Genomic DNA, 72,089 nt, shown 5'->3' with positions numbered 1-72,089 from the left:
GTTTTGACCTTTTTTTGTATAAGAGAGGCCCTATCAATGTGCAAAGCTGCTTGGATCTCAACATCAAGAGTATGTGGGTCATATCCTTTGTCCTGGAACCTCTTACGTATGGTGTAAGATTGAGAAATGTAGTCACTGACATTCGTGCAGTTGCGCCTGAGCCTGAGAAACTGACTGCGTGGGATGGAACTGAGCCATTGGCGATGATGGCAGCTATCAACGGGAATGTACCCATTCCGATCCGTTGGTTTAAAGAAAGTCTTCAGGACCAGGCGTTTCTGCACTATTGTAACCTCCAAATCAAGAAAATGAATGTTAGTTGCACTGGCCTCAAAAGTCAGCTGAATGCCACGGTCATTGGAATTAAGGGTTGCCATGAAGGAGTCAAGAGAGGGCCGACTGCCCCTCCATAGGAGGAGGATGTCGTCTATATACCTAGCCCACAGCACCAATTCTGGCCTGTTAAGGGCATAGACGACATCCTCCTCCCATTGGGCCATAAACAGATTGGCCAAGCTGGGTGCATATTTAGCCCCCATGGCAACCCCTCTATTCTGGGTGTAAAAAGTGCCCTGAAACCAGAAATAATTATGAGACATAGCGAACTCTAATAGCTGCATAAGAAAATTCCTGTGTATCACCGGAAGTGTAGAATCCCTAGAGAGAAATAGTTCAGCAGCTCTCAGGCCTAAATCCTGTGGGATACAAGTATATAGTGCAGAGACGTCTGCTGTAACAAGTATAAGATCATCATGGTACTCAATATTCTCAAGTAATCGAATTGTATCCCCTGTATCCTGTAAGTAGGAAGGTATATTCCTTACTAAGGGCTGTAAATAGGAATCTATATATTTCCCTATTCGGGAAGTGATAGAATTTATACCACTCACAATAGGGCGACCCGGTGGATTTACAGAATCCTTGTGTATCTTGGGAAGTTGGTATATTGTCGGAATGCGTGGAGCCAATGGGATCATGAATTCTCTTTCTTTCTTGTTTAGAATATTCAGAGAAAAACCTTCGTCTACGATCTGTATGAGGGTTTTTTTGTATTTGAGTGTAGGGTCACCTGGTAGGGGGCTATAAGTGGTAACATCACTCAATAATCTATTCATTTCCCCTATGTATTGGGATTTGTCTAGAACCACTATACCCCCCCCTTTGTCTGCAGGGCGAATGATGAGATTTTTCCTTTCACATAGAGATTTAAGACCCTGTGCTATAGATGGGTCTTGATGTGTCCTTTTTATGGGTAACTTATCTAAATCGTTTAAAACGAGATTTTTAAAAACATTAATAGATGGAGGTAAGATGCCTGGATTGAACAAAGATGGATTGCTCAAACCAGAATGTCTAACTGATGTAGAATGAGACACTGTATTAGTTACACTTGGAAGTGACAGAAAATGTCTCTGAATGTGTAACTTACGGATAAACTTATGCACATCAATGAATGTGCTAAATTTATTAAGTTTTCTAGGTGGGACAAATTTGAGACCCTTATCTAGAATAGATTTTTCACTTGCTGATAATGTTGCTGTGCTTAAATTAAAAATGCCCGCACCTACTGGGTCCTTTTTCTTTTTGTGCTGGATGCGCCTCCCCCCTCTGGTGCCTCGTTTGGTTTTTGGCTTCCTCCACGTATGGGGGTGTCCCTGTGAAAATCCTGATAATAAGGGGGCCCTGATGGATGATTGCGGTTATATGGGGGTCTAAACGGAGGTTCATCATTATAAGTCATATACGGGGGAGGGTCGCGTTGAGAAAAATGGTCATCATCCCTAAGGGGTAGATACCGATTGTAAGTACGAATTGGAGTACTGTGGGGATAGTCCTCCCTACTATGACTATAATTGTCGTCCCTCCGAGTTCTACTATGTTCACGGGGGGTATGTTGATAGCCACCATTGTTATTTCCATGGTGTCTATCTATACCATAACCCGGATTATTTCTCCCTTTGCCCTTATGCCGAGGTTTCGAGCCTTTCCCTTGGGGGTTGGGGTATTGGACTTGGGCAGGAGATCTGTATACATGGTTATTTGTTCTAGGCGGTCCATTAGGCCTAGACGGAGGTGGAAGAGGTTCATATATTAACCTTCTTTCCGTCTCCATGGCTTCAGATTGTATAATATCAGATGGTGGATCGTTGTCTGGTTCTGAGCCAATTTTTTTCTGCCAATTAAAGACAGCATTGGATTTATAATCATTAACATCACGATTATATTTTTTTTGTTTTTTAACACGTTGATCTTTTTCCTCTTTCTCCAGATGATTTCTTAGATTGGAGGATAACGTGTTATACTCTGGTGTACCCAATGCTGGTGTAAGTTTTTCTTTGATATCTTTAATTTCTTTGTCAATGAGAGGTAATCTGGCCTGCTTCTTGTCTATCAAGAAGTTTAATAGTTTAATACCCATCTCATTGAAAAAGATGAACCAGGCATCAAACTCTACTTCTCCTTGTTGGGGATGTATGTCCCAACGTAAGCCCCGAGGGACCATTTTCTCCTTAATATATTGTCTCAAGAAGGCAATGTCCCATTGAAGATGGACTTCAGAGACCATTACGTTCTTGAGTCTGATAAAGAGACCACTAACTTCAGTGTTAGTGGAATTAGGTGTAAACACACCATCGGTATTGAAGGATCTAGAGGTCCTATATTCAAAGATATCCATTTGTGAAAGAGAAACAATATAACTCAGAGCTTGTATAGAAAACAAAAAATGGATAAATCAAAAGAAAGCTGCAGTGGATAATGAGTCACAAAGAAAAATATAAAAAGGGAAAACACTGCGCTATAATTTATAAAAAATGGCCACAACGGCCACAACAGCAGCCAACACCAAAAACAAACAAAGTTCAGCAGATAGAATAAAAAAATAGTGTAGCGCTTCAATACTAAGTGTAATCAACACAAATTCTGTGAAGATAATAATAGCAAAACAGAGATCACACAGAACCAAATGCCTAGAAATCAAAGTCCAACATAAACCAATCATTCAGCTGTGTTGATGGCGTAGAAGTGACCAATCCGTCACCTGGAAGGACAATGATGTACTGGACGAATGAGTTCATGCGGGTAAACTTGATTGTAAGCATCAAAATGAAAAGTGAATAAATACTTCTTACCGGAACGGTTGGACTCACACAGTCATATGACGGTTGAGTCTAGAAGGCTTGGGGTCACACTCTGGGACCAAAGACTGTAAGGAGAGAGGTCAGTTGGGCTGGTGGAGAAACTCCTGACGGCTGTAGGCTCGAAGGTGGATCCTTTCAAATGAAAGCCTCAAGGTTCAGGTGGTCCGGCCCAGACGCAGCTCTTTGTACCAATACTCCTGCCTCCCCCGAATGGGGAGGGGGGTGTTTGTAAAATTTTACACCAAAGCAATAAAAAGGAGAAAAAAGAAAAAAAGGCTCCACATGGTGCGGGTCAAACAATATAAAAAGTTGATTTATTAAAGTCAAAAAGATAATAAATTGACTTGGTGATCACATAAAAAGCAAAATAAACTAAAAGCAATGTGGGGTGCCAACAGCTCGCCCGACGCGTTTCGACATATGTGTCTTCAACTGGGGCATGTTGGAACCCACCACATTGCTAACAAATATATAGAAAATGAGGAAGAGGTCACGCCTAACAGGAGGCGGGGCATCCAATCTCAAACAGTCTCTTAAAGCTACAGTGTACAGTTTGATCAAACCAAAGACTACCAATTCAGACACTATAAACAAATACAAATAACATCCAAAAATGTCATTCATACAGACTGTTAAATAAGTATTAATGGCAATAAAATTTAAAATTAAAATTACATAAAAAATAAGTCACCATACTCACTCAAGAGTGGCACTAAATAAACTGCATTGTTCACAGCCTAATCGGATGTATAGATACAGCATAATTCAATTCGATTGTGAAACATATGCAGAGAACACATCAAGTACTAATACATAAAAATCAGACCTGCGTTGTTAGTTATACATTAAATATATTAGACCTTTACCAAAAGCTACCAGTTTGCATTTAGATTATTCACAGCCTCATCGGACTTGTGAGTTGCAATCCCAATGTACACACAAAGCACATGTAGAAAAAACATCCAATTCTAACACATACTATCAGACCTGCATTATCAATTGTACAGCGACTACACTATACTGTCCCAAGGGCGGACTAGTTTGTCTGTATTATAACAAAAATAGAGCTGTAACATTCTCAATGATAGTGTTTAATAAAGATCTATCATAATGTGATTTGAATGTCTCTTACTTGTTGTGCCAGCAATCCATAACCTGGAAATGTGCATTCTTTAAACCAACGGATCGGAATGGGTACATTCCCGTTGATAGCTGCCATCATCGCCAATGGCTCAGTTCCATCCCACGCAGTCAGTTTCTCAGGCTCAGGCGCAACTGCACGAATGTCAGTGACTACATTTCTCAATCTTACACCATACGTAAGAGGTTCCAGGACAAAGGATATGACCCACATACTCTTGATGTTGAGATCCAAGCAGCTTTGCACATTGATAGGGCCTCTCTTATACAAAAAAAGGTCAAAACAGCAACCAGTGATAAATATAAATGGTCGTTCTTTACAACTTTTTCCACCCAACACAATGACATAAAGAGAATTATTAATAGGCATTGGAAGGTACTACAAAGTGACAAAGTTTTGGGCGGGACGATTCCAGATAAAGCTGGAACCATTTACAGAGGAGCTCGATCCATACAAAATGATATCGCTCCTAATGTAATAGACATCCCTAAATCGATACAATTCTTCCCCCAGAGTAAAGGCTATTTTCCCTGCAGAAAATGCAACGTTTGTTTACATAATAAGTTGGGTAGGGGGAAAAGTGACTCCTTTACTTCTTCATCTACTGCACGCAGATACCTCATGAAACACTTTACCACTTGTGTCACGAGGTACATTGTTTACTTGATTACCTGTCCTTGCAACCAACAATATGTTGGCCGTACTATTCGCAATTTCTCCATCCGAGTCAACGAACATCTTAGTAAAATCAAAAAAGGGTGTGATAAACACCCCGTTCCGAGACACTACCTTGAAAAACATAATAGAGACCCTACGGGCACTTGTTTTCAAATTATTGATAAATTTGTCCCAAACTGGAGAGGAGATTCATGCTTGAGGGGGGTCTCGCGCCTCGAGACTTTTTGGATTTATGAGTTGAGGTGCTACACCCCTTTCGGCATGAACACAGATTGGGACATCAATAGCTTTATTAATCAGGCCTAATTTATCTCATTACGGATCACTAGGATTCTACTTCTATCTATTTTTTCACTTTTCTTTCTTGGTTTTACACACCAACGCACCTACTGTCCATCTATTGGACACTTCACTTTTCACTTTTCATTTTATCACTTAATTTGTGCTCTTTGTGACACATCGCCCTATGCAATGCATGTATTATGCGTTCTCCTCATATATTTTTTCCTTCACATATTCCTCTCCCAGATTACTATTAGAATCTGGATATATGCATTTATTATGCATTTTTCCAGATCATGTGTAGTCTGGGACAGATTCCCTTTCACACTTTGGATATATACATTTATTATGTTTTTTCCAGATTAGGCGCGACGGGTTCCCTTCCACATCCCTCTCACATTCCGGATATGTGCATTGATTATGCACTTCTTTAGATCATGTGGAATCTGGGACGGATTGCCTCTTACATTCTTATTTTTAAGTTTAGCCTTACTTTGGGCATGAGTTGAAATTATGTCGTATCTACCATATCTCATTGCCCTTTTTTTGGTCTCAGATACCTCAAAATATATATATATTTTTCAGGTTAATATGTTTGCAATCTGCAAACATTATATCTGATCCATATGATTATTCCATATCTCTTTCATTTCACATAACCTTTGGCTATTTTTGGTAAAGATGCCCAGGGTAAGATGCACATTCAGATGATGTAGTGACATTCCGTTTTTTTCTTTCTGTTTCTTTACTTGCATTTTTGTACCTGCGGCATCCTCAGATGCGAAGACGCGTCTGTGGCTGCCATGGTTACGCCGGGCTCTATTATTGGACGTGACGTGACATTGACACGTCCTTTATATTCCCCGCAATTGCCTTGTGATATCCATCCTCGGTCCTTTACTGCGCATGACATGACGTAATTACGTCATTAGTCACTGCGCATGCGCAGAACGACAGACTTTCGGATTGGCCCTTTTGCTATCGTCCACGCCCATCGGCGTGTGACGTTTTCCATGTGCAAATTGGCGCCAGATCTAAATGCCTTCCCCTTTCCCACATTGCTGTGAACACATACACAGCGTGACGTTTACACGCCCTCTTCCTGTTTTTGTTTTTTTACATGAGCATCTAGTCGTTGACGCTTTTGTATGCACGCCCTGCCTCGTCTCTGTGTATCTATGAGCGCTCACGATGTTTGATGTGGCCCGCAGAGTGGAACGCATAATGATGAGTGGGCTGGTGCTATGCTTTGTAGGACACCTCCTCCTTATAGTTTTACCTGATGACATTTAGATATATACGGCTCTACTCTTAGACTTGAGTCTTTTCTAACCACTCCCACATTCAGTCACATGACACACACATTGAGGGATTGGTTTAGTCATTTCTGTGACACTTCAGTTCATTTGATCTGAACTGTATGAAACTGATCATTATGTATGCAGTAACATCATGAGCACTCATGCACATTTCCAGGTTATGGATTGCTGGCACAACAAGTAAGAGACATTCAAATCACATTATGATAGATCTTTATTAAACACTATCATTGAGAATGTTACAGCTCTATTTTTGTTATAATACAGACAAACTAGTCCGCCCTTGGGACAGTATAGTGTAGTCGCTGTACAATTGATAATGCAGGTCTGATAGTATGTGTTAGAATTGGATGTTTTTTCTACATGTGCTTTGTGTGTACATTGGGATTGCAACTCACAAGTCCGATGAGGCTGTGAATAATCTAAATGCAAACTGGTAGCTTTTGGTAAAGGTCTAATATATTTAATGTATAACTAACAACGCAGGTCTGATTTTTATGTATTAGTACTTGATGTGTTCTCTGCATATGTTTCACAATCGAATTGAATTATGCTGTATCTATACATCCGATTAGGCTGTGAACAATGCAGTTTATTTAGTGCCACTCTTGAGTGAGTATGGTGACTTATTTTTTATGTAATTTTAATTTTAAATTTTATTGCCATTAATACTTATTTAACAGTCTGTATGAATGACATTTTTGGATGTTATTTGTATTTGTTTATAGTGTCTGAATTGGTAGTCTTTGGTTTGATCAAACTGTACACTGTAGCTTTAAGAGACTGTTTGAGATTGGATGCCCCGCCTCCTGTTAGGCGTGACCTCTTCCTCATTTTCTATATATTTGTTAGCAATGTGGTGGGTTCCAACATGCCCCAGTTGAAGACACATATGTCGAAACGCGTCGGGCGAGCTGTTGGCACCCCACATTGCTTTTAGTTTATTTTGCTTTTTATGTGATCACCAAGTCAATTTATTATCTTTTTGACTTTAATAAATCAACTTTTTATATTGTTTGACCCGCACCATGTGGAGCCTTTTTTTCTTTTTTCTCCTTTTTATTGCTTTGGTGTAAAATTTTACAAACACCCCCCTCCCCATTCGGGGGAGGCAGGAGTATTGGTACAAAGAGCTGCGTCTGGGCCGGACCACCTGAACCTTGAGGCTTTCATTTGAAAGGATCCACCTTCGAGCCTACAGCCGTCAGGAGTTTCTCCACCAGCCCAACTGACCTCTCTCCTTACAGTCTTTGGTCCCAGAGTGTGACCCCAAGCCTTCTAGACTCAACCGTCATATGACTGTGTGAGTCCAACCGTTCCGGTAAGAAGTATTTATTCACTTTTCATTTTGATGCTTACAATCAAGTTTACCCGCATGAACTCATTCGTCCAGTACATCATTGTCCTTCCAGGTGACGGATTGGTCACTTCTACGCCATCAACACAGCTGAATGATTGGTTTATGTTGGACTTTGATTTCTAGGCATTTGGTTCTGTGTGATCTCTGTTTTGCTATTATTATCTTCACAGAATTTGTGTTGATTACACTTAGTATTGAAGCGCTACACTATTTTTTTATTCTATCTGCTGAACTTTGTTTGTTTTTGGTGTTGGCTGCTGTTGTGGCCGTTGTGGCCATTTTTTATAAATTATAGCGCAGTGTTTTCCCTTTTTATATTTTTCTTTGTGACTCATTATCCACTGCAGCTTTCTTTTGATTTATCCATTTTTTGTTTTCTATACAAGCTCTGAGTTATATTGTTTCTCTTTCACAAATGGATATCTTTGAATATAGGACCTCTAGATCCTTCAATACCGATGGTGTGTTTACACCTAATTCCACTAACACTGAAGTTAGTGGTCTCTTTATCAGACTCAAGAACGTAATGGTCTCTGAAGTCCATCTTCAATGGGACATTGCCTTCTTGAGACAATATATTAAGGAGAAAATGGTCCCTCGGGGCTTACGTTGGGACATACATCCCCAACAAGGAGAAGTAGAGTTTGATGCCTGGTTCATCTTTTTCAATGAGATGGGTATTAAACTATTAAACTTCTTGATAGACAAGAAGCAGGCCAGATTACCTCTCATTGACAAAGAAATTAAAGATATCAAAGAAAAACTTACACCAGCATTGGGTACACCAGAGTATAACACGTTATCCTCCAATCTAAGAAATCATCTGGAGAAAGAGGAAAAAGATCAACGTGTTAAAAAACAAAAAAAATATAATCGTGATGTTAATGATTATAAATCCAATGCTGTCTTTAATTGGCAGAAAAAAATTGGCTCAGAACCAGACAACGATCCACCATCTGATATTATACAATCTGAAGCCATGGAGACGGAAAGAAGGTTAATATATGAACCTCTTCCACCTCCGTCTAGGCCTAATGGACCGCCTAGAACAAATAACCATGTATACAGATCTCCTGCCCAAGTCCAATACCCCAACCCCCAAGGGAAAGGCTCGAAACCTCGGCATAAGGGCAAAGGGAGAAATAATCCGGGTTATGGTATAGATAGACACCATGGAAATAACAATGGTGGCTATCAACATACCCCCCGTGAACATAGTAGAACTCGGAGGGACGACAATTATAGTCATAGTAGGGAGGACTATCCCCACAGTACTCCAATTCGTACTTACAATCGGTATCTACCCCTTAGGGATGATGACCATTTTTCTCAACGCGACCCTCCCCCGTATATGACTTATAATGATGAACCTCCGTTTAGACCCCCATATAACCGCAATCATCCATCAGGGCCCCCTTATTATCAGGATTTTCACAGGGACACCCCCATACGTGGAGGAAGCCAAAAACCAAACGAGGCACCAGAGGGGGGAGGCGCATCCAGCACAAAAAGAAAAAGGACCCAGTAGGTGCGGGCATTTTTAATTTAAGCACAGCAACATTATCAGCAAGTGAAAAATCTATTCTAGATAAGGGTCTCAAATTTGTCCCACCTAGAAAACTTAATAAATTTAGCACATTCATTGATGTGCATAAGTTTATCCGTAAGTTACACATTCAGAGACATTTTCTGTCACTTCCAAGTGTAACTAATACAGTGTCTCATTCTACATCAGTTAGACATTCTGGTTTGAGCAATCCATCTTTGTTCAATCCAGGCATCTTACCTCCATCTATTAATGTTTTTAAAAATCTCGTTTTAAACGATTTAGATAAGTTACCCATAAAAAGGACACATCAAGACCCATCTATAGCACAGGGTCTTAAATCTCTATGTGAAAGGAAAAATCTCATCATTCGCCCTGCAGACAAAGGGGGGGGGTATAGTGGTTCTAGACAAATCCCAATACATAGGGGAAATGAATAGATTATTGAGTGATGTTACCACTTATAGCCCCCTACCAGGTGACCCTACACTCAAATACAAAAAAACCCTCATACAGATCGTAGACGAAGGTTTTTCTCTGAATATTCTAAACAAGAAAGAAAGAGAATTCATGATCCCATTGGCTCCACGCATTCCGACAATATACCAACTTCCCAAGATACACAAGGATTCTGTAAATCCACCGGGTCGCCCTATTGTGAGTGGTATAAATTCTATCACTTCCCGAATAGGGAAATATATAGATTCCTATTTACAGCCCTTAGTAAGGAATATACCTTCCTACTTACAGGATACAGGGGATACAATTCGATTACTTGAGAATAGTGATGGACGAACTTCCGACGGGACGTTTCGCGAACGCGAAACGCGAACGGACACAAACGTTCGCGAAAACGACCGTTCGCCGCGGGCTCCATTGACTTCAATGGGAGGCGAATTTCGCAAACCTTTAGGTCGAATTTGCGGCCACGGGGTAATTATTAGGGGGTAGCACGTAGTCCCACCACCTGGACAATAGCATAATACATGTATGAGGTGAATTTGGGATCGATAACTACAAGCATTTTTTTTTTATTTGGGAAATTGTTCTGACAATTCAGGACTATGGAGCTAATGAAGGCAATGGAGGAGAGGGAAGGTCAGGGACCAGGGTAGGCAAACAAGAGGGTGCAGGAGATACAGAGCACTGACAGCAGCACCGTAATACAGAGCACTGACATCAGCACCGTGACATACAGCGCTGACAGCAGCTCCGTGACATACAGCGCTGACAGCAGCTCCGTGACATACAGCGCTGACAGCAGCTCCGTGACATACAGCGCTGACAGCAGCTCCGTGACATACAGCGCTGACAGCAGCACCGTAAGCAGCCCCAGGAGGAAGTCAGCACAGCACAGGGATGGTGTGATCCCCTCATAATAAGAACCCCCAGGAGGAAGTCAGCACAGCACAGGGATGGTGGGAGCCCCTCATAATAAGAACACCCAGGAGGAAGTCAGCACAGCACAGGGATGGTGGGAACCCCTCATAATAAGCAGCCCCAGTAGAAATATGACACCGCTCAACCTCTTCAAAGAGGAGGGTAGGGGCATATAGTACGGTGTGCTTTTTTGGGTCAGGGAAGTGAGCCAAATGAATTAAGAAGGTCTGTGTGCTTGATTCCAAAAATTGTTTATAGACATATACATGGTCTACTGATCACATGTGTTGAATTCCTCCGAGATCCATGCCTCATTCATTTTTAGAAATGTGAGGTAGTTAACACTGTCGTGAGCTAGGCGAGTACGCTTATCGGTCACAATCCCCCCTGCTGCGCTGAACGTCCTTTCGGACAGGACACTGGATGAGGGGCAAGCCAACAGTTCGATTGCAAATTGGGCAAGCTCTGGCCAGAGGTCAAGCCTGCCCACCCAGTAGTCTAGGGGTTCATCACTCCTCAGAGCGTCCACATCGGCCGTTAACCCAATGTAGTCGGACACCTGACGGTCTAGGCGTTCCCTGATGCTGGATCCGGATGACACCTGTCGATGGGTCGGCTGAAAGAATGACCTCATATCCGAAGTCACCAACACATCTTCAAACCGGCCTCTTCTTGCAGGCGCTGTTGGATTGGTACCCGCAAATCCTTCTCTGGGAGTGGGAATTGCTCCTCTGCCAGCGCACGCAAAAGCAGAATGCAGCATTTCTCGAAGCAAGGCCTGGAAGTGCTGCATTCTGACAGCCCTCTGCGACGGCGGTAACATTTCCGCCATTTTGTGTTTGTACCGGGGATCTAAGTACGTTGCCACCCAGTACTGGTCCTTGACCCTCATGCTTTTTATACGGGGGTCCCTATTAAAACACTGGAGCATGAAGGCCCCCATTTGCACTCAAGCGGAAGGTATGTGGTGGTGGTGGTGTTGTTGGTGGTAGTGTCTTTGGGGGTGCACATAGCAGAGAGTGAAGAAGAGGGTGCAGATCGAGAGGATGAGGAGGGTGCAGAAGAATAAGGCTGAGTGAGCCACTCAACCAAGTCTGGTGCGTCCTTTAAAGTAATTGAACGCACCTTCTGCAACTTCCCACTTTGGCTCAAGGCTGTTGCTCCTGCCCTACCCCTACCACCCCTGCGGAAGGGCCTGCCTCTTCCTCTGCCTGTCATTTTTTAAATCACCCTGTGACAAAACTCTTAGTCCCTATACCGCTGAAGGACTGCTGCAGTATAGGGCAGCGGTCAGCAGTAGTGCACGTCAACCCTATGTATTGTGGACCGATAGCGGTCCTTACAGAACAGCAGACTGTACTGCACTCAGGCCTATGTACCGTAGCACCCTATACCAAGTTACCAGTCCTTATAAAAACTTTTGTGGACCAAGCAGGTTGTGTGTTAGTGTTTAGCAGACTGTGCGTCAGTCCCTATACCGCTGAAGGACTGCTGCAGTATAGGGCAGCGGTCAGCAGTAGTGCACGGCAACCCTATGTATTGTGGACCGATAGCGGTCCTTACAGAACAGCAGACTGTAACGCACTCAGGCCTATGTACCGTAGCACCCTATACCAAGTTACCAGTCCTTATAAGAACTTTTGTGGACCAAGCAGGTTGTGTGTTAGTGATTAGCAGACTGTACGTCAGTCCCTATACCAATGAAGGACTGCTGCAGTATAGGGCAGCGGTCAGCAGTAGTGCACGGCAACCCTATGTATTGTGGACCGATAGCGGTCCTTACAGAACAGCAGACTGTACTGCACTCAGGCCTATGTACCGTAGCACCCTATACCAAGTTACCAGTCCTTATAAAAACTTTTGTGGACCAAGCAGGTTGTGTGTTAGTGTTTAGCAGACTGTGCGTCAGTCCCTATACCGCTGAAGGACTGCTGCAGTATAGGGCAGCGGTCAGCAGTAGTGCACGGCAACCCTATGTATTGTGGACCGATAGCGGTCCTTACAGAACAGCAGACTGTAACGCACTCAGGCCTATGTACCGTAGCACCCTATACCAAGTTACCAGTCCTTATAAGAACTTTTGTGGACCAAGCAGGTTGTGTGTTAGTGATTAGCAGACTGTACGTCAGTCCCTATACCAATGAAGGACTGCTGCAGTATAGGGCAGCGGTCAGCAGTAGTGCACGGCAACCCTATGTATTGTGGACCGATAGCGGTCCTTACAGAACAGCAGACTGTACTGCACTCAGGCCTATGTACCGTAGCACCCTATACCAAGTTACCAGTCCTTATAAAAACTTTTGTGGACCAAGCAGGTTGTGTGTTAGTGTTTAGCAGACTGTGCGTCAGTCCCTATACCGCTGAAGGACTGCTGCAGTATAGGGCAGCGGTCAGCAGTAGTGCACGGCAACCCTATGTATTGTGGACCGATAGCGGTCCTTACAGAACAGCAGACTGTAACGCACTCAGGCCTATGTACCGTAGCACCCTATACCAAGTTACCAGTCCTTATAAGAACTTTTGTGGACCAAGCAGGTTGTGTGTTAGTGATTAGCAGACTGTACGTCAGTCCCTATACCAATGAAGGACTGCTGCAGTATAGGGCAGCGGTCAGCAGTAGTGCACGGCAACCCTATGTATTGTGGACCGATAGCGGTCCTTACAGAACAGCAGACTGTACTGCACTCAGGCCTATGTACCGTAGCACCCTATACCAAGTTACCAGTCCTTATAAGAACTTTTGTGGACCAAGCAGGTTGTGTATTAGTGTTTAGCAGACTGTGCGTCAGTCCCTATACCGCTGAAGGACTGCTGCAGTATAGGGCAGCGGTCAGCAGTAGTGCACGGCAACCCTATGTATTGTGGACCGATAGCAGTCCTTACAGAACAGCAGACTGTACTGCACTCAGGCCTATGTACCGTAGCACCCTATACCAAGTTACCAGTCCTTATAAGAACTTTTGTGGACCAAGCAGGTTGTGTGTTAGTGTTTAGCAGACTGTGCGTCAGTCCCTATACCGCTGAAGGACTGCTGCAGTATAGGGCAGCGGTCAGCAGTAGTGCACGGCAACCCTATGTATTGTGGACCGATAGCGGTCCTTACAGAACAGCAGACTGTAACGCACTCAGGCCTATGTACCGTAGCACCCTATACCAAGTTACCAGTCCTTATAAGAACTTTTGTGGACCAAGCAGGTTGTGTATTAGTGTTTAGCAGACTGTGCGTCAGTCCCTATACCGCTGAAGGACTGCTGCAGTATAGGGCAGCGGTCAGCAGTAGTGCACGGCAACCCTATGTATTGTGGACCGATAGCGGTCCTTACAGAACAGCAGACTGTACCGCACCCAAGCCTATGTACCGTAGCACCCTAGACAGACCAAGTTACCAGTCCTGATAAAGAGCTTTGTGGAACAAGTGAGTTGTGAATGATTAGCAGACTGCAGCAGAAGGGCAGCAGTCAAGTATAATATTCTTTCTATATTTGGAAGAAAGAATATTATACGTGTACAAGCCTATTACCGTACCACTGATACCAGTCCTGAAAAGAACCTTTGTGGAACTAATAGTAACAGCAAGTCTTTAAAATTATCCTCACTGCCTGACACACTGCTTCCTGCCTGTCCCTATACAAATTGGCAAAAAAGAGTAGGCTGGAACGATTAGCTGGAACAGCTCTTTTGTGGACCTGATAGTAACAGCTAATGATGATGATGATGATGATGATGAAGAAAGACTAATCTGGCTGAGCTGTCCCTAAAATAGCAGCATACAGCGCTCTGTCCCTTTATCTAAACTGACAAAAGAAACTCAGGCTGCTGACCTAACACCTATACCAGTCCTGAAAAGAACTTTTGTGTACCAAATAGCTAGCGTTTTCTCTGTCCCTACTCCACACAGGATCCTTTCCCTACAGTGACAGAAGAAAGAATGTAAAATGGCCACCGGATCGGGTGTATTTATAGGTTAGGGGGAATGTCCAAGTGTCCATGAGCTGTCATGTCTCAATTGGTTGTCCTGTAACACATGATAAACGTGTCACGAAAGGTTAAAGTTCTTGTATACATTAAACACGTAAGTCCGCCGGGGCGAACGACGGAAAAAGGCGTTCGAACCCGCGGACGGCGAAAGTCGGAAATTCGCCGCGAAACGACCGCCGGGCGAAACGTTCGTCCATCACTACTTGAGAATATTGAGTACCATGATGATCTTATACTTGTTACAGCAGACGTCTCTGCACTATATACTTGTATCCCACAGGATTTAGGCCTGAGAGCTGCTGAACTATTTCTCTCTAGGGATTCTACACTTCCGGTGATACACAGGAATTTTCTTATGCAGCTATTAGAGTTCGCTATGTCTCATAATTATTTCTGGTTTCAGGGCACTTTTTACACCCAGAATAGAGGGGTTGCCATGGGGGCTAAATATGCACCCAGCTTGGCCAATCCGTTTATGGCCCAATGGGAGGAGGATGTCGTCTATGCCCTTAACAGGCCAGAATTGGTGCTGTGGGCTAGGTATATAGACGACATCCTCCTCCTATGGAGGGGCAGTCGGCCCTCTCTTGACTCCTTCATGGCAACCCTTAATTCCAATGACCGTGGCATTCAGCTGACTTTTGAGGCCAGTGCAACTAACATTCATTTTCTTGATTTGGAGGTTACAATAGTGCAGAAACGCCTGGTCCTGAAGACTTTCTTTAAACCAACGGATCGGAATGGGTACATTCCCGTTGATAGCTGCCATCATCGCCAATGGCTCAGTTCCATCCCACGCAGTCAGTTTCTCAGGCTCAGGCGCAACTGCACGAATGTCAGTGACTACATTTCTCAATCTTACACCATACGTAAGAGGTTCCAGGACAAAGGATATGACCCACATACTCTTGATGTTGAGATCCAAGCAGCTTTGCACATTGATAGGGCCTCTCTTATACAAAAAAAGGTCAAAACAGCAACCAGTGATAAATATAAATGGTCGTTCTTTACAACTTTTTCCACCCAACACAATGACATAAAGAGAATTATTAATAGGCATTGGAAGGTACTACAAAGTGACAAAGTTTTGGGCGGGACGATTCCAGATAAAGCTGGAACCATTTACAGAGGAGCTCGATCCATACAAAATGATATCGCTCCTAATGTAATAGACATCCCTAAATCGATACAATTCTTCCCCCAGAGTAAAGGCTATTTTCCCTGCAGAAAATGCAACGTTTGTTTACATAATAAGTTGGGTAGGGGGAAAAGTGACTCCTTTACTTCTTCATCTACTGCACGCAGATACCTCATGAAACACTTTACCACTTGTGTCACGAGGTACATTGTTTACTTGATTACCTGTCCTTGCAACCAACAATATGTTGGCCGTACTATTCGCAATTTCTCCATCCGAGTCAACGAACATCTTAGTAAAATCAAAAAAGGGTGTGATAAACACCCCGTTCCGAGACACTACCTTGAAAAACATAATAGAGACCCTACGGGCACTTGTTTTCAAATTATTGATAAATTTGTCCCAAACTGGAGAGGAGATTCATGCTTGAGGGGGGTCTCGCGCCTCGAGACTTTTTGGATTTATGAGTTGAGGTGCTACACCCCTTTCGGCATGAACACAGATTGGGACATCAATAGCTTTATTAATCAGGCCTAATTTATCTCATTACGGATCACTAGGATTCTACTTCTATCTATTTTTTCACTTTTCTTTCTTGGTTTTACACACCAACGCACCTACTGTCCATCTATTGGACACTTCACTTTTCACTTTTCATTTTATCACTTAATTTGTGCTCTTTGTGACACATCGCCCTATGCAATGCATGTATTATGCGTTCTCCTCATATATTTTTTCCTTCACATATTCCTCTCCCAGATTACTATTAGAATCTGGATATATGCATTTATTATGCATTTTTCCAGATCATGTGTAGTCTGGGACAGATTCCCTTTCACACTTTGGATATATACATTTATTATGTTTTTTCCAGATTAGGCGCGACGGGTTCCCTTCCACATCCCTCTCACATTCCGGATATGTGCATTGATTATGCACTTCTTTAGATCATGTGGAATCTGGGACGGATTGCCTCTTACATTCTTATTTTTAAGTTTAGCCTTACTTTGGGCATGAGTTGAAATTATGTCGTATCTACCATATCTCATTGCCCTTTTTTTGGTCTCAGATACCTCAAAATATATATATATTTTTCAGGTTAATATGTTTGCAATCTGCAAACATTATATCTGATCCATATGATTATTCCATATCTCTTTCATTTCACATAACCTTTGGCTATTTTTGGTAAAGATGCCCAGGGTAAGATGCACATTCAGATGATGTAGTGACATTCCGTTTTTTTCTTTCTGTTTCTTTACTTGCATTTTTGTACCTGCGGCATCCTCAGATGCGAAGACGCGTCTGTGGCTGCCATGGTTACGCCGGGCTCTATTATTGGACGTGACGTGACATTGACACGTCCTTTATATTCCCCGCAATTGCCTTGTGATATCCATCCTCGGTCCTTTACTGCGCATGACATGACGTAATTACGTCATTAGTCACTGCGCATGCGCAGAACGACAGACTTTCGGATTGGCCCTTTTGCTATCGTCCACGCCCATCGGCGTGTGACGTTTTCCATGTGCAAATTGGCGCCAGATCTAAATGCCTTCCCCTTTCCCACATTGCTGTGAACACATACACAGCGTGACGTTTACACGCCCTCTTCCTGTTTTTGTTTTTTTACATGAGCATCTAGTCGTTGACGCTTTTGTATGCACGCCCTGCCTCGTCTCTGTGTATCTATGAGCGCTCACGATGTTTGATGTGGCCCGCAGAGTGGAACGCATAATGATGAGTGGGCTGGTGCTATGCTTTGTAGGACACCTCCTCCTTATAGTTTTACCTGATGACATTTAGATATATACGGCTCTACTCTTAGACTTGAGTCTTTTCTAACCACTCCCACATTCAGTCACATGACACACACATTGAGGGATTGGTTTAGTCATTTCTGTGACACTTCAGTTCATTTGATCTGAACTGTATGAAACTGATCATTATGTATGCAGTAACATCATGAGCACTCATGCACATTTCCAGGTTATGGATTGCTGGCACAACAAGTAAGAGACATTCAAATCACATTATGATAGATCTTTATTAAACACTATCATTGAGAATGTTACAGCTCTATTTTTGTTATAATACAGACAAACTAGTCCGCCCTTGGGACAGTATAGTGTAGTCGCTGTACAATTGATAATGCAGGTCTGATAGTATGTGTTAGAATTGGATGTTTTTTCTACATGTGCTTTGTGTGTACATTGGGATTGCAACTCACAAGTCCGATGAGGCTGTGAATAATCTAAATGCAAACTGGTAGCTTTTGGTAAAGGTCTAATATATTTAATGTATAACTAACAACGCAGGTCTGATTTTTATGTATTAGTACTTGATGTGTTCTCTGCATATGTTTCACAATCGAATTGAATTATGCTGTATCTATACATCCGATTAGGCTGTGAACAATGCAGTTTATTTAGTGCCACTCTTGAGTGAGTATGGTGACTTATTTTTTATGTAATTTTAATTTTAAATTTTATTGCCATTAATACTTATTTAACAGTCTGTATGAATGACATTTTTGGATGTTATTTGTATTTGTTTATAGTGTCTGAATTGGTAGTCTTTGGTTTGATCAAACTGTACACTGTAGCTTTAAGAGACTGTTTGAGATTGGATGCCCCGCCTCCTGTTAGGCGTGACCTCTTCCTCATTTTCTATATATTTGTTAGCAATGTGGTGGGTTCCAACATGCCCCAGTTGAAGACACATATGTCGAAACGCGTCGGGCGAGCTGTTGGCACCCCACATTGCTTTTAGTTTATTTTGCTTTTTATGTGATCACCAAGTCAATTTATTATCTTTTTGACTTTAATAAATCAACTTTTTATATTGTTTGACCCGCACCATGTGGAGCCTTTTTTTCTTTTTTCTCCTTTTTATTGCTTTGGTGTAAAATTTTACAAACACCCCCCTCCCCATTCGGGGGAGGCAGGAGTATTGGTACAAAGAGCTGCGTCTGGGCCGGACCACCTGAACCTTGAGGCTTTCATTTGAAAGGATCCACCTTCGAGCCTACAGCCGTCAGGAGTTTCTCCACCAGCCCAACTGACCTCTCTCCTTACAGTCTTTGGTCCCAGAGTGTGACCCCAAGCCTTCTAGACTCAACCGTCATATGACTGTAATTATTCAGCCTGTCTGCAGAGAAACATAAGCAGGAGGAGCTTCCAGTCGTCTGCTGTTGGTCAAATGTTAAAAAAAAAAAAAGCCTTTAAAATTCAGAGAAATAACAAATACCAATAAACAGATTTAAATAATCATACAAATATATATTTGAAATCAAATCTTTATATGTATTTTTTTGCATTAACATGGTATGGGTGGATTTCTGCCAGTCACAGGCTGTGTAACATCCTTCCACCCTGTGTCTTATGCCCCGTACAAAACGACCAGACTTTTCAACATCAAAAGTCTGACGGAATGATTCCGGCAGACTATTCGAACGTGTGTGGGCTGCAGCGGACTTTTGATTTGCAAAAGTCTGACAGACTTTATTAATGGAACATGTTTCAAATTTTTCCGACAGAACTCTGCCGGACCCAGAAATCCGCTCGTGTGTGTGCTAGTCTGACGGACTAAAACCGACGCTAGGGCAGCTATTGGCTACTGGCTATGAACTTCCTTATTCTAGTCCAGTCATACGTCATCACGTTCAAATCCGTCGGACTTTGGTGTGATTGTGTGTGGCCAAGTCCGTTCATTCGGAAAGTCCGTCAGAACTCTGTCAGAACTCCGTCAGAACTCCGTCGAAAGTCTGCCGGACTTAAGTCCTGTCGTGCGTACACGGCATTAGAATAACAGGGAGGTGAAGTCTCCATCAATCAAGATGTAATATCCCACCCCCATTGTGTTTAGCTGGTTAGTTGGCATGGAGGAGGAGGGAGGGAGGGAGTGGGTTGTCATTTACCACTGTGTATACATCCACATGTTTGACTCTATAGTCACATGGGCTGCTCAGATGTACTAGGGAAGAAATGCCTAGGTTAGAAATACACTGAAATCTAGGTATGTGCACCAGATGCCAACACTACTCTGCAAAATCTCCAACTGCAGTAGGGACATGGACCGGAGGGAGAGACAGAACAGCAGGATCAATCAGATTTTTTTTACAGAATACAGAAAACAAATCCTATAGTGACTGAGTATTTGAGCATTTGAGCATTTATATTTGTTTTTAACGGTGTGGGTTTATTGACACTATTGAAGAAAAAACAATGAAGTATATGAATTTATTTTACAGCGTATCCAATAATATGAGGACTGTTAAGTTTCATAGATGTAGGAGCATATATATGGCGCAGGTTGAGCTCTGAGAATTTGGCATCTTCCAGATCCTTCCATGTGGTCTTCCGCATGTTGCAGCCATCGAAAATCAGCTTCCAGGTTGGATTCAGGACCTTCTGGAAAAAACTTGTCCAGCTGGACTCGTCTGTGGAGGCCACATGTTCAATAAAGTAGAGAGCGCCACCCTTGAAAATAAGGGGAAAACTTAAATTTACATATGCAGAAGTTTCTTTGCCTATTGGAATCATACTTTATTACATTATTGACACTGATACACATTATATAGTAGTACATTTTGGATTAAAAAAGGGAAACAGAATCAATCTAAATATCAATGTATTTACATATTATTGCATAATGACAGTGCCTCATAAGGGCTGGTTCATACCTGGAATTGCACAGAGCACTTATTGGACTCAAATCACGCTGCACCGCATCAAAAGCAGTGCATGCAGTACTTTTGGAAACTTACTACAACTATCAGTCACGGAACTACCAGAGTCACAAAAGTCACACTTGAAACTAACCCTGGAGTTCCACTATTGAGGGGGACCCAGAGCCAGAGCCAGCATAGACATCTGTGTGGAATCCCGGGGGCCAGTGTTGAAACGAGTTCCGGCATTGAGCTCTGGTAACTAGCCCGGCAGGGGTGCACTAGCATGAGCACCTGCGACACCTGCCCTGCATCTCTTGCAGGGTGCCCAGGGTCCCACACATGGCGGTCCACCCTCTGTAGCAGCCAGCATCTCTCCCTGCCAACTGCCTGCACACAACAGTGGAGCTCACAGAAGCTGCCCCCTCCTCCTTTGCACCAATCTTATTGTGTACACAGTCAGAAGGAGTTGGTGGTTGGTGTGAAGGCACATTGCTCTGATAATCTGAGGTCTATAACCGGGGGGGGGGGGGGGGGGGAACTGCTTGCCTGTTTGCTGTTCCGACAGACCAAAAAGGACACATGCTCTGAAGCAAGAACGAGATGGCAGCTATTGGCTACTGGCTATTGAACTTCCTTTTTCTAGTGCCGTCATATGTGTTGTACGTCATTGCGTTCTAAACGGTCAGACTTTGGTGTGACCGTGTGTAGGCAAGACAGTTTCAGCGGAACTCCGACGGAAAAACTGGTTGTGTGTATGCGGCATTAGTTGTAATGGTATGTAAGAAGAATCAGGAGCTATCCATAGCATAATTCCATTTCATTTAAAATATTCTTTAACCACTTGAGATCCGCGCTATAGCCGAATGACGGCTACAGCGCGGACCTCCTTTGCCGGGACTATGTCTATTGACGTCATCCCGTGCACGAGCCGTCTATGAGACTCGCCTGATCACTGATCCTAGCAAGGGGTCGATCCCGACCCCTTATCACGTGATCAGCTGTCAGCCAATGACAGCTGATCATGTGATGCAACGGAGCCGGTAATCGGCTATTATTCCTCCTCGCGCTGTCAGCGCGAGGAGGAAAAAAAAAGAGCCGATCACCGGCGGCCGTGATCGGGACATCAGTCCCGATCACGGCCAGCCCTGCCAGTGCCCACCTGCCCCCTGCCAGTGCCACCTTAATAAAACATAAGTGCCCTCCGTCAGTGCCACCCAGCAGTGCCCACAGTGCCACCCACAGTGCCACCCACAGTGCCCACAATCTGCCTCAACAACGGTGCTGTACCCCAGTGCCACATATCCGTGCTCATCAGTGTCATCTACCAGTGCCCATCAGTGCCCAGCAGTGCCGCCCATCAGTGCCCAGCAGTGCCACCTATCAGAGCCACCTATCAGTGCCCATCAGTCCCATCTATCAGTGGTACCTATCAGTGCCCCTTAGTGCCACCCATCCGTGCCACCCATCCGTGCCACCCATCCGTGCCCATCTTTGCCCATCAGTGCCGCCTTATCTGTGCCCATCAGTACTGCCTTATCTGTGCCTATCGGTGCCACCTTATCTGTGCCTATTAGTGCTGCCTTAACTATGCCTATTAGTGCCCGCCAGTGCAGCCTATCAGTGCCCACCAATGCAGCCTATCAGTGCCCACCAGTGCAGCCTATCAGTGCCGCCTCATCAGCGCACTTCAATGAAGGAGAAAAATGACCTGTTTGCAAAATTTTATAACAAACTATTAAACATGATTTTTTTTTTTTTTTGCATCTTTTTTTGTTTGTTTAGCAAAAAATAAAACTCCGAGCTGTAATTAAATACCAACAAAAGAAAGCTCTATTTGTGGGAAAAAAATGATAAAAATTTCATTTGGGTACAGTGTTGTATGCCCGCGCAATTGTCATTCAAAGTGCATCAGCGCTGAAAGCTGAAAATTGGTCTGGGACTGAGGGGGGTTTAAGTGCCCAGTAAGCAAGTGGTTAAAATGCACAAATGAACTCTTGTTTAAAGCATATAATGCTGGCTTGGAACTCCGGGGAGTGCGCTCCGAGGACCGGACGTGGCATCACTGGAAGTTCCCACTTCAGCCCGTGTAGTTTGCGACTCTATGGTAAAGATTCAGGCATAGTTGCAACTGTTAGTTTGGCCCAGGGCTGGCCCCAGGCGGCTTTTTAACCACTTCAATACCAGGCACTTTTCATCCCATCCTGCCCAGAACAATTTTCAGCGCTGTCGCACTTTGAATGACAATTGCGCTGTCATGTTACACTGTACCCAAACAAAATTTTTATCATTTTGTTCCCGCAAATAGAGCTTCCTTTTGGTGGTATTTGATCACCTCTGTACTTTTTATTTTTTGCTAAACAAACTAAAAAATACCAAAATTTTTGAAGAAAAAAGTTTCTCTTTGTTTCAAATATCAAATATTGTTTTCTCCTTCACTGACGGGCACTGATGAGGCGGCAATGATGGGCACTGATATGTAGAATTGATGGGCACTGACAGGTGGCACTGGTTGGCGGTACTGATGACGAGGTACTGACAGGTTTTACTGCTGGGCACTGTGATGGGCACTAATTGGCACTTTATTGGGCATTAACAGGTGATCCTGAGGGGCATGGACTGACAGTGTATGGGCACATTTGTGCAGCTGTGATGGCACATCTGATGGGGTTGTGTGGATAATCAATGTGCTGATTATCAGCCCAGAACCTCCCTCTGACAGGGAGAGCCACCGATCGGCTCTCCCTGTCAGTGTGAACTGAGAAATGCCGTTGACCGACACTTCCTGGTTCACGCCATGATCAGCTGTGATTGATCACAGCTGATGATGTGGTAAGGAGCCTCCGTCAGAGGCGCCATACCACGATCAGAGATGCAGTGTGTCAGACTGACACACAGCACCTCTGATCGCCGTGCGCGCCAGCATGTTGTCCTGCTGGATGTTATATGATGTCCAGTCAGGATAACTGAACCACTTCCCGGCCGTCAATCTGCTATAGGCTGAGCGGGAAGTGGTTAAGAGGGGCCCATGCCGGCTGTCTCCAGAGATCTGCCTGTGGGATTGTCACTGCTGTAAAAAGTTGCATCCAATGAGTGTGTGGCCCCTGCTGCCTGTGAGACAGTTTCATATTGAGCAGATCATTCTGCTTGTAAGATCCCCTCAGTGTGTGACACTGTCATGTAATGTAACTGAATGCAGAGAGAGACCAGCTGTCTAAATTGAGCGTTGGTGTTGGGGGTGGCCCAGGGACGAGCGTCCCCTCCTCCTGAACCATGCCAGGCCACATGCCATCAACATGGGGAGGGTTCCCTCCAAAACACCTTGTTCCCATTTTGATGGGGACAAGGACCTCATCCCCACAACTCTTGCCCACAACAAGGGGGCCCCCAGATCCCACCCCCCCATGTGAATGGGTATGGGGTACGTTGACTTGTCCTGCGACTCCTGCATATATAGACCTCAAGATTACACTGGCATTGCTTTAAATCACATCAAATTTGTGGCAAAAAGCATTGAAAAAGCACGGGACTTTCAAGCCGCACAAGTGTGAAAGGGGCCTTATGAACCTCAAGTTGTATGAAAAGTCAGCCAAGCGTGAAAGGAACCTAATGAGATTAATTGATAACACCTTTGAATTAGGCCCCATTTGCACTTATGCAACCAATACCTGTGTAATCTTGTGGTATATGGGCCTCAAGTCACATCAAAGTCAAACCAAAGTAGTGCAGGGATTAAATTGACCCAGTTGCAGGATGCTCAAATGAGAATAGTGCCTAATTCAAAGGTAATATCCATGAATCTCATTCACACTGCTGCGACCTGAAAGTCACACTATTTTGCTGCTGCAACTTGGCACCAGCTTCTGGGAATACCTGTGTAATATTGCGCCCTGTGTACCTCAAGTCACATGAAAGTCACACCAAAGTAGTACAGGGACTAATTTGAAGTTGTTGCAACTTGAAGTAGCACAGATATGAATGGTTATCATTGAGAATCATGGGGTACAACTTGTCATGCAACTCGGAGGTCCAAATTTGCTGTAAAAGTCACTCAACTGTGAAAGTCATATATATTTTTAATAGAAAGAAACTCTAATTTATATGTGCATAGTCCTTACTGATTTACATCAGCAGAACAAATGCAGGAAGTAATGTGTGCACATGGACCAGAAGCAAATGTGTGGTGATGCCAAACAAATCAATGAACCCCACCCACACCAAATCTAACTACCACATCCACCCCCACATTGAGTAAGCACAAGTACATATCCTACACTTACCCGGCAAATGAGCAGCACGTCCTCTTTGCTAAAGAGGGACCTCGCCATGGCTACCTAGATGGAGATCCTGAGCAGCACAGGAACTTCCGGGTCATTACAATGACTCATTTCCGGGTCAGAAGGTGAAACCACGCTCTTTTGATCGCAGCTGCGAATATTTGATCGCAACTACGATTAGAATTTTTTCATTTATTTGCAGATATGCGATTCTGTATTTCTACATATGATATTTGAAGGTAAACTTAAGAGAGTTCGATAAGAAATGGGGTCCCTGGGAAAGCAGCAGGTGCATTACAAAGACAAAGGCCCAGTTTGAGCCCTGGTTCACACAGACAGCGGAAGGAAATAGTGCGAGTTCAGCTGAACTCACACGATTTCATTCCAGCATGTCAGTCCCGACTGCGGGGGGAATTTCATATATTTCTGTGCGGGTTTCAGCACTGATGTCAATAAAATTGCACCCCGAAGTCGCCAAAAATTAATACCTACTTTTGGCACCACACCAATTATGGTGCAATTGCCACCAATTTGACATGTCAAATTGCAAGACAAATCACACCAATGTGAACCAAGGTTGACACATTACCTGCAATTCTCCATAGCTGTTATATATAAATATTCCTTTATGATTTAGTTGCAGATGTGTTGAAGAGATTCGTTTTTTTGGTGCACAAATACATATAGAACTTATAAGGTATAAAAGATAGATATTGCCCTTCCCCAAAACTACCACCCCCAAAATTTATTTAAACTAAGAAAGAAAAGAGAAAAAAAAACAGCAAACAAGCTCAATAATGTACTTTTATTTTGCCAGCAGAAACAAAATTCTGTATATTAATTTACTAACTTCAAAAAAATAAATTCTACAGGATACATGGTGCTACATTTAGCAAACCATTTAGCAATTGGGTTTTAAGGGCCCTGCTCATAGGAGCTTACAATCTAAAATTTGTCTAAACCTTAGAGTGGACACAGCTTTACTTTCAGTGTATAACGGGTAACATTTCATACTACAATTCACCCACCAACCCACATCGTTTTTATCTGCAAGATTATAGAAACATAATTTATAGTCGTTATTCTTACAAAGCATTCTAACATAATAGGCATATATTCAAAATATAACACCCACCACCAGCCCACAATCCACACACATACAGTATCTCACAAAAGTGAGTACACCCCTCACATTTTTGTAAATATTTTATTATATCTTTTCATGTGACAATACTGAAGAAATTACACTTTGCTACAATGTAAATTAGTGAGTGTAAAGCTTGTATAACAGTGTAAATTAGCAGTCCCCTCAAAATAACTTAACACACAGCCATTAATGTCTAAAACGCTGGCAACAAAAGTGAGTACATCCCTAAATGAAAATGTCCAAATTTGGCCCAAAGTGTCAATATTTTGTTTGGCCACCATTATTTTCCAGCACTGCCTTAAGCCTCTTGGGCTTGGAGTTCAACAGAGCTTCACAGGTTGCCACTGGAGTCCACTTCCACTCCTCCATGACGATATCACAGAGCTGGGGGATGTTAGAGACCTTGCGCTCCTCCAACTCCTGTTTGAGAATGCCCCACAGATTCTAAATAGGGTTTAGGTCTAGAGACATGCTTAGCCAGTCCATTACCTTTATCATTAGCTTCTTTAGCAAGGCAGTGGTCGTCTTGTAGGTGTGTTTGGGGTCGTTATGTTGGGATACTGCCCTGTGGCCCAGTCCCCAAAGGGAGGGGATGATGCTCTGCTTCAGTATGTCACAGTACATGTTGGCATGCATGGTTCCCTCAATGAACTGTAGCTCCCTAGTGCCAGCCGCACTCATGCAGCCCCAGACCATGACACTTCCACCACCATGCTTGACTGTATACAAGACACACTTGTCTTTGTACTCCTCACCTGGTTGCCGCCACACACGCTGTGGTGGAAATTTTGAAATATAATATTTATAGCAAGGAGCTTCATGGAAACCATTGTGAGGACTTTCTAATTATATATATATATATATATATACATATATATATATTTATTTATATATATATTTATATGTGTATATATATATATATATATATATATATATATATATATATATATATATATATAGAGGAATGTATGACATAATATTTTCAGGTTTAATCATGAGAGGTGGGTCTAGTTACTGTTATCTGTATCTCAAAACACACCAACATCTTTTGGTGTGTTTTTTGCATAGTGAATAAGTTGTTCTATTGTTCTTTGGGACGAGGGGCAGACATTGCGGCTCCCAAGTCCTTGAAATGCTAATGTCGGAAATGGCAGGGTTGGGGATCAAAGGAAGTTGCTTAACATATTTAGACAGAAAGGCACCGGAAGGTGAGGTGGGAAGCATGATGTTTAACTGGGCTTGAAATTATAACCAATCAGAATTGGAGGCAACTTTGAACCAATGAGGTGACCCTGAGTTCTGATTGGTAGGAGCGGGTTATTCTAACAACATAACCAAAATCCCTAGAGATGCTAGGTCTCTTAAGCCTCATGGACTGGACACATAAGATTCCTGTGTAATGTATTCCCTTATCTCTCTTCATCCTGGAGTGTCCCCACCCCCTGCAAGAATGGTAACTTAGGGCAGTCTAGATAATGTATCTGTATTATTATTATGTCTCTTTTCTTTTCTGTAACCCTTTCTACCATAGGACTTTGCCTTAATATATGGTAATATTAATCTCTTGAAAGGATGTGTATGACCACTATAGCAATATTTGGTAACATTGGTAACATCGTTGTTTTTAAGGTTGTATCCTCCACATTATATGGGGTAATCTCTAACATTTCTTTTCTGTACAATAGTACGTTTAAATAAATTAGATTGTTACCCTTTACGCACAGGTATCATTCATTCTTAATTTCATGGTTTGATTCATATAGATAAAAGGTTTTTAATCACTTATTTTAAGTATATGTAGCACTAACCCCCGAAGGAGCTGCTGGTTAGATTGGGCTTACCGTTACCTTCTTTTTTCTCACTTCTCGTCTAGGAGTGTCCCGTGGTAGATGGCCCAGTAACTTGAGAGACTGATGACAGATCCACTTAAAGGGATTTTATTTGCAAAACGTAGACAATGAACAGTCTCTTAAAATGGGATCTGAGGGTTGGAAAAGAAAGTTCAGGTACTTTCAGTGTCAAAGTCAATAACTATCTTACTTTGACTGCATCCAGAGAATAGCCATTCACAACTGGATGTTCACTCAAGTTGGATAGTCCCTCTCTCACAAGGTCTAACAGCCAACGAGGTGCTTAACTCAGGAACAAGTCTCTGCCACAGACGTTGTTGTAGAACATACAAGAATAAGTCTCTGCTACAGACGTTGTTGTAGAACTCGTAGGAAAGCTAAACTTGTAGAACACTCGTGTGATACCTGGATCTTTCAGCCAGCTTGGCGATATTCACGAGACCGGATTCTCTTAGGTACTGCAGCTCCTCCAGGCTCTTCCTAAGAAACCAACCCATACGTGGCCTTCTTCTGAAGAGTCCTCCCCTGGATAGCATGAAGTCACTGGGTCTCTCCCAAACCGGAGACGGCACCCAAACACCTCAGAATCCTCCTTTAGTTTCCTTGCCTTGGGCTAGCCAGCCCCGAGACAACAAGTCGGGTGGATCCACACCTGAGGCTATAGCCTTCCTGGGGGCTGGTCAGGAGGACCAGGACCATGAAGTCAGTACATCCTTCTGGACCGGAACCCCGGACCACGTGACATCCGCATCTTAAGTACCCTCTCCCAGAAAGCACAGCAAGAGCGCCACTCCCACTGGGCGGGCTCCGAGAGAGAGAGTAATCTTAAAGCGCCCAACCAGACTGTAGTTCCACGCCTGCCAGAAGAGACAGTGCCCCCTGTGGCCAGGCTGAACATCTCATAGTCCAGTCAGACTGATGCTGAGGTCCAAATTTAAACAATTGTACCCAAACCAAACTGCAGTTTAGGTGTAACCTTAAATTTTAAAAACACATAGCGCATGCTCTTCAGGAGCCAGCGCTACATATAGGTAAGTATATAAGTGAGGTAGACAAAATAGCTGTAACAGCGCTTGACACCATCTGAACCAAATAAGTTTATCTTGGTCTCTTTAGACCACAGGACATGGTTCCAGTAATCCATATCTTTAATCTGCTTGTCTTCAGCAAACTGTTTTTGGGCTTTCTTGTGTATCATCTTTAGAAAAGGCTTCCTTCTGGGACCCGAGCCATGCAGACCAATTTGATGCAGTGTGTGGCGTATGGTCTGAACATTGACAGGCTGACCCCCCACCCCTTCAACCTCCGCAGCAATGCTGGCAGCACTCATACGTCTATTTCACAAAGACAACCTCTGGATATGAAGCCGAGCATGTGCACTCATCTCCTTCGGTCGACCATGGCGAGGCCTTTTCTGAGTGGAATGTGTCCTGATAAACCAGTGTAGGGTCTTGGTCACCGTGCTGCAGCTCAGTTTCAGGGTCTTGGCAATCTTCTTATAGCCTAGGCCATCTTTATGTAGAGCAACAATTATTTTTTTCAGATCCTCAGAGAGTTCTTTGCCATGAGGTGCCATGTTGAACTTCCAGTGACCAGTATGAGAGAGTGAGAGCTATAACACCAAATTGAACACACCTGCTCCCAATTCACCCCTGAGACCTTGTAACTCTAAAGAGTCACATGACACTGGGGAGGGAAAATGGCTAATTGGGCCCAATGTGAACATTTTCACTTAGGAGTGTGCTCACTTTTGTTGACAGCGGTTTAGACATTAATGGCTGTGTGTTGAGTTATTGTGAGGGGACAGCACCTTTACACTGTTATACAAGCTGTACACCAGGGGTCTCAAACTGGCAGCCCTCCAGCTGTTGCAAAACTACAAGTCCCATCATGCCTCTGCCTGTGGGAGTCACGCTTGTAACTGTCAGCCTTGCAATGCCTGATGGGACTTGTAGTTTAGCAACAGCTGGAGGGCCGCCAGTTTGAGACCCCTGCTGTACACTCTCTACATTGTAGCAAAGTGTAATTTCTTCAGTGTTGTCACATGAAAAGATATAATAAAATATTTACAAAAATGTGAGGGGTGTACACACTTTTGTGAGATACTGTATGTAGCACTGACCCCCGAAGGAGCTGCTGGTTTTATTGGGCTTACAGTTACCTTCTTGAGCTTGTCTCTGTCTAGGGTTTGCCGTGGTAGACGGCCCAAAGAAATGTAGAAACTGACTCTGAATCTTCTTTTGGGTTATTTATTTGAAGTAGAAACAGAATCTCTCAGTTTAGGGTAGAGGGTTAGGAGGAAGTTCAGGTACTTTGGACTGTCAAAAATGGAAGGTCTTTATCCAGAGAATAACCGTTTCACAGCTGGATTATCACAACCCCCGGATAGACCTCCTCTCACTATGCCTAGCAGCCAGTAAGGTGTTAAGTATTATTATTATTATTATTATTATTATTAACGATTTATATAGCGCCAACAGTTTACGCAGCGCTTTACAATGTATAGGGGAGACAACACAATTACAGTACAATACAAAAGGTACAGGAGGGCCCTGCTCATAGAGCTTACATTCTAAAGGGAGGGGGGGGTGGTACAAAAGGTAATAGCTGCAGAGAATGATTTGATCGGGGCGGCTCGGGGACAGTTAGGTGGGTGTGGGATAGGCTTCCCTGAATAAATGAGTTTTCAGGGAACTCTTAAAGGTGGACAGGGTAGGGGCTGAGCAGACAGACTGGGGCAGGGAGTTCCAGAGGAAGGGAGAGGCTCTGGAGAAGTCTTGAAGGCGAGCATAAGAGGAGGTAACAAGGGAGCTAGAAAGCAGGAGGTCGTCGGAGGAGCGGAGGGGAGGATTTGGGCGATATCTGCAGATGAGGTTGGTGATGTAGATGGGGGCGAGGTTGTGGATTGATTTGTATGTTATGGTTAGCATTTTGAATTTTACACGGTGGGGTAGGGGAAGCCAGTGAAGGCATCTCTGCCACAGACTTGAATGTAGAATCCTTGAGAAAAAAAGTCTCTGCCACAGACTTGAGTGTAACTGAGGGACAAATTTATAGAGCTATCATACTGTACCAGTATCTCTCAGCCGGTCTGGCGATACTGTATGAGTGTGGTATAGCCTTCTCCTGAAGAGTCCTCCCCTGGATGCTTCTCCAGTTGCTGGGCCTCACCTTAGATGAGACGACACTGGACCACCCTTGAATCACCAGGCCTTGATATCCATTCAGGCCTGTCCCTGCAGTTGCTTTGTCTCGGACTATCCAGCCCCAAGATATGGAAATGCGTGGAACCGCACTCCAGGCCAGGAGGGCCATGGGGGCTGGTCAGGAGGACCAGAACCAAACAGACAGAAAAATCCTCTGGCCCAGAACCCCGTAGCACATGATGTCAGTACCTTAAATACTACCTCCCAGAATGCACAGCAGGAGAACACTCCCACTGGGCTGGTTCCGAGAAAACGTGGCACTCAATACACCCAGCTAAACTGCTTTCTACCACTTGCCGGCGGTGGCAGCGACACCTGCAGCCAAAGAGAACCCAGTGCAACCCAGCTGGACTGGTACTGAAATCATAATTTGGTAAAATTAGCCCTAAAACCCAACTGTGGTTTCAGGAATATTAACTTTCAAAAACATATAGCGCATGCTCATCAGGAGCCAGCGCTGCATACTCTCCCTTCCCATTTAGACGATGTCCTCGTCATCTGGAAAGAAAGGAAAAAAACACTTTAAGTCCTAGAAAAAATTAAGTACCTGAACTTTAAGGTAGGAATGGGAGATGAAAAGTAAACACACAAAAAAAACCCATTGAACATGTAATACTCTTAACGGTTGACACAAGCAGGTTACATATTACACAAGCCCCAATTCCTGACTACCTACACAACCCACTCTCCAGTAGCTTGATAGATGCTCTTGGTGACTCCTAGAAAGAAAAAACATACAAAAAAACAACAAAACACATGCTATGACCATATTCCTAGAAGGCAGAATCTCATTCCCATCAGAAAATGAGACTCTCTCTCTTTAATACTGAAAACTGACATGTATGCGTGCATCAATCCAATCGTTTTTGTGCAGACCCACACTACCTAATGGTAAGAGTAATGAAATGCAAGTCCTTTTTTAAAACAAGTTCTGTGGCCCGTGGACGACCTTGACACGGAGCTTTCTTTAGCAAAACTAACTCTATCTAGCTAGAACCACAGCCATTGTATTTCAGGAAAAAAACTCTTTTGAGTAGAAAAAAAACAGTCTTGATAGGTATTCTACCAATAGAATCTTGGATTAGGCAAAGTTGGTGTTTTTCCCTGAGCGTCCACCGTAGTACTAAAATAGACAACATTGTCCTTTCCCGGCCGGCAAATAACAACCTTGTCTGAGTAAATGTTTCTCCCAAAGCTCCAATGCTGAAGACATCCAGTGAAACGCTCGTACATAGTAGGGGAACATCCTTGCTTCCTGAATGGTTTAGGCACCTTCAAATATTCCCATACATCATTTACATACCAGTTCTCATAATCTCTTTAGGAACGTAGGGGAACTCCAGTCCATACTCTGTTGTCACCCGCTTATTCAGCAACCGCTGGGACCATGAGAGCCTGGGCAGAGCTCGAGCACTTCCATCCCGGGAGGCACACAGGAGTTTGGTGATTTGCACACCATTACAAAGTTCATTTTCTTGGGTTCAGGTAAACGAACAGGTTTTGGCAAAGTCAAGTCTATAGTTGTAGGGGTTCCCGCCCGAGGCGATACACTCCCCGAATTAAGGGATAGCAAGCCGGAGATATTGCAAGTCCACATCATCCGCGTTTGCCCACAAGATCTCCTGGGACAAAGTCTCAAACAGATCGTCATCCCCCAACACATCGGAGAGGGAGTCTATCTCTGAATCCCCCAACTCCTCTGCTGGTAAATAATTATGTACAGCCCCTCTCAACACAATTTCCCCAGAGTTCTCACCGGTATCTGTGATGGACTTCTCGGGAATGATCTCCTTCCTCTGATCTGATCCGGGTAGACTCTGGGATGGTCCTCTACTGCGGCCGCAGGAGGCCTTGACATAGCCCACTCTTTTTGAAGCAGGCATGGTAGTGGTAGTGACGGTGGACGAAGTAGTGTCCATGACCTCCAGAGTAGCTCCTCCAGTAACAGTGGTGACAGCATCTCTCTCCGTGACACTGGTAGCAGTAGACAGCATAGAGGTTGTAGTCCTCGCCACAGGAGCGTAGGCAGTAGACTCCTCGGTGTCAACGCCCATGGCCCAGTCCATGCGGTATGCCCGAGGCATACCGCATGGACTGTAACAAAACACAACCTATTTCCTCTTTCTCCTACGACACACTCACGCGGTGCCTCATGCAGAGAAAAGAAACAGGCAAGACTCCTCCCACTGGTTCGTCCAGCCACACAACTCGCAGGCTTTTTCCAACTCCGCCCACAGTTTATGTGCCAACAGTGGATGTCAATCATTCCTTGCAGAAATGGCACAGTCCAAAACATAACCCTCTACCATATAGATTCCAAGTAGACAGTTATTTTTTCTGTTGCGAGGGGTAATGGTAAATCCCAGATGGGCCCCACACATGTAGCACTGACCCCTGAAAGAGCTGCTGGTTTTATTGGGCTTACCCAAGGGTGCCCAACCTTTTGAAGAGCGAGGGCCACTTAAGCTACTTAGTAACCAGTCGCGGGCCACACTGAACAGATGACAGTTCTGTGTCCACTCTGCGTATGCAAAGCGGACACAGACACAGCCCACTCGACTCTGTGGGCCCTCTTATCTGATCAAATGGAAGGGGATGGATCCACTTTCCATTTTTGTAGCAGATCAGATTGGAAGGAGGCAGGTGTAAATGGACACAAGTCTGTTTACATCTGCCCCTCCATAGAGGTGAATGGAGGGTCCGATTGGGTCAGACAGATTATGTTAAAGTGGCCTAAGGCTACTTTTACATTGATGGTCGGCGGTCTACCAGCACCTATGGCTTTCCTGCAGGTTAGCTGTACTTTGCCATAGAATTCTATCATATCCTGCAGGTGTGGGGCACTTTCTGAACGTGCGCCAAACCCACAGGTAAAACCAGAAGTCTATGACTCAGTGCAGGTAAGCCGCAGGTACACTGCGCTACACCTGTGGATCTGTTTAAAAGCAGCCCAGTAACCACTGCAGAACAGATATGTCCATATATACACTGTGATTTTAGTAATAAACTTTCTGTCCCAGGCAGAGTGCATTTGGTATCACTCCACCTATGACAGGAGCTGGTGCTATACAGTAAGCATTGGCTTATGTGGCTCTGATCCACAGCTGCTTGCTTCCTCTACCGCTGGCTTCATTCACAACACTGATGCTCTGGCATGGCGGGTAGACAACCTGCAATCTGGGCCACTGGTTGGGTACCCCTGGGCTTACCGTTACCTTCTTGACCTTGTCTCTGTCTTCCCCATGGTAGATGGCCCAAAGAAATGTAGAAACTGACACTGAATCTTCTTTTGGGTTATTTATTTGAAGTAGAAACATAATCTCTCAGTTTAGGGTAGAGGGTTAGGAGGAAGTTCAGGTACTTTAGACTGTCAAAAATGGAAGGTCTTTATAGAAGAAATCCAGAGAATAACCGTTTCACAGCTGGTCTGCCACAGACTTGAATGTAGAATACTTGAGAAAAAAAATCTCTGCCAGAGACTTGAGTGTAACTGAGGGACATAGACAAATTTATAGAGCTATCATACGGTACCAGTATCTCTCAGCTGATACCGTATGAGTGTGGATCCATGAAGTTTCATATTGGTAACACTAAAAATGGATTCAGATCTCACAGCCTGGTTTTACACTTTGCCACCAAACGCAACAAGGGTTCCTCTGGGAATAAATGTGTGTCTATCGATACATGTATTCTGAATTGGTTAAAGCAAAAAGACAGAGATATCAAGGAGTGAAATAAAACTGATTTATGAACTAAAGACCTATACCCCTTTTGGACTTAATGTGGAATGGGTTATTATTTATTATTTTATTAACAAGTCTTAATGATCAGGACAGGATATTTTAGTGTGATGCTTATTATGTGATAGATTTTTTGTTAATGCAATAGTTTTATTTCATTAAAAAGGGATTGGCATCACTTCTCTAGGCCCGGAGAATCACTTGGCATCCCTTCTCTAGACTTTTTTTTAGGATTAAAGATGCCAGCTAGGAGTCTGACGCCAATAGTTTTGGAGTGCTTCTGCATGTGGTACATGACAGAGTACAGTTTTGTAGGCTTGGACAACAAACAATCTCTGATGTCACTGCCCTGCCTCTCCTCTTTTGTTTATTATTTTCTTTAAATAATATTTTTAAATATTTTTTTTCACAGTGCTTCTGGGGATGGGGTAGGGAGTATGTCACAGTGATGGTGTCAGTAGGGCAGGGAATGGTGTCAGTAGTTTTTATTTTTACATATTGTTTTTATTTATTTTTTTAATGCTTTTTGAGGGGGAGGGGGCTGGGGCGGTGGACAGTGTTGGTAGGGGAGTGGTGTCAGTAGTTTTTTATTTTATATATATTTTTTATAATAAATTTTTTTATAATGTTTGTTTACAATTACAGTTTTTTATATTTTCTGCAATTTTTAAATAATATAATTATTATATAAAAGATATCAGGGGTCTAAACAGATAGTCCCTTTCTCAGCATTGAAGATGAATGGACAGGAGGCACAGGTTACTCTGTTCAGTTTTCAATTCAGAAAAGGTAGGGGCCGGTAAATGACCGGTCCCTTCCTCCGCACACCATCCCCACAGCCGGCAGGAGAGGAGAGGAGGGAAGCCGGCTGTGGGGGACAAGGGAGGGTGGAGGAAGAGGACAGGGAGCCGGAGAAGAATGGGGGGATGAAGGACATGGAGGGGAGCCATAGAAGAATGGGGGGGGAGAAGAACAGGGGGGTAGAAGGACATGCAGGGAGGCTGGAGGAGGAGGATACAGGGAACAGCCGGGAATGATTGGTGCAGCAGGATGGACAGCTGTGATCACCAATCTCCCTGTATAGGTTTTTAGCGGCAGCTGCAGGAGGGAGAGGAGAAGCGGATGTCAGCTATACAGGGAGATCGATGTTCACAGCTGTCCCTCCTGCTGCACCGATCATCCCCGTCTGTGAACCAGGGGACCATCAAGGAACAGCCCCGCAGCCGGGATATAAGGCAGCACTTGCGGGTGTCCGGGAGCCGCCTCCAAAATTCAGGAGGCTCCCGTACCTTGCAGGAGACTTGAGATGTCTGCAAATCTAAGGGAGAAGCTTTGGGCAAGCACACAGGCATATTAAAATGGTTCTAACCTCTAAAGGTTTTTTACCTTAATGTGTTATCTGCAATAAGGAAAACAAAAACTTTACAATACTAGTTTTCCCCACTCCCATCCCTAACACACCAAAAAATCTTGCGCTCGACTCTACCCAAATAAATGAATACAAAAAGAAACAAATGCTCCTGCGCTCAAAAGATTGTCATTGGGTGAATTTGGAAAAGGAAAGAAGGCTATCTTCACAATTCATGCCACTGCATCGGCTGTGCTGACACTCTCAAGAGGTTAGGGGGAACCCAGGAAATAATCTGAAAGGAAAAAAGGACAGAGGGTGCACCAGCCTTGTGCATTACCTTTGCAACACTGAAATTTATTAAAGATACAATAATGTACTCACAAACAAGTGATAAAATCAGACGGGGTCCATCATAGACCTCATGGAGCAGGATCTGCTGGCCAAGCTAAGCTGACGCGTTTTGAGGGTGACCTCTCTACCTGAGAGCTGGATTTGGACTGTAGGTGGATGGTTTTTAAAATGGCTGTGGTCAAGTATATGAGTTCATGTGACCCAAGATCCTCCCTCAAGAGGGAGGGCCAACGATTGAATACAAAGGACAAACAGCAAACCAAAATTTCATGTAAGCCATCCTATATCACCTACGTGTATTTCAATTCAATCCTCATAGATACACCTGTACATGGCCTGATGTACATACCCATTTAGGAGAAAATACAAAATTGTAACATATCATCTAAATGAAGACAGTGCCAATATAAAAATCACATATGTGTGTCTTAATACTATGGATCACCACAGGCACCAACCACACTTTCCATATGGTAAATGTCAGTATATACATCAGAACGGTAGTTATGCAACTGCAAATAACAAACAGTGTAATTTTGACAGATGCCTTAAAGACCTGAAAGACATAAAAAGAACATGCATATAATGCAATAACAATAACTCTTAATTTAAGGATTCAAGTTATGTCAACTAAAGTTCAAGACACTTTCTTCTTGAAGTCACAGGTAGGATCCAGCAGCATAGGCAAACAAGTTCATTCTCCAAAGGGTAAGAGCAGAATAACTTCTGTGATAGGTCTGATGAAAGTCTTTACAGTCCCTTGTCTTGACACCTTCACCTCCACCTTATGTACCTTACCATCATCACTAGGAACGCTCTTTACAATAAGTCCCATGGGCCATTCGATTCTTTCAGCTTGCTATTCGTTAAGCAGAACAAGATCTCCAACTTGTATGTTAGGGTTTAGCCGTTGCCATTTGCTGCGTCCTAGCAGAGTAGAAAGATACTCCATCTTCCAACGATTCCGGAAGCAGTTGGCGAGGTGTTGCACTCGTTTCCACTGGTCATATCACAGGCTCCAACTAAATTAGTTCCACAGTCAGATCTTAATGTCTTGACTGGTCCTCTGATGGCTAGGAATCGTCTTAAAGCATTGATGAAACTTGAGGCATCCATAGATTCTATTACTTCAATGTGTACTGCATGCACACTCATGCAAGTGAACAGCACTGCCCGTCGTTTACTATTTGCTTGGCCACCTCTAGTTCTGCAGGCTGTTACCATTCATAGCCCAAAGAAATCCAAACCAACATGAGTGAAAGGTGGGTCTGTACTTAACCTGTCAGCTGGCAAATCTGACATTTGCTGTTGTTGGTGTTTCCCTCTCAGTTTGCGACACTGAACACAGCTGTGCAGTGTAGCTGTGATCTGTCTTTTTGCTCCTATAATCCAAAGGGCTGCAGCTCTTATAGCACCCTCTGTGAAGTGTATTCCTTGGTACTTAACCCCTTCATGGTAGTGCCGTATGAGCAAAGTGGTGATGTGATGGCGAGCAGGTATAATGAGAGGATTCTGTTCTTGCTCACTTAACTCAGCCTTGTTTAAACGTCCAACCAACCCTTAACATACCATCACTGTCAATGAATGGATTCAGGTTGGCAATTGGACTGTTTTTTGTAATGTCCCCCTTGTCACAGATACATTTAATTTCTGAGCCAAAGACACTCTTTGTAAACTGCATATTATGATCAGTTCACCTTCAGAACTGTCTTTTGCAGTAAGAAGCTTTTGGCACACATGCCAACCTCCACAGTAAGCATCTGTGGGATTTGTGTGGAAGCAATCTGCAATATGAACTAACCTTGCAATGGTGCGTACAAGCCTTCTCCACTTGGAGAAACGTTCAAAGCGTTGACAGTCCAAGATGAGTCTTTGTTCAGTTCTGGTGACAAGGGTTTTAACTTCAGGACCCTTGTCAGGTTCTAGAAGACTGAAGACATCAGCTGTGATTTCTTCTGGATGACCCAGCAGGAATTCAGGACCTTTTAACCAAGAAGAATTTGCAAAGACACTTACAGACACTGGCCTGGTGGCATAATCTGCAGGGTTCATTTCAGATGGAACATAATGCCATTGTTCAGGTTTAGATGGTTTCCTTATTCTCTCTACACGGTTTCTGACATAGACATAGAAACGTTTAGTCTGGTTGTATAGGTAGCCCAGAACAACTTTGCTGTCTGTGTAGAATATGACGCCATCTATCTGAATGTCTAGCTCACGCACTATGAAATCTGCTATTTCTACAGCTAGCACAGTCCCACAAAGTTCAAGTCTCGGAGTCGTGTGTTCAGGCTTAGGTATTAACTTAGCTTTCACAAACAGAAACCCTATGAGAGCTTGATTAGAAGAATCTCTTACCTTGAGGTAAGCGACAGCTGCTATGGCCTCAGAAGATGCATCTGAGAAGATGTGAAGCTCTTTCCTCTGACTTGTGGCAAGAGAGGCAGAAGTGTAGCAGCGTGGTATACAGATTCCATTTAAGGCATGTAGAGATTGTTTCCAGGACTCCCACTTTGAAAGCTGGTCTATCGGTAGTGTTCGTTGAAGTGAGTTGAATGTGGATAGAGCCTGTTCACGGTTGGTTGGGAATTTAACCATTGCAGCATGAAGAGGTAATGGTGCAACCCAGCTGTTAGACTCATCCTGGAAAAATTCTTTGCTCATTATTTTGATGAACTCTCTGTCTTCAACTGACAAGGCTATTTTGTTGTCATCGCTTGTAGTACAAAACACTGTGGTACCTAGGTTGTCATCGCAAAGGTTAGGAGTGACATCAGGTACTTGGATGATGTCAAGAGGCTTCTCTTTAACTTCTTAAAGGCGAGGGAACTGTTTGAAGTGGGATGCACATCCGTTTCTTAACATGCAAGTTTTGAAGGAGTGGATCTTGGATAACATATGCATTCTATCCAAGCATACATCGCCCACAATTACCCAGCCTAGATCAAGATTTGTGCGTAAGGGGCATCATGAGGTCCATTGCACTGCTTGCGTACTTTGTGTACTCTGAGAATGTCTCTTCCTAGCAAGATCAAGATTTCAGCATTCATGCCCATTGCAGGAATTTCATTAACAAGGTGTCTCAAGCGAGGTGGTGATATGCAGCCTCTGGAGTAGGAATTTCTTCCCTTTCATCTGGTATCTGGTCACACTTGAACTAATATTGGTAGGGGTATGCCCTCTCCCTTATTGATATGAAAGGCCATGAACCCATCAGCTCTTCTACCAAAGGTCTCTTCACTGCCATAACAGGTTCTGAGAGTATACAGTGATGCGCGTCCCTCTATACCAAAGATCTCAAAGAATTTAGGCTTAACCAGGGATCTGTTGCTCTGTTCATCTATTATGTCATACATCCTACCGGTAATAGCTTCCTCAGGTTGACCCTTTTGGTATATCTTGATTAAGGATATCTTAGCACAACATTTGTGATCTAAGCCTTCTCCACAGACTTCTGTGCATGAAGAAAAAACGTTAGCTGTAGTTGGCGCATAACCTTGTTGCTCCCCGCCATGACTTGAGACCGGGCTGGAGGTAGGAGGCTGCTGTGAATTGTCTGAGGGTGGGCCCGGATGCATAGCTGTAACATGTTTGTCGCTATTGCATTCTGTGCACTTGATGACAACTTTACAGTCTTTACCAAAATGTCCATAACAAGCACAGCACTTGTAGCATATTCCAAGTTTCTGAAGAATCTCCCTGTGCTCTTGTAACACCTTTGTCCTAACCCCACAACATTTCTTTAGGGGGGTGAGGCTTCTTATAAATAGGGCACTGATGATTAGGGTCTTTATCTCTGTCACTTGAATCGCTCTGGTCAGCAGGAGAGGATACAGGTGGTGAGATGTCTGTCCTTACAGATATTGCTCTATTAAACTCTCTACGTTTAGCTGCTATGTTATCATACCTTGATGAAGATGATAATGAAGCAGGCAAGTTGGGTTCACTGAAGCTGAAGCTGGGATAGTTTCTCACCCAGGCTTGATCACTGATGAACCTGCAAAAATATGCGAATGGAGGAAAAGATACGTTATAGTCTCTTTTGGACCTTGAGCCTTGTTGTGCCCATTTCTCTTGCAGGCTGTATGGCAATTTAGACACCACTGGGATTGACACCATGAGCAGTGTCCAGGAAGCTTAGTCCAGCTAGACGTGGGTCTGTCTTTGCCAACTCCAGCTCCATGAGAAGATCACTCAGATCTTGGAGCTTGTGATAGTCTTTGTTCCCTATTTTTGGGAAGTTTTGTAGTCTTTTGAATAGAGCACTTTCTATGGCTTCAGAGCTACCTTAGGCTTGCTCAAGTCTTGCCCATGTAGCAATAAGACCTGCATCTGGGTGGTCAATGTGCACTGTTCTCATTCTTTTAACACGATCTACAGACTCTGGCCCCAGCCACTTTATGAGCAAATCAAGTTCCTCCTTGGTAGTAAGGTTCAGATCAGCAATAGTGGTGTTGAAGGTTGATCTCCAGGCCATGTAGCTCTCCAGACAGTCGTCAAATGTTGAGAGGGTAGTGGTAATGAGCTTGCGGCGTACCATATATCTGGTGAAGTCATTCAAGTCTGGTCTCTCACTCTTCAGTGCCAAAGTAACTTGTGAAACCCCTCAGGTGTGAAAGATCTCTGGTGAAGTAGTGTGAGGTTTGCCAGGATGAAATGATGTTGCAAGAGCGTTTAACTGTAGTGTAGTCCCTAAGGCTTGTTCTGGCTGCGGCTTGAGCTGCAGCTTGTCGCTGGAATTCACCTTGGTGATGCAGTTTGCTGCATAGATGCACTTATGTTGTAGACTTGAAGAGGCTCAGGCACTTGGAGCTGAGAGGTCTCTGTGTTGAGAGTCAGAACAGTGTTATTAGTAAGACGTACAGGAGATAACTCTGTATCATTGCAAACATTATGCTTTAGTACATATTCACTGGTGTGTTCAACTGGGTCTTGCGATTCTGCTGGGATGGACCAATCTGGGTTAGCACTTTCTCCCATCACTTGTTTGAGAACTCTCAGCCTTGCTAGGGCAGCTGCTTCTTCCTTTTCTATTTGCAGAATCTTTAATTGGGAATCGGCCTCTGCTTGTTGAGCTTTCATCTTTGACTTTTGTGTCTTTAATTGGGAATCTAATTGGGAATCTGCCTCTGCTTGTTGAGCTTTCATCTTTGCCTCCGTTTCTGCTTGTTGAGCTTTCATCTTTGCATCCTTTCTGGTAAAGGAGCTTTGCACTTTTGCCCTTTGTGTTTCTAATTGGGAATCCGCCTCTTTTTTTTGCGTCCTTTTTTTCCCACAAATAGAGCTTTCTTTCAGTGGTATTTGATCCCCCCCTGCGGTTGTTATGTTTTGCGCAAAAACAAAAAAATAGCAACGATTTTGAAAAAAACGCATTATTTTTGACATTTTGCTATAATAAATATCCCCCAAAAATATGTGAAAAATATGTTTTCCTCAGTTTAGGCCAAAGCGTATTCTTCTACATATTTTTGGTAAAAAAATTGCGATAAGCAAAAGTTATAGCGTTTACAAAATAGGGGATAGTCTTATGGCATTTTTATTAATAATCTTATTTTTTCACTAGTAATGGCGGCGATCAGCGATTTTTATCATGACTGTGACATTATGGTGGACACGTCGGACATTTGTGACACATTTTTGGGACCATTGTCATTTATACAGCAATCAATGCTATACAAATGTACTGATTCCTATGTAAATGACACTGACAGTGAAGCGATTAACCACTAGGGGGCAGTAAAGGGGTTACGTGTGTCCTGGGGAGTGATTCTAACTGTGGGGGGGTGGCTACCTGTGGCACGTCACTGATCATCGCTCCCGATCACAGGGAGCAGCGATCAGTGACGCTGTCACTAGGCAAAACGGGGAAATGCTTGTTTACATTAGCATCTCCCCGTTCTTCCTCTCCGTGAGACGATCGTGGGTATCCCACGGACATCGAGTCCACGTGACCTGCGATCCAACTCACAGAGCTTGCCACGCACACGCCCGCAAGCCGCATCTTCAAGGGCAATGTACAGGTATGTTAGTTTGCCTGTACCTGCCATTCTGACGCAGTATATCTGCATAAGGCGGTCGGCAATCAATTAAGAAGACGAACAGCAGCTCAGACAGGTTGGGTAACGCAGTTCAATGTAGAGAAACAGTTTTTAACATTCACATGAGGTGCAGTAAACTCGTACGACCATGTGCTTCACAAGATGGCAGATGGCACTGAGCTTGATTGCAGATCAGGCACACACATATACACAGCAAGCTGTGGGAAGTCTATACATCTTTTGACTTATGACTCCGATTGTTGTGAAGTGATTTATCCCTTGTGAGACCTCTATGCCTGGCCTGTGTAAGATATAATATAATATAAACATCAGATAGCTTGAACTCACCAAATACTGATTCCATCCACAAAGATGCTTTTATTCTGAACATCAGGTTACAGCAGATGACAGAATACAAACAGATGAATAGGCTGTGGTATTTTGGCGGTCAAAAGATGATATTGTCTGTAGCTTACAATGCAGAATACATGTGCCCTGCTACATGTGGCTTCTAGCTGCATCCATGACACAGGAAATACAATCACAGGAAGAAGGGTGGAGCATTACATACAAAGGAAGTGTGTCATAACATAAGGGAAAAAGAACATAAGAAACAAGTGCATTACCACAAAAGGTGAGTAGATGGCAGCACGTGAACTAAATATAAACGTCCATAGAAAATGGTTAAGAAAACAATCTATATAAATTCTATGTCCCGTTGGGGCAGCACAACTGGGCCAAAAAAACTTGTAGAAAATGTGCGCTGTCCCTTTAAACATTGAAATACACACTGTATCTAAGTGAAAATACGCTAGTGAGAAATCATACATCAATATCATAATTTAGAAATATACAGTAAATACAGTATGTGCAAACAAGCAATAAATAAATTTGAATAAATTAATATATGTGTATTTCATATATTCCTGCATGGAGAGTGATCTTTTGATCACAAAGAACTGGTTCCTATAGTCTGCTTTTGAGAGTGTTACTTTTGAAATCTGCTGCCGATGAACCCATCACACCTGGGGAAAGAGTGCGTGCGCTTTTTTAATCTGTCAGTCAAGGTCCTGTATTGTTGGTAAGAGGTCCCTATTTTAAGAGCACCTATGAGCACGGGAACACTGATGAGCAGAAGTTTGATATTATTATTATTATAATACAGGTTTTATATAGCATCAACAGCGCTTAACAAAATAAAGGCAGACAGTACAGTTACATTACCATTTGGTACAAGAGGAATCAGAGGGCCCTGCTCATTAGAGATTACAATCTAAAAATATAAATATTGATATAGCACGGAGCACTTTATTCACTTCATTATATCTGGCCTTTCACTGCATTAATGATTGCTTCTGATGGATCAAATTTTTATTAACAATCTTTGCACTTATAAGATATTTATTTTTTATTTTTGCACACATGCAGTTGATTCACGAATATTAGTTTATTCAAGTGTTTATTTATTGCTTTTGTTTGCACATATTTAACATCCCTAACTTACCTGATTCCTCCATTGATCCAGGGCTCTGCTTGGCTACAGGTCTTCTCTCCCCTGCTTCCTGCTCTCACAGGCTGAGAGCAAAGTATGTTCTTGGTATCTACTGTTGTCAGTCAAATCCTATGAAGAGGCTGCTCTGTGCAATTGTGCAATACCATTGTACAGAGCAGGTAAATATAACCCTCTTTTTTATGTTGATTAATAAAAAAAATAAGGCTTACATTAATTTTAAAATGTTTTTTATCTACTCTTAATCTTTCTGCCAGAAGCTGTCAGAAAAATCCAGTGTATGGCTACCTATCCACCAGCCTACCCTGACAGCAGCCACGTTTTTGCTGCGATTTCGGCATTTTCCCATGGCTGGAGGTCAAAACGTTCCTATCCTGAACGGGATTTTTCCACATTCAGGAGAGGGAGGTTTAACCTCACCTAAACGCAGCAGCTACTAAATCTGCTAAAAGCCTATGTGTACATGGACACATAGCCTTTTATGGAGTTGAGTTTCGAAACTTTGGCAAAAAAACACCAAAAGCTCCTAAACTCAAGAGCCACTGGACCAATCCCTTGGCAGACGAAGGAGTTATCGCACTACTATGAAAGAGGGAAAGTCACAGCTTGTGTGCATAGACACTGAACAACACTGGGATTGCTGACTGAAACATGGACACCGACTGGAACACCTTTACACTGGGCACCACTACTGGTCCAATGGGGCTGATAGAGATTGTCACTGACACTAGAGTGTGCTTTCTACCCCAAGGCAACTGGGCACTTTACACTACCACAACCACAGATATCACTGCCATCATTACAATATCTGCTGATGTGTATACTGTCCTACCACCAGTGAATCCCTCATCCAGTGACCTCCTGCAGCCATGGTCGAGGTCTCCTGCACCCCCTGCTTGATGATGTCTCCGGAGAGAGGACGAGTAAATCTGGTAAGTTTGTTGTGAATGAGGGAACTGTACCTATTGGAGTTGGCAAGCCTTTAGCAACAGAGGGGGCAGAGTTAGAGACTCTCTACTGCTTTGGTGAGAGTATGTAAAATAAAATGGAAAACAAAAAAAAAATAAAAAAAATAAAATAAAAATGTAGAGAAAATAAATACATTTTTCTTCTTTTGAACTCAATGTCGCCAGTCAGTGTCCCTTATCACCACATGCACTCAAAGTGTCACTGATCACTGCCACACCAGTTACATTGTCCCTGATCAGTGCCAAACCAATTATGGCTAAGAAATCATACATTTTGCCAGGGTATGTAAACATATGAGCAAAACTGTAGGTAGTCTGGAAATTAGATGCATAATTTATGCCCCTGGAACGCCTAAAGGTGCTCCTTGGATTTTGAACCCTTCAATGCATCTAAGCTTTGAAAAAGTCCCACACGCGTGGTATCCCTATACTAAGGAGGCATAACATAACGTGTTTAAGGGCGTAATTGTAAGTATACCCATGCTCTTTATGAGAAATAACCTGTAAAAATGACAACTTTATAAAAAATCTATATTTAATTTCTTTATGATCTAAAAAAATTTAAAATAACATAGTTTGTAGACTCTCTAGCTATCACACAGACTAAATATTATGCACTGATTTGGATTAATTTAACCAAATACATGTAACATAATATATGTTGGCTTAAATTGATGAATAAAGAGTATTTATTTGCAAACGTTTGAAACAGAAACTTAGATTTATTTTATTTTTTTTGTTTATATAGAAAAAAAGTAAAAAAACAAGTAGTGATTAAATATAGCCAAAAGAAAGCTCTATCAGTCTTAAAAAATATATTTAAAAAAATAATTTGGGTACAGTGTTGCATGACTTAGTAATTGTCATTCAAAGTATGACAGTGCTGAAAGCTATAACATGGCCTGGACTTGAGGGGGTTACATTTTACAAACTTGAAGTGGTTAAACTGCAGATGCTTAAAATACTGATGTCATGGTTACACACAACTAGAAGCCAAAGCACTACTCTGCACTACAGGTAAGTTACAAACACATATGTTCAATTTGCTAAATGACAGCTGACCCAACTTGATATATGCCCTACTTGCTTTATCAATTCCGTAATTTTTATTTTTTTGGCACGGGACCCCAAATAATGTTTTTTCATTTGTTTGGACATTCAAAGTTTCAGGTTTGACCCCTACAGAAGTGGTTCCCAAGTTTGTCTATTAGAAGACCAAAAAAATTTTGGAATCTGTAGAGAATATTCTGTATCTGTAATAAAAAAACAAAATGTAATACAAAAAATGGTGACATGTAATCCTAGCTGTAGTTCTTAGCTGTCAGCATTGCTATTGAAGCGATTCTTTCCAGATACAATACAGTACCTGAATAATCAGACTCTGTTACTGGCATGGATTTGTGTTTGTGAGCTGAACATTGTTTAAAACACATTATTCTGTAGAGCAGCTTTTCCCGACCAGGGTGACGTGGAACTGTGTGGTTCCTATAGAGGTACCCAGATAAGTAACCAGTGACAACAATGGTCTTTTTTATCAATCTGTAAAAGTAGATTCTTCCTAATGACCACAAATGTATAGTGCAATGACTATCACACTAATGTACCATGAAATGTAGATATAATAATTATTAACCACTTGCCGACCGCCGCACGACGATGTACGTCGACAGAATGGCACGGGCAGGCATAAGGGCTTACATGTACGTCCTTGCCTGCCCGCGGGTCGGGGGCCCGATAGCGCCAGGGACCCCCATATACTACCGCATAAAGCCCCCTGATTGCCCCCTAGTTAACCCTTTCACCAGTGATCACCATATAACTGTTACAGGTGACGCTGGTTGGTTAGTTATTTTTTTTATAGTTTCAGGGCACCCGCCATTTATTACCTAGTCTCACTAGTGTACCCCTAAATTTAGGGGTGTCTACTTTCCAAAATGGGGTCATTTGGGGGGGGGGTTTGTGCCATCTTGGCATTTTATGGCCTTCAAAACTGTAACGCCCTTAGAAATCCTGAAGGCAGTGCTTGGTTTTCGGGGCCCCGTACGCGGCTAGGCTCCCAAAAAGTCCCACATATGTGGTATCCCCGTACTCAGGAGAAGCAGCAGAATTTATTTTGGGGTGTCATTTCACATATGCCCATGGCATGCGTGAGCAATATATCATTTAGTGACAACTTTGTGAAAAAAAAAAAAAAAAAAAAGTTTGTAATTTTCCCGCAACTTGTGGCAAAATATAAAATATTCCATGGACTCAACATGCCTCTCAGCAAATAGCTTGGGGTGTCTACTTTCTAAAATGGGGTCATTTGTGGGGGTTTTGTGCCATCTTGGCATTTTATGGCCTTCAAAACTGTAATAGGTAGTGAGGAGTGAAGTCAAATATTTACGCCCTTAGAAAACCTGAAGGCGGTTCTTGGTTTTCGGGGCCCCGTACGCGGCTAGGCTCCCAAAAAGTACCACATATGTGGTATCCCCGTACTCAGGAGAAGCGGCAGAATTTATTTTGGGGTGTCATTTCACATATGCCCATAGCATGTGTGAGCAATATATCATTTAGTGACAACTTTGTGAAAAAAAAATAAAAAAAAATTAAAGTTTGTAATTTTCCCACAACTTGTGGCAAAATATAAAATATTCCAAGGACTCAAAATGCCTCTCAGCAAATAGCTTGGGGTGTCTACTTTCTAAAATGGGGTCATTTGTGGGGGTTTTGTGCCATCTTGGCATTTTATGGCCTTCAAAACTGTAATAGGTAGTGAGAAGTGAAATCAAAAATTTACGCCCTTAGAAAGCCTGAAGGCGGTGCTTGGTTTTCGGGGCCCCGTACGCGGCTAGGCTCCCAAAAAGTCCCACATATGTGGTATCCCCGTACTCAGGAGAAGCAGCAGAATTTATTTTGGGGTGTCATTTCACATATAGTAAATAGATGGTGTTGCGCTCCACATAAAATAAATTAAGTCTAATAACACAAATAATAAATAATCTCATAAAATCTTGAAAACGCACTCATGTGATTAAAATTAAAATCACTAAATAATCGCATAAAATCTTGAAAATGTGCTCATGCGATTAAAAATTCCATTAATTCTAAAATAAATACCAAGTGAATAATACAGTGCTTGAAGCTATTTCCTACTAATATTCATAAAATGAAGAAGCTAAAATAATCTATATACTCGTGATAAAGTGACAAGGAAAAAAAATCGCAAGTCTTAAAATGGTCAACAGAATCGTGACATCAAACAAATCTGTGTCAGTCCATGAAAGTGCATACAAGTGCCAGCAATATGTGCAAAAGAGAGTATATATAAAAATATACAATAAAAATATAAAAAACGGTGTATGAAAAAATTATTATCACAAAATGCAAAAGATAGTAGTCCAGCAAACGTGATAAAAAATGTCTCTAAATAAGTGTACAAAGGCTAAATCATAAAGTTCATGCAGAAGATGAAATAAATCCACGCTGTGCTATGTGAAGAAATGAATCCTATGAACAACCCCGGGATGATTCCACCAGTGATTTTTCAGCTCCTTAAACGTGGGTGCTCACACACTGAGTGCAGTGGGTACCTTACCTCACTGCTGTCAGTAAGACAGCAAAATACTCCAGTGCAGCAGTTGTGTCCTCAAATGGGGTGTATATCCTCAGTAGGTATAGGGGAACTTCAACACTTTGCGGTGTATATCCTAAATGTAGTATGGGCGCCCCCAAAACCTTTTCCTCCAGATATTCCGCAAGGGATCGCAAATCAGACCCAAGAAAGAAAGAGGGGTGCTCCAATAGTGAAGTACGTTCACACAAATGCTTTATTATAAAAATATGCCCATAGCATGTGTGAGCAATATATCATTTAGTGACAACTTTGTGTAAAAAAAAATAAATAAATTATTTTTTGTCATTATTCAATCGCTTGAGGCAAAAAAATAAAATATTCAATGGGCTCAACATGCCACTTATCAATTTCCTTAGGGTGTCTACTTTCCAAAATGGGGTCATTTGGGGGGGTTTTGTACTGCCCTGCCATTTTAGCACCTCAAGAAATGAGATAGGCAGTCGTAAACTAAAAGCTGCGTAAATTCCAGAAAACGTACCTTAGTTTGTAGATGTGACAACTTTTGCGCAAACCAATAAATATACAATTATTGACTTTTTTTTTACCAAAGACATGTGGCTGAATACATTTTGGCCTAAATGTATGACTAAAATTGAGTTTATTGGATTTTTCTAATAACAAAAAGTAGAAAATATCATTTTTTTTCAAAATTTGCGGTCTTTTTACGTTTATATTGCAAAAAATAAAAATCGCAGAGGCAATCAAATACCATCAAAAGAAAGCTCTATTTGTGGGAAGAAAAGGACGCAAATTTTGTTTGGGTACAACATTGCATGACCGCGCAATTACCAGTTAAAGCAGCGCAGTGCCAAATTGTAAAAAGACCTCTGGTCATTTACCAGCAAAATGGTCCGGTCTGAAGGTGGTTAATAAGGGTTCAGTGAGACCAGAAAGTTATTTCAAGCGTTCCTCCATGTTAAAAAGGTAGAAAAAGACTGCAGTAGAGCGTAGAAATGTTTGCCGGAAACAATGTTATCGTGTAGAGCTTAGCAGTCTTTGCAAGAAAGACAGCAGTCACATAGTTACTATAAAAGAGGAGCTGTAAAATGTGCACGGGCATTTATTGTTCAGAGTCAGTTATTAACATTTGTTTTAAGATTGACAGCTGCTGTAATCTTATAACTCACCGGCCTTAGGACTCTCAGCACCTCCTCCAGTACTGCTGGCGTGCTTGGCACAGAACAAGTTAATAGGGTACATACAACCACATCCATAGAGGCATCAGCCACTGACGTCATGTTGTCCGCTGATGCCAAAAGAAATCCATCATATTTTAGGTGGTCATTCTCTGCTTGGCTTTTTCTGAGAAATGTTTGGAAATTTGGGTTACAATCCAGACAGGTCACCCTGCATCCGTTGGGGTAGAATCTGAAGTTGGCACCTGTGCCACAACCAACATCTAGAAGCTTGAGCTCTTTAGTAGAGCCTGCAAAGTCAGATAGGTTGCTAAATAGACTGTTTTTATAGTTTTCCATCACCTTGTTGTATGACACAGAGATTCTGGATACAAACAAGGGAAAGATTTTCTTTAATATGAAACCCCAGATTCCAAGGTAGTAAAGGATATATAGAGGAAGCAATATAACAGCCAATATGAGCTGTAAAATCAAAATAATTACAGACATGTTAAGAGAGCGTAGATGTTGCAGCAGCCAGTGTTTAGACAGAATGATTTCAGGCCCAGCTTCAGCTCTGTAATCCTATGTACTGAATGTGGAAATAGATCCTCCCCTCTGAGCTATGCAGGGGGAGGGGAGGAGTGGAGTAATACACACTGTTAACAATGTGGAAAGCTGTATTCAGAAGTCATGCAATTATAACATTAAACAGGGTTAAAAAACAAAACAAAAAAACAGAGATGGCATTGGTCAGGTTAACATGTTGCATGCATACATGGCAATGAGAATAGGCAAGGGTTCCAATCCACATGCAGTACCCAGCAGAGATCGGCAAGTTTTCCACTCAAGGACACCAGTGTTCGAGAGCGGTCCTACCCAGAATGCTTTAATTGCACAACCAGCAGACATATCATGGGTCTCTAATATAAAGGAGCCAAAGAACATATTTTCCCATGGTGTCTTTTAGGTAAACCTTTTCAAATTCAAGGATCGTACACTGATAAAAAACCTCCTAACTTTCAGAGATGGGAACGAGGGACAACTTTTAGCATTGTGTATGTAGTCCATAGGTGCTCAACCTGTTGCCCTCCAGCTGTTGCGGAACTACAAGTCCACTCATGCCTCTGTCTTTGGGTGTCATGCTTGTAACTGTCAGCCTTGCAATGCCTCATGGGACTTGTAGTTACCCAACAGCTGCAGTGCCACAGGTTGAGAACCTATGATGTAGGCACAGGACAGACCACTGCCAGGCTCCCAGACTCAGCATTATTATGCAAAAATCTGGTTGGTTAAAGCCACATTTTTAGCATTACGTAATATTTACACTGGCTTTTCAAATACCAAATGCAATAACCCATAGGTTAGGTGAAAAGTCTAGTGCAGTAAAGCCATTTTGGTAGTTAAAAAGTGCATCAGATGAAAAAAAGGGATTACTAAGGCTGTAAGAAGGACAGATGGACTTGGTACCAAAAGAGGTAGAGTCCTTTCAATTGAGGGAAAGTTGGGGGTCTATTCACTACTGTAGTTGATTGCCCATCTACTCACCATGCTGAAATGGAGGCACAGGCTTCTTTCGTTTTTTTCCCCAATACTACCTGGGTTCCTGGACATGCCCAGGGAAGATAAGTTTATCTGCTTCCCTTGTCCAACAGCTCAGACAGCACACACCTAATGAGGCAAAGGTAGCTGGGCAAGTGATCTGCAGCCACATGTAAGGGTTTTCACTGTCAGAACTGACATGTGGACAACCATGCCAGAGCCCAATGCCACACAGCTTCTCTGGAAGACCCATCTTTGTTGAGAGCTTCCCCTCCCCCTCCCCCAGTTGCTATAAATCTACTCTAGTTTCAGTGGGGTGGCGCTTCATCTTAGGGGCTTGGATCCCTCCTGCTGTTCACCTGTGTTATTAGAGCTACCCTGATCTTCACTGAGCGGGATGCTGTCTATGAGGATAATTACAAAAAGCTTTGTTCTGTACTGTTACACTGAAGTAGTGATTCCCAGCTGGAGTCTCTGTTATAGTGTGTTTTGAATGCGGTGTGGGAAACCTGCATGGAATGCAGGTTTCCCGCACTGTGTTCTGTTGTGAACTGGCCCTTACTCAGAAAACCCCAGCTGGGGAGGATCAAGTGTGCAGTGACTTGTGGTTCCACACTGTTCATGTGATCAAAAAGGGCACCTCTCTTAAACTGGTGACATCACCCTAGATCTAGTTTTGATGTATTTCGATTGGGGACTGTCATTCTTTGTCAAGTAAGACTAGTGGCAGGTAAAGCAATCCTAAGAAGGTTTTCAACTCCTGTCCAAATTCCTTAACCACTTAAAGCCCATAGAAGCTCAAAAGGCACCTTATGCAATTTATAATATATATAGAATATACAATTTGTGTCACCTTCTATATTATAAAACACTAAAAAATAAATAATTAAAAATGAATTAAACAAATGAATTAAAAGCAAATAGATGCAAATCCAGATGTAAGTCAAAATGTCGTTTTGAGCTCAAAACAATCACGTCAGGGGACTGAATATTGATATTCAGCTTTTTGCTTTTGAGGATTTGGGTGATGTCAGTCGAACTGCTGCATACAATTTTGTTATCCATATCCTGGGTATCTATTTTACAGATTGATCCTTCTTGAGGACACTTTATGTTAAAAAGATCACTGAAAAGTATACCAGCCTTAGGAAATTACTTATCACTATAGCTTTTTATTTTTTTAGAGAATAGGTCCTCCCCCTTCCCCCACCTGAGTCACACACATCTACACCCCCTACTCACCCACTGCACCACCCCTTGTCTCTGCCCTTACCCATCTCCCAGGACCACCCCTTTTAAAGAAAAAAATCCTGTGGGAGCAACAATAAATTCACTAGCAGCAACTATATATTTTCCCACCAGCAACAATAGACCTCCTCCCTCCAAGCAGCAACAATAAATCCCCCAGCATAAACAATAAATCCCCTAGCAGCAACACTAAATCCACCAGCACCAATAAATTCTTTAGAAGCAAAAAAAGAACAAAAAATGTTGTAATAATTATTTACAAAGTTTCAGACAGAGTTTAGATTTAATATGTTAGTTGAGTACATGTAAATTTGTTAGTGCATCTAACACTATGAAGAGTCTAGATGTAATCTATACTGTTAAGGTACTGTATATCTGGATGCTACAGCCTCTTTTCGTAACACAGATTTTCTTTTTGTCCTCCTGAATAAGTATGAGCCGAACACCCCCTGGTTCAGTTCACACCAGAACATGCGAACAGGCAAAAAATTTGGATGAACACGCGAACACCATTAAAGTCTATGGGACACGAACATGAAAATCAAAAGTGCTCATTTTAACCACTTGCTTACTGGGCACTTAAACCCCCCTCAGTCCCAGACCAATTTTCAGCTTTCAGCGCTGATGCACTTTGAGTGACAATTGCGCGGGCATACAACACTGTACCCAAATGAAATTTTTATCATTTTTTTCCCACAAATAGAGCTTTCTTTTGGTGGTATTTAGTTACAGCTCGGAGTTTTATTTTTTGCTAAACAAACAAAAAAAGATGCAAAAAAAAAAAAAAAAAAATCATGTTTTAATAGTTTGTTATAAAATTTTGCAAACGGGTCATTTTTCTCCTTCATTGAAGTGCGCTGATTAGGCGGCACTGATAGGCTGCATTGGTGGGCACTGATGGGCTGCATTGGTGGGCACTGATGGGCTGCATTGGTGGGCACTGATGGGCTGCACTGGTGGGCACTGATAGGCATAGTTAAGGCGGCACTAATAGGCACAGATAAGGCGGCACCGATGGGCACAGATAAGGCGGCACTGATGGGCAAAGATGGGCACAGATAAGATGGCACGGATGGGTGGCACGGATAAGTGGCACGGATGGGTGGCACGGATGGGCACTGATAGGTACCACAGATAGATGGGACTGATGGGCACTGATAGGTGGCACTGATAGGTGGCTCTGATAGGTGGCACTGCTGGGCACTGATGGGCGGCACTGCTGGGCACTGATGGGCGGCACTGCTGGGCACTGATGGGCGGCACTGGGGTGCAGCACCTTTGAGGCAGATTGGGTGGCACTGTGGGTGGCACTGTGGGGTGGCACTGTGGGTGGCACTGTGGGTGGCACTGTGGGTGGCACTGTGGGCACTATGGGCACTGACAGGGGGCACTGACGGGGGGCACTTACTTTTTCTTTTATTTTACTTCAGGATGGCACTGCGGGAGGCAGGTGGGCACAGGCAGGTGGCAGGTGGTCCCTTGTATTGATGGCCGTGATCGGGACTGATGTCCCGATCACGGCCGCCGGTGATCGGCTTTTTTTTTCTCTCCTCGCGCTGTCAGCGCGAGGAGGAATAATAGCCGATTACCGGCTCCGTTCTATCACATGATCAGCTGTCATTGGCTGACAGCTGATCACGTGATAAGGGGTCGGGATCGACCCCTTACACGGATCGGTGATCAGGCGAGTCTCACGGACTCGCCGATCACAGAGCGCGCCGCGCGCGCCCCTCATGGGGCGCGCAGGCCGCTCGTAACCAGGACGACGTCAATAGACGTAGTCCTGGAAATGTAGGTCCGCGCTAATGCCGTCATTTGGCAATAGCGCGGATCTGAAGTGGTTAAAGGATTATTTGCAAGTTATTGTCCTGCCCCAGGGGACATGTATCAATGCAGTGATTTTAATAATGCTTAAAGTGAAACAATAAAAATGAAATATTCCTTTACATATCGTGCCTGGGGGGTGTCTATAGTATGCTTGTAAAGTGGCGCAGTTTTCCGTGTTAAGAAAAGTACCACAGCAAAATAACTTTTTTAAAGGGAAAAAGTAGAACCCCGAACCAAAAATTAAAAAAAGATTGCGTGGGGGTCCCACCAAAATCAAGACCAGGCCCTTCAGGTCTGCTATGGAAATTAAGGGGAACCCTGCGCCAACTTAAAAAAAGTGGCATAGGGCTCCCCCCCACAATCCACGAAACCTGGCAGTCCACAGGAAGAGAGGGGGGATGAGAGAGCACCACATGCCCTCAACATGGGGAGGGTGCTTTGGAGTAGCCACGTTGATGGGGACAAGGGCCTCATCCCCACAACCCTTGCACATTGGTTGTGGGGATCTGCGGACGGGGGTTTTATTGGAATCTGGAAGTCCCCTTTAACAAGGGAACCCCCAGATCCCACCCCCCCATGTGAATTGGTAACGGGTACATTGTACCCCTACCATTTCACAAAAAAAGCATAAAAAATAGTAAAACAGACAGGAGACACTTTGGGACAAGTCCTTTATTAAAAAATAAATAAATAAAAAATGTCCCACAATGTAAATCCATCTCACATCACCCGACGGACCGAAAAAAAAAGGCCACAACAGCTCCTCCTTCATGGGAGGCTCCTGCCAAGTGACGATTCTTCTCGTGACAGTTGTTACATATCTGAGGGTGGGGCCACTTGGTGATGTAAACGGGTGACCCCGCCTTCCTCTGATGTCACGTGGCATCACCTGTTTATGTCAGGGGGTGGCCCCACCCTCAGCTATATAACAGCTGCCACCAAGAAGAAGCGTCACTCTGCAGGAGCCTTCCATTGAGGCGGAGCTGTTGCGGCTTATTTTTTTTTTTGGCTCGTCGGACAATGTGAGATGGATTTACATCATGGGACATTTTTATTTTGTTATATTTTAATAAAGGACTTGTCCCAAAGTGTCACCATGAGCGATGGCAGGTAGGGGCAAGGGGGGTCAAGTGCCCCCCCCTGGAATCAGGGATCAGATCTTAAATTCAACACAGTTCCATCGGTATCGGGTTGTGGGCAGTACACACCCCTGTGCAACCCGCCAGTGGGATGAAGCCATCAAGGTGCTGTCAGGCCCCCCTATCAGTGTAGTGTGACTGCTGGCTCTTTTCCCTGCTCAGTCCAGCAGAAAACTCGGCGGCGCTGTGACAAGAGAATGGCAAGCTGCGGGCTATCAGGTTTCTCCCGGTCATCCCCCCTTTCTCCTGTCGGGAAGAAGAGATGACGGCTCTCACCAGGTTCCTCGCCCAGCTTTCTGCCTGCTCCATTCCTTCCCTATTGTTCATAACTGAGGGCCAATCAAAGGAGACTAGGAGAGGAGAGCATCATGGGACATGTAGTCCCAAAGATTGGTGGCCCCATTTTCCACAGGGAGGAGGCTACAGTTCAATCGAGAAAGATTGAGAGACTGCAGCCTGGAAAAAAGCTGAGGGAGAGAGTGCGACAGGAAAAAGAACGAGGAGTGTGCTGGGCGGAAGCCAGAGAGAGAGCCATGCTGCCCAGCACCACCAGAGAGAGAGCTACACTGCCCCGCGCCACCAGAGAAAGTCATGCTGTCCAGCGCCACCAGAGAGAGCCACGCTGCCCAGCACCACCAGAGAGAGAAACACTGAGCCACTGCCAGGGTACAGACATGCTACACTACTGACCAGAGTCGCCCACGGGGGAACCCAGAGTGAGCGATCGTCCAGCCAGAGGGATCACTGCTGTAGTTTCGCTGGGTCTGTTAAGAGGGCCTGTTGGCCATTATCCATTACTTATCCTAGGGATTGTACTATGTCTGCAGTCTCTGACCATGATAATGTGATAATGACATTGTCGATAAGGGGCGGCGCATGTGTGACCCTAAAATTATGCCCCCCCTGAAAAAAGTTCTGCGGACGCCCATGAGTGTCACCTGTCTTTTTTACAATTTTTGACACTTTTTTGTGAAATTTTAGGGGCACAATATATCCATTACCAATTCACATAGGGGGAGGCCGGGATCTGGGGGTCCCCAATAAGCCCCCTGCCCGCAGTCCCCCACAACCAATGGATAAGGGCTGTGGGGATGAGGCCCTTATCCCCATCAACATGGGGACAAGGTGCTTTGGGGGGCTACTCCAAAGCACCCTCCCCATGTTAAGGGCATGTGGCCTGGTATGGTTCAGGAGGGGGGGACTCTCTTGCCCCCCTCTTTTCCTGCGGGCCTGCCAGGTTGCATGTTTGGATAAGGGTCTGGTATGGAATTTGGGGGCCCTCTATAGCATTTTTTTTCCTTTTGGTGCAAGGTTCCCCTTAATATCCATACCAGACCTGAAGGGCCTGGTATGGATTTTGGGGGGACCCCCACACATTTTAAAAAAATAAATTTGGTTCAGGGTTCCTCTTAATATTCATGCAAGACCCAATGTCCTGGGGGGGGGGGACCCATGCCATTTTTTTCAATGAGTTTTATCTATATTGCCAGGATCCAACAATTCATTACAGCCGTGATCAGTTTTAAATTACCTTTTTTCCTTTAGAAATGTCATTTTGCTGTGGTACTGTTCTAAACATGGGAAAACGGCACCACTTTACAGGCATACTTGTCAGAAACCATGATATCAGACCGAGACAGAAGTACAGTTAAATCACACTTGTTTAATAATAAAAGTAAATAGAACAAAATGTAGTCAAAGCATAGCCAGAGTTCAGGAACCGGAATGGATAGTCAGACAAGCCAAACGTCAAGGAGTCAGAGATGAGTGTAGTAAAACAGCAAGCAGGGTCTGGAGCCAGAAGGAATGTCAGCCATACAAGTCTTTTGACCGGAATGCAGGAGAGTGTCTCTGTGATGTTGACTAAGGCGAAGGGAGAGATCTTCTGGGCTGGATGGCTTAAGTAGGCAGGACTGACGAGCAGGATATCATCAACAGCTGTAACTGTGAGTAACTGTGGAGAGATAGGAGCTGACAATTAGTCGACAGCTGAGCAGCCAGCTCAGAGAAGGAAGGGCTGAGCCCAGCCCTGACAATACTTTAGACACCCCCCTGGCATGATATTAAAAGGAATATTTCATTTTTATTGTTTCACTTTAAGCATTATTAAAATCACTGCTCCCGAAAAAACAGCCGTTTTAAAAACTTTTTTTTTGCATTGATACATGTCCCCTGGGGGAGGACCCGGGTCCCTAAACACATTTTATAACAATAACTTGCATGTAAGTCTTTAAAATGAGCACTTTTGGGTTTTCATGTTAGTGTCCCATAGACTTTAAAGGTGTTCCATGGCTTTCCAATTTTCCGCAAGCACGTGTAATGTTCGTTGTTCGCAGAACATCCGAACAACCAAAGTTCGGCCTGAACCTATGCTCGGGCCGAACCGTTTGCCCTTCCCTACTCCTGAATGGTCTTTGCAAGGGCTGACTCACCTCTTCAGCAACAATTTACAGATGTATTTGACAGATTATTGTTCAGCTCTCAGATTCTCTCATTGTGTATTTCACTAGAATGGTGCATGTATCCAGGGATTTTTGGCCCCAAGATTCAATTTCTCAGGTTTATCAAGTTATATAAGGTTGACATTGTTGCTTTCTCAGGTGCCAATTTTGGGCGCTAGGCTTTGCAGGCAGTGGTGTAATTGTTGACATTGTGCCAGGTTCTTCTACTGTTTGCCTGCCCTTTTGTGGACAATGCTATGGAACATCCCAGTGGATCTACCAATTTCCACTGTTTCCTTCAATAAATGAAAGGGAAAATGGGATTTCTGTATCCACCATTAAATCCTTTTCTCTGCATTAATTCAAGGACACAGCAACTGTCCTGGTGCTTATGTTTGCTGTTGCTGTGGGAGTTTACATGTCCTCTTTTTACTGATTGCTACTAATTGTTAGAAGACCTGGGTTTGTCCAAAAGCAAAGATCACCCCTAAGGTTGTCTTTTGTTGTGTGCTGTACTTTGCATCCTACTTCTGCAGGTGGCACTATTATCCAGCGTTCAAGAGCCACAGATTTTTGTTGTGTCTTTTAATGAAATAGAGAGAAAAAAAATTACAGTGAGTTCAAAGTCCCAGCTTTTGTTTTTCTACAAAATATATCTTTCACGTGCATTGCTGCATTGCATTGTAATTCAAACCTTAGCACTGCTTTATACTTCAGTATTTAAAAAATGTGTCTATTTTATATGGATTTTCAGGGGCTATTGTGAATTCTTTCTATGGGAAAAGGTTCTTCTTCCATTTAAAGGCATGTCATTGCATTTATAGCATGTTCATTGTTTCAATATCTACGAGTATGCTGCCATGGAGCGTTACATTATGGTAAGTATGGAATTTAGTTTTTGATAATCAGAAAACAGAATGCCATACCTACCTTAATGTTTCCTTTCCTGAAACTCCCTGGCAGCATACTGATTGATATTTACTATCCTAACCTGACTGGAAAGTATACTATACTGCCAGAGAGCTTGACAGTAAAGGAAAATTGTGGTAAGCATGGCCTTTAGTTTGTCTAATTTTCTGACAAAAATTCATATGAGCTGATGTGAAATATTTAGACAACACACAAGGTGGGGTGGGGGTAGCAGAGGAAGGCACTTTTTAACTAAATGCTACAGTTGTAGGAGAGGCAGGTTCAACACAGTAATGGGATATAAAGGCATAAATGCAAGGACCAAGACGCTGACTTACTTATCATCTCAGTAGACACTCGACCAATCACTGCACAATGGAGCGATAGCAGTAACACTTTCTGGCGTCACCAGATCCTTAGATTTGTAGGCCAATTTTATTTTCTTGACCATCCAGGAGGCAATAACCCAAATATATGCTTTCTTGTCTTTACGTGCACCTATAGGGACCTATAGCTATCATATATGCCAGTAGGCATTTGCCTACATCCAATCTGCTTACTTTCTGAGAGTCTGAAAAGAAAAACTAAGGGCATATGATTTCCCGTTTACTGTTTTTCTCTACCATAGGTACCAGGATAACTATGACAACCAAAAAATGATAACATGCTCGTTCACCCCCAGCAAATCTCAGAAACTCATCCTTTTGATAACTGGGTGCCCAGTTGACTCCTTCACTGGGGCCCTTTGAAGTTTAAAGCCGTCATTTGGGATTTTGTCCACTTTCTTGGGCTTGGGCACATTCGCCTGAGATGTCCAACTCCTCCACAGTTGAAACAGGTTCTTTTACCACCGCTGTGAGACTTCAGTTCTTTGGGTGCTTGAACTCCCCCATTGGGGGAGGTGGTGGGCTGGGCAGTCAACAGAGCCAACATTTCCATCAACTGTGCCACCTGTGTCTGAAGAAGTTCTATTTGAGGGCCGCCACTGGTGGCACCAACCGCCCTGATTTCAATCACTGATTTTGGCTCTTGGATCTTTTCCTCTTTCCGCTCAAGAATGGCCTCCTCCTCCCGCACAGTCCAGACAGACTTTAGAATGCCACCGTCTTGACGGGCCCTTAATTGGAGCATGATGGGTTCTAATGGTTGGGCACCCTTCAGGACTTGCTTTTGTTTCATCCACTTCCCTGGGATCTAGTCCTTTCTTCAACAAGATCTGATGCAGGACTTTGTCCAACCGTCCTATGTAATCTGACAGCTTTTCTACCACTTGTTGATAGGTGTGCTCCAATTGGTAAATTAGGTTAGAGACCTTCTCTGTTCCTCCAAACACATCCTGTAGGATATCTAAGTAGTCCTGAGCCAAGCAGTTCTGCTTGCTGAGCTTGAGTTTTCGGATAGCTTCTGAAGCAGGCCCTCTTAGGCTCTCTGCAATCCTCTGTTTTTTGTGTGCATCAGGGATGTCTCACTCATCCAGGGCTTGTGTGGTCTGCTCCAACCATTCCTCAAAGTTACTTTCCTCCGGGGTATGGGTTGCCTTCCTGAGAAAACACTGAGTTTCTGGTAGGAATTTCCAGGGTATGCAGGGTTTCCCTTCTGACACTTCGCCATTAAGTCTCCTAGGGCTGTAAGAAACTCTGGCTCAATTGTGGTAGGGTGTGACTGGGAGGGAACCTTTGCTTTGATTGAAAGTCACACCATTAAATGGTGGATCGGGAACATTCCTAACTTCCTAACATTCCTAACTTAAATTCATGTCCACAAGTACTGGGAATTCCTATGATATTAAAGATTTTATATGCTGTAACACGGAGGGAGCTGTGTATGTTCTACAATGTAGCTGTGGCCTATGTAGGCCGCACCAAAAGACCTTTGAGAGTGCGCATAAAGGAACATGTCAAAAACATTATTAATGGATTTGATAAACATAATGTGTCAAGACATTTCTTGACACACCATAACAAGGATCCCACCCACCTTACATTCTGGGGTATTGAGCCCTACAAGAAGCATTGGAGAGGAGGGCATAAAGTTAGGGCACTAAGTCAATTAGAATCAAAGTGGATTTTCACTTTAGACACTTTTACACCTCAGGGGCTCAATATTGAGTTCGACCTCAACTGTTTTATCAGTGACTTTTAGATTATTTCAGTATTTATTGCAGTTTTATATTCTTATTAACATCTTTTAGGATTGTATATTGGAAGGGATATATGGGAACTTTGGACTTCTTTTCCGGTATCCACCCACTAAATTGCATGTATACATGCCTGCTTGTAGCCTTGTGTACCTGTTTTATTATGATACCTTGATGACCGCTAAATAAACCCCTTAGGTTGCCTTATCCTCATGCTATAAGAATTATGGATTTGGAGTATCTATCGACTTCTGTCGGTTATGTGGAAGCGAGGCGATGTCAGGTTGTTGATGCTGTGCATACGACCACCTGGCAGTATTATAGGAATCTATTTGGACTCCTGATTAGTATAGTATTACCATTATTGAGCATTTTATGCTCTAGAATAGGATTGGCTTATTCTAAGATAGATATGTGTGCGGCTGTGTTACAGCCAGCATTTAACTGTGTGGTTTTGATTTACTGTTATTTATGTGCTCTGTAGTCTATGTTTACCCGTAGGGCTGCGGGTATAGACTATATTACCTTAATAAACACTCTGCCTTAGATATGTATGCTTGTGGCTGTGTTCGCAGCTACTAGCTAAAGAACATATTATCATCTTAAATAATGCCCTTTGTTTTAAGCTAAAGATTACATTATTATTCTAATTAATGTCCCCCTTGTTTTAATTTTTTAATCACAATTTTTAACATAAAATATTTTTTTAAAAATTTCCGTTGCTTAAGGTTATTAGTTTGCAGTATAGAAGCTTTTTTAGTCATTTTTTAAGCCGGTCAAATTACACAGGGCGTTCAGTCCAAAGGATCATTCCCATTATGGGTTGGTAGAAACCTATGGGAAGAAAGCTATGGACCTAGCCCACAGTAGTGGATGTGACTATACCCATAATCAACAGGAAAATGGCCGCCAGCGTAGCACTTAGTAATTTGGATAATTGTGGATAAGGGGACTACAATAAAATGGCCGCCGGCAGCCACGTAGCTAATGATGTCCTCAAAAGCCTATAAGAAAATGGCTGCAATGTCATTTGTGATATAGGCTATAAGAAAATGGCCGCGGTGCGAGGTCTATGATCATCACTACTAATAGGCACTGCGGGCTACGAGAAAATGGCCGCTAATTGTGGATATTATTTAAACGTCTGTTCGTCTCCTATGCTTTAGTCCCTGATGAAGTCACGTGATCGATGACGATACGCGTAGGATTGGTTTAGGAGGATACCGGAAGTGACGTCCGGGGTACGAACGAGGAGTTTGTTCGTTTTTACGCTGTAACTTTGCTCAAAGATTGTGTTACTAAATGTGAGTACCCAGGACTATGTCCTTTCTATAATAAAGTTTGTTTGGCATTATATACTTCACTATTGGAGCTCTTTTCTCTTTTATAGTTATGATCTATGGTCCATGGCTGAGTACCTAGAGGGGATTGCCTGTGGTGCCTGCACCAGCCGATAACATACATTTTAACCGCTGGAACTAATTGCTGTTTACCTTACAGCAGTGAGGTAAGGTACCCACTGCACTCAGTGTGTGAACACCTGTCTTGAAAAAGATCACCGGTGGAATTATACCCTGCTTTCATTCACGGAATTAGCCCGTTATATGGCACAGTGTGGATTCACCTATTGCATGGCTTGATATGGATTGCTTTTACTGTTAAAAATAGAGACACTCTAAGAACTCCTTTTTTGGACTGTGCTCTTTATTCTATTAATATATTTTTTTCCAATTATTTGCTTCACTGGATGCACTTTATAGATTGAGACACATTTTGGATCTTATTGCATTGTTTATTTATTATCACTGGTTGAACCCTATTTGTAATTTTTGTATTTATTTATTTTGTTCTACTTGAACGATCGGTGTATACTGTGTTGAAGGTACACAGAACACCCACTAACTGCTACAGATGCCAACACACTACACAAGGCCGCCGCGCTGGTGGCCTTATATAGTGTGGGGCATGTACTACACAGCCTTGAGCTATGATTGGCCACAGGCATCCTGCCTGTGGCCAATCATGGCTCTCCTCGCTGCCGGCGCTGTGATTGGCCAAGCATGCGGGGTCACAGTGCATGCTTAGCCAATCATGAGCCAGCAATGCACTGCGCCATCGCAGTGCATTGTGGGCCGTGAGCGCCACACGAATTTGGCGCGAACGGTCCATAACGTTCGGAATTCGCCGAACGGGCGAACAGCCGATGTTCGAGTCGAACGTATGTTCGACTCGAACACGAAGCTCATCCCCAATCACAAGTGAATTGATGGGAATTGGTGGGAAGCTCCTCTGTCTGTACTGTGTAACTGTATAGAGACAAGAATACAGGATAGAGTTAAGAGCAGGTCCACCTGTCAGAACGGGATGGAGTGACAGCCGGCTGACGCAAAAGCAAGAGGCAACTACCAAGATTCCGGTCCAGAAGTTCTTTCTGACTGTTTGGTCCTGGTCCTCCTGACCAGCCCCCAGGGCTCTCATGACCTGGGGTGCGGATCCACCTGATTCCAAGTCTCGGGGCTGGATGGCTGGCCCGAGGCAAAGTAACTGAAAGATGGATTCGAAGGTGGTCCGGTGCCGTCTCAGTTTGTGGAGAGGCCCAGCAACTGTAGAAGCATCCAGGGGAGGCCTCTTCGGGAGGCTGGCTTCTCAGCAGGAGCCTTCAGGCTAAGTTGAAAGACCCCAAGCGAATCTAGTTTCGTATGGTATCGCTGGACTGGCTGCAAGATACTGGTACCGTACGAGGGTTCTCTCAGTTGTCTACATCTTTCAGTTATTTAAGTGTTCTACAACAAGTCTGTGGCAGAGACTGAATCTAGCGTCAGTCTCTACAGTTCTTGGGCCATTTGCCTCGGGAAACCCCTAGACATACACACGGTCAAGGAGGTAACGGTAAGCCCAATTGAATCAGCCGCTCCTTCGGGGGTCAGTGCTACATCTGTTTTCTAAAAACACCTTTTGCCTGGCTCCTGGTAATTTTTTCTCTTCTGTGTGCATGTCAAGAATATAGCTGGGTGCCAGAGGTAATGTAATTCCTGTGCATATGTGTAGGACTTACATTATTAGTAGCCATACAGTAGTAAAAGAGTATTGCTGAGGGTCCCAGAAGAATTGGCATCGGAAATGATAACTAAAAAAGATTTCTAAAGCATGAAGTTCACATTATGGCAGCATCCCGCCAGCAAACCATGTATAAAAAAAAAAGGACAGAAAAGAGCCACTACCTACTGTATGTGTTGCATTTATTAAAACATATTTATGAAATGTAAAACAATAAACATGCATTCAAATTTATAAGATATTAAACAGCAGCTTCCTAGTTGAGAACCTGAAGTGATATCCAGCAGTAGCTAACGATGCAAGAGAAAGAAGTGCCTCTAAGTGTTGTAGTAAAACCACTTTAATAGCAAAAAAGATAAATGGCAAGTCATATAGCAAGTAAAATAAAAAGCAGAATGGAGACATCCTGTAAAGCTGTCATCAGTGTCTGTCAGGCAAGGTGCTGGCTCCTGCACATCTAGTGACATCATCGCTCTCTGCACCATGCTCCATCAGTGCCCCAAGCCTCTCTCTGACACCCACACCATCCCTTGGCCGACTTTTGGGAAACAAGTGAATGAATCTCACGGCAGGAGCCAGTGCCTTGCCTGACCGACACTGATGACAGCTTTACAGGATGGAGGTTATTTACTAAAGGAAAATCCACTTTGCACTGCAAGTGAACTTGGAAGTAGAGTCACTGTAGATCCGAGAGGGAAATGCAAGGAAAATAAACAACAGCATTTTAGCTTGCACATGATTGGATGATAAAATCAGCAGAGCTTCCACTCATTTCAGATCTACCCCTTAGATTTAGAGCGACTCCACTTCCCTTGGACATGGAGCATCACAGGTTGAGGTAAAGGGCCAATCACAGTGGCCTTTACCATATGATCAGCTGTGTTCAATAACAGCTGGTCACATGTAAACAGACTTAAGAGAGTGTGATAGCATGTGAGGAAAGGCAAGCTGATCTGACAGGGCACACTGAGTACAGCATTTACACTAATAATCAATGCCCTGCATATCAGTGCAGCCCCATCAGTGTAGCATATCAGTGCCCATCAGTGCATATCAGTGCAGCTTCATCAGTGCAGCTTAACAGTGCCCATCAGTGCAGTCTCATCAGTCTCCATCAGTGCCCATCAGTGCAGCCTCATCAGTGCAAGTCAGGGAAGAAGAAAAATTACCTATTTGTAAAATTGTTTGACAAAAACTAAGAAAACATTTTTTTTCTCCCCCAAATGTCCAGTCTTTTTAAATGTATTTAGCAAAAAATAAAAACCTTAGTGGTAATACCACCAAGAAAACTATCTGTCTCAAAAAAATTTGTTTGGGTACAGTGTCGCATGACTAAGCAATTGTCATTCAAAGTGTGACAGCGCCGAAAGCTGAAAATTGGTATGGGCAAAAGGGGGGGGGGGGGTTAAGTGTTGGTATTGAGGTGGTTAAAGTAGCTCAGTGCTGAATAGCAAAAAATGGCCTGGTCATGAAGGGGGCAAAACCTTGCAGAGTTCAAGTGGTAAAGCTGTTTATTTTTGTTTTTCAAACACACACACTCATTGCTTTGGTAAAAAGTTTAGCTGTAAATGATGCCAGTGATGTGAAAGAGTCCTTCTGTTAAAGCATTGCTTCTTTCTGTTGCAGATATAGCACCCTCCTAGATATGTGCTAGGAATTAGATAGTTAACATTAGTGTGTGCATTCGATAGGTAAATTTAGTTGCCACACTGTAGCCAGTGTGTCTGTGATTGTTATTTAGGTAAAAGCATATTCTGCTCATTGTATTCAGTGAAGCTGCAATCTGCTAGTCAGGTCTGCTCAGCTTGGTCTATAGCTTCCTCTGTATCCAGGGAACTGGTGAAGTTTCTGGATGATAGGTGTGGAGCTTTGCAGAAGGCAGCATATATATTGATACAGGCCTTGGGATATCCCAGAGAGGCAGGCTTGATGGCACGCTGGCAGACTGTATATATTCTGTGAGCACACTGAGCTGAAGCTCTGGGTCTTTTTCCAGAGTGGAATAGTCCAGCTTGGAGGGCACAATGCTTTCTCAGGCAGATGCTGCTGTTGGCAATGCCTTAGGTGGCTGACCTGAGGGGCTTGAATGCTGAGACCCAGGAGCTACAGAGAGCTGACTGAGTGGGGGGTCTGTCTGTTGAAGATCTGGTCTGGTATAACAGGATTTTGTTTGGCAGTTGAATGTAGGCTATCAGTTATCCTCTAGAAAGACAGTTGTAGGTCAATTTAGGGATGCCAGCTAGTGTCCTGAAAGGCTTTCTCTAGACGATCTTCAACTTAAAGAAACTCTGCTCAGTTATTACTACTACTACTACTACTTTTTAAATTTTTTTATTAGTTTTGCAAAGAAAAAACAAAACAACAATAAGAAAAGATAACATAAGATCATACATCCTAATATAACTAAACAGATGCTCAGTGCTAAATACAGAATTGTTGCAGAGAATAACCTATGGTATCCATCATCTTTGATGTTCCATCGGTTAGAATAATATGCACCTTCAAGCTACTGGATGCACAGTTAAGTCATAATGTCACTATAGAGTGTAAGTCAACAAACACTTATATCCAAAAGAGCTTAATATCTCAGGCAGAAGCCATCGAGGGGGATTCAAGCCAGATATCCCATACTTTAGAGATATATGGCTTTATATAACGGCAATACAGCATTCACTAAGGACTGCCTGAAAACTATAGTGGGGGGCCTCCCTGAATTTCCATTTCAGTATAATGGATTTGCGGGTGTAAAAAAGGAGTAAACTAAGGAGGATTCTAAGTGCCCTACTAGGAGCTAGAGGGGTCACCAGACCCAGTAATCAAACTTCTATGGTGAGAGGAACCCCTGCCGTAGTTAGTGTAGCAATAAACTGTGTAACTTCAACCCAGAAAATTTGTATTTCTGTACATGTCCAGAATACATGTTTAAAGTCTGCATGTTCTTCCGAGCACCTCCAGCACTGGGAGGAAAGACCCGGAAACATTTTATTTAACCTGTTAGGCGTTAGATATATTCTGTGTACCAATTTGAATTATCAATTCAATTCATGATCAATTTATCTTTACTGGCTACCAATTGAGAGAAGAGGTAATCCCACAAGTCTTCCCAAGCTTCATTATCTATATCTGGAACATCCATACCAACATGAACTGATGGCAGGAGAGCCTTGTATAGTTCTGAAAGTGGTTTAGTTAACATGTCATCGCATAACATATTTTCAATGTCTGAGGTGTACAGGTCAACTGGGGATGTGCCAAATTGGGCAGAATAGGCATGGCAGAGCTGCAGGTACCTGAAGAACAGCTGACTGGGGACATTAAACCGTGCTTTCAAATCATCAAAAGATAACAGCTTACCATCAGGATCTGGCCAAGCGTATTGATGCCCCTAGAAACCCAGACAGTCAGATCCGGAATGAACTGAACTGGAACTCAGGGAGTGTTGGATTGAACCACAAAGAGGGCATTGGGAGACCAAAGGTGAGTGTCAGCAACACTTGGGCACCTTCAAACGCCAGGCCCTGTGTCAGAAAAAGGTCCGTCCGATGGTAAGATCTATAATTTGGCGTGCAGTACTGAGGTTCACCAGCAGGTGTCTCCTGGCAGTTCGGAACTGTCAGGAGAGTCTTTCCCTTTTGGTGTTATGTCATCATTGGGCCGCAGTACTGACGTCCACCAGCGGATGGATCCAGGCAGTATGGAGCAGACAACACTCCCTGCGCTCAGGTGTTAAATGAGGACAATCACTGGCAGTCCCATAAATACCCAGCAAGCCCTCACATGCTTGCCTTGGTATCTTTCTTCCTTGTGCCCTGAACCCTGAACCCCGCAACCTGAACCCTGAACCCTGAACCCTGAACCCTGAACCCTGCAACCTGAACCCTGAGCCCTGCAACCTGCAACCTGCAACCTGAGCCTGTACCCGATCCCATCCTGATCCTGTCCCTCCTGTGTACCTGTTCCTTGTAAGCCTGATCCCACTCTTTTTTTGACTCTACTGTCCTGCTCTTGTTCATTTGCTGATCCCCTGTGTATGACCCTGGCCTGGCTAACGTGTTTGATTTTGGTACTTCCCTTTGGCTGTATATATTTGTTGTCTGAGGGGTTTCTGTTGGTTAGTTGAGCACTATTTGTATTTGGGGTGTTTACTTATTTATATCACTTATCTTGACCACTTGCTTACTGGGCACTTAAACACCCTTCCTGCCCAGACCAATTTTCAGCTTTCAGTGCTCTCACACTTTGAATGACAATTACTCAGTCATGCAACACTGTACCCAAATGAATTTTTTTGTCCTTTTTTTCCCCACAAATAGAGCTTTCTTTTGGTGGTATTTGATCACCTCTGGGGTTTTTATTTTTTGCGCTATAAATGAAAAAAGACCAAAAATTTTGAAAAAAATACGCATATTTCTTTGTTTCTGTGACAAAATTATGCAAATTATTAATTTTTCTTCATAAATTTTGGCCACAATTTATACTGCTACATATCTTTGGTAAAAATAACCCAAATTAGTGGATATTATTTGGTCTTTGTGAAGGTTAGAGAGTCTACAAGCTGTGGTGCGAATCATACAAAATTGATCACATCTGATGTACTGGTGGCCTATCTCATTTCTTGCGACCTGAACAAGTCAGGAAAGTACAAATACCCCCCAAATGACCCCTTTTTGGAAAGTAGACATTCCAAGGTATTTAGTAAGATGCATGGTGAGCTTTTTGATGTTGTCATTTTTTTTCCCACAATTCTTTGCAAAATTAAGATTTTTTATTTTTTTCCACAAATTTGAATTGTAATAGGTTATTCTTCTCACATGGCATGTGTATACCACAAATGACACCCCAAAAAAATTCTGCTACTCCTCCTGAGTATTACAATACCACATGTGTGGGACTATTTCATAGCCTGGCCACATAGAGAGGCCCAACATTTAGGGAGTGCCATCACGTGTTCTAGGAGCATAAATTACACATCTAACTTGTTGACTACCTATACACTTTTGAAGGCCCTGGAGCACCAGGACAATGACACGTGACACTGATGACAGATGGCACTGATACGTGGCACTGATGACAGATGGCACTTATACGTGGCACTGATGACAGATGGCACTGATACGTGGCACTGATGACAGATGGCACTTATACGTGGCACTTATGACAGATGGCACTAATACATGGCACTGAGGACAGATGGCACTAATACGTGGCACCGATGACAGATGGCACTAATACGTGGCACCGATGGCGCGTGACACTGATGACAGATGGCACTGATAAGTGGCATTGATGACACGTGACACTGACAACAGATGGCACGTGACACTGACAGGTGGCACTGATGACAAATGGCACTGATACATGGCACTGATGACAGATGGCACTAATATGTGGCACTGATGAAATATGGCACTATGTGGCACTGATGACATGTGGCACTGATGACAGATGGCACTTATACGTGGCACTGATGACAGATGGCACTGGGGACAAATGGCACTGACAACAGGTGGCACTGGGGACAGATAGCACTAACAGGTGGCACTGGGGACAGATAGAACTGGGGAGGATTGCACTGGGGAGGATGGCACTGGGCGAGGATGGCATTGGGCGAGGATGGCACTGGGGAGGATGGCACTGGGGGAGGATGGCACTGGGGCGGATGGCACTTTCTTTTACTTTTTTTATTTCACTTACGGCCGCTGCAGCCGTTCATCTCTCCCTCCTCACACGCTGTCTGTGTGAGAAGGGAGAGCGGCGCTGGGAGACGATCTCATATGTTCACATATGAGATCATCTCTCATTGGATAGGCTGATCGCGCTGTAAACGGCCGCTGTGATTGCCCATTTACAGCGATCTGTGACTGGCTGTGTCCGAGGGACACGGCCAGCACAGAACTTCCCCGGTGCGTGCTCCCGGGAGCGCGCATTGCGGAAGTAAACAGCTATAGGGCGGGCGCGAAGCGGTTAAATAAACATTATTCTTATTCACTTTACATGCGTTTTGGTTTCCTCTTTGCAGTCCACACAATCTGGTCACACCTGTTCATGACAGTATACCAAGGCCATCCCTGACCAGAAGTGGCTGCACAGGGGAACCCTCTCGATTCTGTTTCACGTTGGTGGGATATATTCAGATATAATTGTTTATTATGCTCTACTGGCAACAGAGAGTTCTGAATATCTCCGCCAGACATTGACGGGGTGGTCCAATGATCAGCTGCTGGAGATTATCCGTTTAGCTCACTCTGTGGTCGATCAGGGCAGTATACTGTTTGAGGATGTTCAGCCTTTGATTAGAATGTGTACAGAGCTGGCTTTGCCCGGTATCCCAAAGGGCCATGATGACTTTTCTCCCCCCTTCAGGATTGACCAGGTTGCGTCCTTAGTGTGGCTGTTGGAGGATGACGCATCCTTTTTGGAGCACTATTCGGTTTGTCCCAAACAGTTGTTGAAAGATTGTATAGATGAAGTGCAGTACCTGGTCAGACAGAGGGTATGTGAGCCCACTTTTGTGCTACCTGTACTTCAGGCATGGTCAGACCTGTTATGCCCAGCTTCTGTCAGCTCTCCACAACCCAGACCTGCTACTAAACACCTGCCTGCTCAGACGTCCTTTCTCCCATCACCCCTGGCAACCTCAGCTACAGTCCAAAATACCCTGCTCCCTACCAAGTATCAATACCCTGTTTCTACTTCCTGCACCTATCCTGCCTTTAACCCACCTGCCTCTTCTCTACTACCTGCAACTTCCCCACACAAACTTCCTCTGGCCACTGTTCCCTTTTCCTTGCCATATCCCAGCCCTTCGTTTCATATGCCTCACCTCCTACCTACAGTCCTACAGCCACCTACAGATCTCCAGCAGTTAAGCCAAAGAAGAAACGTAAGTTCTTCCCCACTCACACGATCCTGCCAGTAACCCAACTTGCTTCCACACCAACCAACCTGCTCCAGTCTGCTTGCATGCCAGCTGAACCTGATAACCCACCTGATTCTGCCAAACCTCTGCCTGCTATCCAGCCAGTGTTTCCGCCTGAAGTTCCTGTGCCCCAATTTGATGTTCTTGTGTCCATGTTCCACTCCGATGTTTCAATACCTGCTGACCATTCAACCTGTTGTGCCAGTGGCCGCTGTCCAGCCGTATGTCTTCCTGTCTATCTGATGTGCCGGTGCCTGCTGTCCAGTTTGAGGTCCCAGTGCCTGCTGCTCAGCCTGACATCCCAGTGTCCATGTTCCAGTCTGATGCTCCAGTGACTACTGTCCAGTCTGATGTACCTGTTGTTCAGCCTGTTGTGCTAGCACCTGCTGTTGTGCCTGATGTGCCAGCGCCTGTGTCTGCTGCCCGGTCTGAAGTTCCAGGACCTGCTGCACAGTCTGATATCTTGGTGCCCGTTGTCCTATCCAATGTGTCTGCTTTCCAGTTTTTATGTGCCCGCCTTCCAGCCTGATGTGCCTGCCATCAAAGTCTGACGTGCCCGCCTTCCAGTCTGACGTGCCCGCCTTCCAGTCTGACATGCCCACTTTCCAGTCTGATGTGCCCGCTTTCCAGTCTGACGTGCCCGCTTTCCAGTCTGACGTGCCCGCTTTCCAGTCTGACGTGCCTGCTATCCAGTCTGATATGCCCGCTTTCCAGTCCCATGTCTTGGTGCCTGCCTTCCAGCCTGATGTCTCTGCTTTTCAGCCTGATGTCTCTGCTTTGCAGCCCCGATGTGCCCGCTTTCCAGTCTGATGTGCCTGCTTTCCAGTCTGATGTCTTGGTGCCTGCCTTCCAGCCTGATGTCTTGGTGCCTGCCTTCCAGCCTGATGTCTCTGCTTTCAAGTCTGATGTGCCGCTTTCCAGTCCAATGTCTTGGTGCCTGCCTTCCAGCCTGATGTCTTGGTGCCTGCTTTCCAGTCTGATGTCTCTGCTTTCCAGCCTGATGTCTCTGCTTTCCAGCCTGATGTGCCCGCTTTCCAGTCCAATGTCTTGGTACCTGCCTTCCAGCCTGA

At 43.6% G+C, this 72,089-nt stretch overlaps 1 protein-coding gene across 1 annotated transcript; it reads right to left on the bottom strand.

The window, feature by feature from the left end:
* Positions 1-19,222: 19,222 nt before the first annotated feature.
* Positions 19,223-50,402, bottom strand: LOC143983707 (thiol S-methyltransferase TMT1A-like). The gene is made up of 2 exons (XM_077483716.1): positions 49,813-50,402; positions 19,223-20,443 (listed from the first exon to the last, which is right to left on the bottom strand). Exons 1-2 carry the CDS (start codon positions 50,308-50,310, stop codon positions 20,204-20,206), a joined length of 738 nt encoding a protein of 245 aa, XP_077339842.1. The 5' UTR covers positions 50,311-50,402; the 3' UTR covers positions 19,223-20,203.
* Between the last annotated feature and the right edge of the window lie 21,687 nt (positions 50,403-72,089).

The sequence above is a fragment of the Lithobates pipiens genome, unplaced genomic scaffold, assembly GCF_037356315.1.
Source record: "Lithobates pipiens isolate NorthernLeopardFrog02 unplaced genomic scaffold, aLitPip1_a1.2 Scaffold_16, whole genome shotgun sequence".
Lineage (NCBI taxonomy): Eukaryota > Metazoa > Chordata > Amphibia > Anura > Ranidae > Lithobates > Lithobates pipiens.
This window is presented reverse-complemented; position numbering and strand designations above follow the sequence as displayed.

Excerpts from the sequence above, each read along its gene's own strand:
- LOC143983707 (XM_077483716.1), bottom strand. The coding sequence starts at position 50,310 with ATGTCTGTAATTATTTTGATTTTACAGCTCATATTGGCTGTTATATTG. Across the intron at positions 20,444-49,812 it reads TGCTGAGAGTCCTAAGGCCG|GGTGGCGCTCTCTACTTTAT; the intron begins GTGAGTTATAAG and ends CTTATTTTCAAG.